This window comes from Diceros bicornis, chromosome 1 (assembly GCF_020826845.1).
Source record: "Diceros bicornis minor isolate mBicDic1 chromosome 1, mDicBic1.mat.cur, whole genome shotgun sequence".
In the NCBI taxonomy this organism is placed as follows: Eukaryota; Metazoa; Chordata; class Mammalia; order Perissodactyla; family Rhinocerotidae; genus Diceros; species Diceros bicornis.
This window is the reverse complement of record NC_080740.1, coordinates 90,268,354-90,338,367: the sequence shown is the minus strand read 5'-3', so window position 1 is coordinate 90,338,367 and position 70,014 is coordinate 90,268,354. Positions and strand designations below refer to the sequence as shown.

The 70,014-nt window shown below is 49.6% G+C and overlaps 2 protein-coding genes across 17 annotated transcripts; both read right to left on the bottom strand.

The window, feature by feature from the left end:
* Window positions 1-11,654: 11,654 nt before the first annotated feature.
* Window positions 11,655-25,882, bottom strand: FGFR4 (fibroblast growth factor receptor 4). Of its 6 annotated transcripts, none has more exons than XM_058546728.1 (18): window positions 25,792-25,881; window positions 19,835-19,978; window positions 18,930-19,193; window positions 18,758-18,838; window positions 18,458-18,624; window positions 17,525-17,648; window positions 16,807-16,997; window positions 16,537-16,675; window positions 15,987-16,180; window positions 15,739-15,884; window positions 15,530-15,651; window positions 14,201-14,311; window positions 13,925-14,115; window positions 13,398-13,538; window positions 13,245-13,315; window positions 12,858-12,995; window positions 12,478-12,583; window positions 11,656-12,379 (listed from the first exon to the last, which is right to left on the bottom strand). In XM_058546728.1, the coding sequence occupies exons 2-18, from the start codon at window positions 19,923-19,925 to the stop codon at window positions 12,233-12,235; spliced, it is 2,424 nt and encodes an 807-aa protein (XP_058402711.1). In that variant the 5' UTR covers window positions 19,926-19,978; window positions 25,792-25,881; the 3' UTR covers window positions 11,656-12,232. The 6 variants fall into 6 exon arrangements, with proteins under 6 accessions (XP_058402727.1, XP_058402734.1, XP_058402711.1 ...); XM_058546736.1 differs by having other exon boundaries at window positions 13,398-13,520; XM_058546770.1 differs by lacking the exon at window positions 25,792-25,881 and adding an exon at window positions 23,114-23,168 and having other exon boundaries at window positions 13,398-13,520.
* Window positions 25,883-33,697: 7,815 nt separating this feature from the next.
* ZNF346 (zinc finger protein 346) lies at window positions 33,698-69,801 on the bottom strand. 11 transcript variants are annotated; one of them, XM_058546639.1, is made up of 8 exons: window positions 69,573-69,798; window positions 58,264-58,367; window positions 57,609-57,701; window positions 55,192-55,336; window positions 50,839-51,072; window positions 40,242-40,335; window positions 37,745-37,856; window positions 34,431-34,499 (listed from the first exon to the last, which is right to left on the bottom strand). In XM_058546639.1, exons 1-7 carry the CDS (start codon window positions 69,745-69,747, stop codon window positions 37,769-37,771), a joined length of 933 nt encoding a protein of 310 aa, XP_058402622.1. In that variant the 5' UTR covers window positions 69,748-69,798; the 3' UTR covers window positions 34,431-34,499; window positions 37,745-37,768. The 11 variants fall into 11 exon arrangements, 10 of the variants coding, with proteins under 10 accessions (XP_058402631.1, XP_058402615.1, XP_058402641.1 ...); XR_009220924.1 differs by lacking the exon at window positions 34,431-34,499 and adding an exon at window positions 38,842-39,080 and having other exon boundaries at window positions 37,806-37,856; window positions 69,573-69,800; XM_058546648.1 differs by having other exon boundaries at window positions 33,698-37,856; window positions 55,192-55,333.
* Between the last annotated feature and the right edge of the window lie 213 nt (window positions 69,802-70,014).

The window sequence follows — 70,014 nt, the reverse complement described above, 5'->3', positions numbered from 1 at the left end:
TCTGGCCAAGTCTGGTGGCATTTCATAATCTTCGCTGCTTCACTTCACGCAGCATTTGACTCTGTTGACTCTTCGGAACGGACAAGTTCTCCAGGGACTTCCACTCTTGTCAAGTACCCTCCTACCTATTTCTCGAGCCCTTCTCTTGCCTCCGCATCATGGGCCTGCCTCCACTTCTTCCTGTCTGGCAAACAGAGGCCCACTTTGCTGATCGTTTACCCGTCTTCCTGAGGGAGCTCATCCACTCGTCCCCGGTGTCCCCTATATGCCAGCACGCCCGAGTCTCGATTTCTAGCTCCCAACTCCCCAAGTCTTACTGGTAGCTCAGGTCAAGGGAGGTCATTCATTGGATAAATACTTGTTAAACTGCGTGCTCATTTACAAGTATATATTTTAAAATATATATTTAGGGGCCAGCCCCATGGCATAGCGGTTAAGCGTGCGCTCTGCTGCTGGCGGCCCGAGTTCGGATCCCCGGCGCACACCCGATGCACCGCTTGTCAGGCCATGCTGTGGCAGGGTCGACATAAAGTGGAGGAAGATGGGCACGGATGTTAGCCCAGGGCCAGTCTTCCTCAGCAGAAAAAAAAGAGAGGAGGATTGGCATGGATGTTAGCTCCGGACTGATCTTCCTCACAAAAATAAATAAAGTCTTCTTTTAAAAAAAAATAAATAAAATATATCTTTATATATAAAATAAATATATAAATATGCCTTTCTTTATTGCTAAGTGCTGTGTCTCCTGTGTCCAGCGTACACGGGGTGCTGCGTTACTGTGCTGAATTCATGTAGGAATGAATGCCTGCATAGTGCCTGGCACGGAGGAGGCGCTCAAAGTTAGCAGCCTCATCCCTCAGCCCAGCTCCTCCCTACCCCAGGGATGGGAACTGTCCCATCACCTCACCCCCAGTGCAAAAGCTGGGTAAGCGAGCTAAGCTTCAGGGAGAGAAAGCCAAGGTGAAAGTCCTCCTTGTCCTGTCTGATATGCCACTCCCAGTGCAGTCTACTCTGTCAGTTTTTTTTTTTTATAATTTTATTTATTTAATTTTTCCCCCCAAAACCCCAGTAGATAGTTGTATGTCATAGCTGCACATCCTTCTAGTTGCTGTATGTGGGACTCGGCCTCAGCATGGCCGGAGAAGCTGTGCGTTGGTGCATGCCAGGGATCCGAACCCGGGCCGCCAGCAGTGGAGCGCGCGCACTTAACCGCTAAGCCACGGGGCTGGCCCCTCTACTCTGTCAGCTTAACAAAGGCAGCACTGCCCAGTGATGAGGGCAGGAGAGAGAACCAGGAGCTGCCATCTAGGACAGGCAGCTGCTGCAGCCAGACTGGGAGATATACAGACCAGGGTTCAAATCTTGGTTGGGTGATCTTAAGGGTGCTATTGAACTTCTCTGAGCCCTCATTTCCACATGTAAGTTGGAGGTATGAATAGACTCTACGGCACAGCGGTGTTGTAAGAATTCTCCCCAGAGCTCTTAGAGGCAACTAGAAGGCATTGGTACTTGGCTACTGTTTTGGCTGAAAGACAGGAGGGTAAAGAGGACTTTCATGGTGCACTATCGCCACCGTGTGACTATCTGGGGAATTACACATGGGAGGTTCTCCGCCCTGGAAGGGCTCCCTGGACTGTGGAGTTCTCTAGACTGAGAATATTCTCCCTGCTGCCAGTGCCCTCCTCTGCTGTCCAGGCTCCCTTGGGCCTCAAGGCCAGTGCTGTAACCTTTGGAGGAGAAAGCATCCCTCTCCTGGGTCTAGGATGCTGGCTGTGCCTTCTCTGACTCCAGAACTTTTAGTGGCTCCACAGTGTAGCATTCAAGGCCCTTTAGAGCTGGTCCTCTCGACACCTGCTCTGTGCTTGGAACTCAGGGTGACTTAGCTCTGGACCTGTCCTGAAATGCTCTCTCTGCCTTCTCGTCCTGTCCCGGCCCTCCTGGAGCTCCCTTTTTCCTCTCCCTGGTTCAGAAGCCTGCAGCACATTTCCCCAGTGAGCATATTAAGTTTCTGGGAAAATATCCATGTGAACAGCAACCATTTATTGAGCACCTACTGTGTGCCTGGTGCTGTGCTGGGCCCTTTATGGGCATTTATTCCATATACTTTTCACAAACCCATAGAGCAGGTTACTATGATTGCTCTTGTTTTGTAGAAGCGGACACTGAAGCAGAGAAACGTAAAGCAATCCACCCAAAGTCACACAGCCATCAGGTGACAGAGCCCTGCCTGTAATTGCTAGGCCTTCTAGTGGGGTGGAGGAGGCAGGCAGATCCCGATTCAAATCCCATCTCTGCCACTCACTACTGACTTCCCAACTTTGAGCCCAAGTGTCCTGTCTTCCTCTGAAATGGGATGGCAGCTGCTACAGGGCACAGGTGCTGGCTCCAAGGAGCAGGCAGCGTTTGGGGGATGAGAAGTGGGGAGGGTGTCGCAGCAGGCAGCCAGAGCTGGTGTGGAGCAGGGGTAAGTCGGGGTCCCCTAGGGGAGGCCTGAGCCAATGACTCGGAGCCCCAGTTCAAGACCCAGCCAGGAAGAAGTGGGAGCTCAAGGGTTCCAGCCCCATCATCTCTCACCTGTGCAGCCCCCGCCTGTTCTCCCCACATCCACTCTAGCCTCTTCAGTGCCCTTCCCACTCAGCAGCCTCGTGTGGGCCTTCCGAACACATGTCTGGTCATGTCCTTTGTAGCTGAGAGTCTTGTCCTCCCCCTGCTCACCAGGGACTCAACCCCTCAGCAGGGCCCATGAGCTGTGTGGGTTCTGCTGCCACAGCCCTGCCAGCCCTGTCACCTCTCTGGCCTCTGGCCCCCTCCCATCTCCTTGAAGGCATTTAGGCCTTTGCACATGCTGTCGCCACTACCTGAGACACTCTTCCCTCCCCCCTTTGCCTAGTTAATGTGAACATGCTGGAAGGTCTCCTCCTGGGGGACAGGGAATTTGGGACCTGACGTAGGAGTTTGGAAAACCAGTAGGGAGCTGGAGGGTGTTCCAGGAAGAGAGACCAACCTGTGCAAAAGGATGGAGGTGCACGGGCATGTGTGGGCGGGGAGGGACAGCTCAGGACTGAAACAATTAGGAATGAGGCATGCCTGAGGCCAGGGCCAAATCCTTCTGGGCTGTGTTAAGGAGCTTGGACCCGATCCTGAGGGCAGTGGGAGGGTTTTGGGGGGATGGGTAATCATAGTCGTTTGCCCATCAGCGATACCCCTGGGTAGAGTAGAGAGGGGCTTATCAGCACTGCTCTGAAAACTATAGCACCCAGAACTGAATGGTCCTCCCGGAATGATCTGATCACCGCCACTAGGGGAAGACTTCTCTTCAGAAGATCCCGCCTGAAACCTCTGTGGGTACAGCCCAACCACCCCCACCCCACATGAGGCAGAAGGGGGATGCTGCACTTCTTGTGGTTGCCAGGAGGTGGCACCATCACCCCAGGTGTCCCCTCCACTCTGCTCCCTGCGCAGGAGACCTCTCCCAGGGCGCAATTACAGGGCAGAGACCAGAAAGGAAAGAAGAGGTGGGTGAGGAAAGGAGAGGAGAGCCCAGGGGACAGGGCTGGGGGTTGTTGGGATGTAAGGCACCAGGACGGGGGAGTTGGGGTAGTCTGGCTTCCTGTTGTTTTTTTCAGGGTCAGGCAGCGCAAGGTGGTCTGACTTACATTTTCACTATTATCTGCCCCGCCCACCTCCATGCAGCTCCTCCTCCCGCCCCTGAAACACAGCGAGACTCTGCCTGGTTCCCCAACTCTTGGCCCTTTCCCACCTGCAAGTTCTTGACCCCCTTCCTCCCCCTCCCGCCCCCTTAGCGCCCTCTTGTTCTGCATCTTGGAACTCTCTCCATTTCTGCTTCCCTCCGTCTCTGGCGTCCCCCTGCTCCAAGCCTGGGAGCCTGCAGTGCTGCTGTGCAGGACAGGACGGTGCGGGTTCCAGGCCAGAGGGTGGGAGGGGAAGTGGACAGTCCCTCTATGGGCGCTCTGGGGCTCATTATTTGTGTCCCCTGGGAGACCACATGTGTATTTTGGGAGTGCTGTCCCAGTTCCCAGCTCTGTCTCTAACGGCACACTGCAGCAGTCCCCCTGCCGTCTCCCACATCTGCACCAGCAGCCCTCGCTCCCTGGTCTCTTCACTCCCCCCGGGACGAGATCCGCAACCTGTAGGGCCCTCTGTGGTTGGCCTTGTCTGGCACCCTCGTCTCCCTCACTCTGTGTGTGGTCTGTCCGCTGGAGTGCCTCAATTCTCCCCACTCCCCATGCCTGCCTCCAGACCTGTGTGGAGACTGTTGCCTCTGCCTGGAATGCTTCTCCTCCCACTCCTCACAAGGCCAAGTGCTCCCCTCCTCCGACTCAAACATCCCTTCCTCACGGTCCCTTCCCTGAGTGGGTCGGGATTGGCCGCTGTTGTAGACACTCCCAGAGGTGGCCAGTTGACCTGCAGAGTCTGTGTTTAATGACAGCCGGCACTTTCCTGGCGCTTTGTTTAATTTGTCTCCACCTCTAGATCTTCAACTCCTCAGGGAAGGGGCCTGTGTCCGTCACAGGGTGTAAGAGGATGGAGCCTGGCCTACAGGAGGTGCTCAATAAATGTGTGTTCATTTACTGTGCCCTCCGGCCTTCCGTCTGGTCGTTACTCTTCAATGCGGGTCAGGTCGCCTCCTCTGGGAAGCATCACTGACTCCTCCCCCAGTGCCCGCTGCTCCTGGGCTTCTTCCCTTTGTTTGTTTTTTTAATTCCCTTTGATCCTCATTCCCCACTCTTATCACCCTGCTCCTCAGGCAGGTGCTAACGGTTTCTGTGTGTTCTTGTAATGGGTGTGTTTTCTGTGTCATCATTCCTTTTGTGCAAATGGCTTTGTGCTCTAGAGCTCATCAGTGCCTTCCCTTTCCACCCAGCACTGGGTTTCTGAGTCCCTCCACGTGGCTCTGTGTCCATCGGGTCCTCCACGTGTTATCGATGCACCTCCCAGTGAAGGACTCGGAGTGCCTCCACCCCTCCCCCAACCTCCCCAATGTGGTCACTCGTGAGTATTTGAGGGGGTATATATTCAGGGGAAAATTGCTAGTTCATAGGGCATGTGTTCATATAGTTAGCTGAAAGCTCCCAGCCGGCTCTGGGGTGGCCATCCTCACGGTCCCAGAGGGCCCCCATCCCTGCCTTCACCTGGCATTCTCCAGTTTTCACCAGTCCGATAGGGGCAAATGAGAGCATCTTGTGGACTCTCCTTGGGCGTCAGGATCTCCTCATATGGTCGTTAACCTCTGCGTTTCCTCGTGGGTCCATTGCCTTGTTACGCTCTCTGTATTTGTATTTTGATGTGTCTGTCTTTTTCTTGTGTATTTGCAGGTCTTCCTTAGATATTGGTCCCTTGTCCCCCAGGCTGTCCTTGACACAGTTGGGGGAATGCTGGTTTACAAGTAGACACCCTGAGCCTGGAGGTCCTTTAAGGGCAGTGACAGTCCTGAGCCCTCTCTGGGTTCCTGGCTCCACGTCAGGCCTGGGCCCCGAGTCAGGATGGGAGGAGGGTTGACCCTCCTGGGTCCACAGCTGGGCCCTGCTGTCCCTCTGTGGACACTGTGGGGCTCATCACGGTGAGGCTCATCACGTGGTCCCCTCAGGAGGCTACATGTATTTTGTGTACTTTGGGGGCACTGTCCCAGCCCCCAAAGAGTTTGGGGAGCCTCTTTGAGATCAACTCACCAGCTTGGGATTTAAATTTTGACTTTGGGAAGTTCATTCAACATGTATTCATTCCATGAACACATCTGGGGCACTTCCTATGCGCCAGACCCTGTGGTAGACATTCGAGGTATAGCTGTGACCCTTCGGCTTTTCAGAGCTCTCACCTTCTAGTGAGCTGGTAGCCAGTAACAAGTGAGCAAATAAGATACAGAAGAAAACAAACAAAGGGCTAAAATATGGAATAACAGAGGGAGGACTTTAGCCAGCGTGGTCAGGAGAGGCCACTCTTGGGAAGTGACCTTCGTTCTGAGAGCCAGCCAGAAAAACCAGGGGCCTAGCATTCCAGGCAGAGACCTGCAGGTGCAAAGGCCCTGAGGATCGAGTGAGCTTGGGGTGGTGGAAAAGCAGAAAGAAGGTCTTGGGCGCTGGAGGCTAGACGGGAAATGCGCGGAGTTTCGGGAGTGGGCAGGGATCAGTTCAGGCCTCAGTTCCAGCCTGGGCTGGTGTGTGAGGCGGGCAGGAGGACAGTGCGGCTGTGTTGGAGGGTGCTGGGCCCTGGGGGGCACTGAAGCTGGCTCTGGGGCAGCCTGAGGTTTGGGCCAAACGGCCCTGGAAGCCAATGTGTATTCAGAGGAGATGCTTTTCTTCTCTGGTATTTTTTCTTTTCTTTTTTTGGAAAAATTTTTAATTTTCAATTTTTGTAAATAAGTAATGCACATGCCAGGTGCAAAAATCAAAAGAAATAACGGTCCCCTCCCTCCCTGACCCCAGTCACCTAGTTCCTCTCCCCAGAAGCAACATTGTGCCCACCTGCCCGCCGTTCCAAGCGACTGCATCTCCACACCACAGGCACACGTTTACGCGAATGTGCGCGCACTGTGCACGCTGCTTGTGCCTGGAACTTTCCCCTCAGTGTAAGCGTGTAAGCAGTGTGAGCAGGAGAGAATTCCTCATCAGTGCACTTAGAGCAGCCTCTTTGTGAAGGCTCTAGAGCTGTCCTGTCAATACACAGCTCTTTAAACTTATGTTTAAATTAACTAAAATAAAATAATCAATTTCTCAGTTGTGTGAGCCACATTTCAAGTGCTCAATAGACACGTGTGGCTAGTGGCTACCCTTGGACAGCACAGATACAGAACATTTCCATAACTGCAGAAAGGTCTATTGGACAGTTCTGCTCTAGTGAATCCATGCCACCTGTCATTTGTCTCTAACCTGTCTGGCTTCAGGGGTTGCTTGGAAGGGGCCAGTGCCCTCGGTGGCAGAAGCTCAGCTGTGTTGGTGAAGCCTTCCTCAGCACATGCAGTGGGTCCCCCAGCAATGACAATAATCTCGCCCCCCCCCCCCAGGACCCAAGAGCTGCTCATTTTAAAGATTTTAGAGCTGTGCTGTCCAATATGGGTCTTGCTGTCCCAGCCTTGCCAACCGACCCTCCTCTCCTGCCTCCCAGGAAAGAGGACTGAGACCCTTGGTTTCCTGGGGGGCTCAGCTGTTGAAGGAAAGGGCTTCCCGGGCCAGAAGCCTCATCACCACCCTTACCAGGTCATTCAGTTGTTTGATGAGGCTTAGGGTGGCCTGTTCTGCACTGGGCCTGAGTTCTCAGAAGTGGAGCCCAAGAGGCCCCTGCCTTGGGTGGGACAAAGAGACATAAACAAGTCATTCCCGTCGTGCATAGAGGTGGAATGCCAGGCTGCACTGTGAGGTCCACATGGGCTTCCTGGAGGAGGTGGTAACTGAAGGGTACAAGGATGGCCTGGAGGTTCTAGAGCTGCGAGGAGCCCGCAGCCATACCTCGCAGGGCCAGCTGGTGAGACTGGTAGGGCCAAGTCAGGCTGGGCCCCAAGTACATGAGGAACACGAGGCTGGCACTGGGGGCCCCGGAAGGGGCTGGCGCTATGGAATGTGAGAGGATGTGGGGAAAGGCTGCGTGAGTTCAGCTGTTGGCGATTTCACGCCCCTCCTCAACCACTTCTTGGTGACGGGCCCCAGCCATGGGGCCCAGGTGCCAACGAAGGTCAGATTTCGGTAGCAAGAGAATAAAAGGAGATTTCCTCTGGAGAGGAGCCGTCTCTCCCCAGAGAGAGCTGCAGCTGCCTCACATGCATACCCCGGGATTAGGCTAAATCCTACAGCAGGTGGAGGGATGGAGGGGAGGAGGGGACCCCAGTGAGGGTCCAGGAGTGTGGGAAGGGGCGGGCAGTGGCGGGCTGAGTGTGCACACCTGAGTGTGTGTGCCCTGGGAATGGATCTCCTCCCTCCAGTCAGCTCTCTACTGCACCTCAGTTCTGCCGGGCGCAGCCTGGGGGCGGGGCGGGGGACGAGGACGGTGAACACTAAACGGGATCAAGCGCTGCACAGCAGGAGCGGGAGTGTGCAAGAAGACTCGAAAATGGGGCCGTTTCCGGGGAACGGGGAGCGTGAGAGCAAGGGGGTTGCTTTTCATCGAAAAGCTTTTGTGCCATTGGAGGGTTTTTTTCAGTTTTTTTTTTTTTGAAGATTTTATTTATTTATTTTTTCCCCCCAAAAGCCCCAAGATAGTTGTATGTCATAGCTGCACATCCTTCTGGTTGCTGCATGTGGGACTCGGCCCCAGGATGGCTGGAGAAGCGGTGACTCGGTGCTCGCCTGGGATCTGAACCCGGGCCACCAGCATCGGAGCGCACGCACTTAACTGCCAAGCCACAGGGCCGGCCCTTTTCAGTTGTTTAAACCGTGAACATGTGTTGCCTCTTTAAAACTGTGGTTCTCAAAGTGTGGCCCCCAGACCAGCAGCATCTGCATCCCCTGGGAACTTGTTAGAAATGCAGATTCCCAGGTTTCACCTCAAATCTACCAAATACAAAATTCTGGGGTGGAGCCCAGCAGTCCAATCCCTCCAGGTGATTCTGAAATATGCTTGAGTTTTCGAACTGCTGATTAAAAACTACCAAAGCAGTGCTTGCTTCCTGGTGTTCGCAGTCCGGGGACAGGAGACTGCTGAGAGCATCCTTCTCTATAGCGATGAGAGCCTCTGAATAGGGGGCTCAGCGAGAAGGGGAGCTGAAGCTGGAGGGCGGCCTCCCCGGGCCCTCTGAGAAATGAGGTTGAGTGAGATCTAAAGACCGGTAGGGCTTGACCAGGTGAGGGGGGCGGAGGAGAGTTCCCCAAGAAGGAACAGCCTGCGTGAGGGCCCTGTGGTGGCAGGGACCAAAGGCCATAGGGCTGGAGCCCAAAGCTCTGGGCCCGGCACGTCTGTGCTTGGGCATTGTGAACGTCCGTCCTCCCGTGCGCATAGATGTCCCATCAACAGATGTATCCTGCTTCGTGCAAACCCAGAGCCTCTCCTGGTCCCCAAAATGTCCAGGCCACTGGGGCTGTGGGAATGAACCCTGGCAGTGGAGAGAGCACCTGGTCCGGAGCTCCGACCCTCCCACTTACTGCCCCATGACCTCCTCCTTCTGAGCCTCCGTGTCCTCATCAGGGCAACAGGGAGAAGAATGCCTTCCTGGAAGGGCTGCCACCAGAAGGGAGTGAGATCATGGCAACCTGGCCCTGGGGGCCACTCCCTTCTAGTCCTGTGCGACAACAGCCATGGTCGGCTGATCACTTAGAACCACTCTCTGGGGTGTGTCGTCATTCCTGTGTTTTGGCTCAGAGAGAGTAACTTCAGTCATAGCACCCCCACACATACACTGTCGACAACCGGACCCTCCCTCCCGGGTGCCGATTCCCTCCCAGTGGCCTCCTGTCCCTTGGCTCCCACTTCCCAGATCGGGGTGGCTGTCTATCTATCTGCCTGGACCGATGCACACAGGCAGCAAGTGGCAGAGTCCGGAGGTGAGCCAGTGCTTTTTCTATAGGCTCTCGAGGCTGGCATCCCTAGCTGGGAAGCTGCTCAGAACCCAGCAGCCAGAGGGGACCGGGCTCCAGATGCTGCCATGCTGCCCAGACCAGGCTGGGGGAGGGGAGATGGAATAGCAAAGCTTGCACGGGGGTTAGCAGCATCTGTCTCGTTCTGACGTGGGACGTCAGGAATGTGGAAGGGCCCCAGCAAGCGCGTGCCTGCCAGGGATGTGGGCAGGGAGGGGGCACAGGGTGGGCAGCTGGCCCCCGGGACCTACCAGGCAGCAGCTGCCCCGTCACTCTGAGTAACCTGGCTCTGGTCCCTCATGTGCACAGGACCTGCCCAGAACCTGGGTAGATCAGCTCATCTCCTTCCTTCGTCCCCTATCCCTGTGACCCTGGACCCGTCATATTCTCAGTTTCGCCACCATGAAACTGGGAAGACTAATCTTCATCTGGTGAGGCTGTGATGAGGGAGAGTGGTGGGTGGCTGAGCCTGGCACAGCAGTGGGCTTGCGTTGGGACAGTGGAAAATGGGGCTCTCATTTGTCACCCCCTTGTCCTTACACACTGCTTTAGCCTCTCAGCCCTTTCCTTCCCCGGATGGGCTCTGAGGGATCTGCCTCTCCTGTGATTGACGGGGCTGGTGAAGGACGTGGTCACTGGCCAGTGACCTCCACTGGGAGACTCTAAATTTGGGAGTGGGTCTCAGTCAGAAAGTTTGGGGGCTCTTGGGGGCCAGTGGGGGTCCTTGAGTGCAGGAGGAACATGAGCCAAGAGCCGCTTTTGGAAGCTGCCTCTGGAGCCACCTGCAGGGGAACTGGGAGGAACCCTCAGGGTGCCTGTGAAGGTCAAGCACCAGTTTTTAGTGAAATACTCGGGCATGGCCCGTGTGGCGCCCTTCCCATGTGCTCATCCAAGCCTCATTTCATCCTAAACCCTAAGCTCTGGAAGGTAGGCAGGGCAGGAGCACCCCACTCCTACAGGCGGAGAAAGTGACCATCAGAGAAGTGACAGCACTGGCCTTGGGTCACTGGAAGTGGCAGGCTTTGTACCTCCTGGCTCCAAGTCCCGTGTTGTCTCCACCCCATTAGAGAATAGGGTTCCTGAGGGAAAGGAAGTGGTCGGTGAGGAGTCCCTGGTTTCTGGCCTGGTGCCTTCTCTGAGACAGGGGTCTTGGAGGAGGGGCAGTTTTGGAGGAAAGATGAGTAGTTCGGTTTGGGTCATGGTGAGTCAGAGAGGGCAGGGGCAGTGCGAGGAGACCCGAAACAGGAGGGGGAGCAAGGCTACGAGCTGCTGCTCAGTCTTCTGGGATGGCCCCAGCCCCAAATCTTTATGCCCAATGCCTTCTGACCCTGTATGTATTATCAGCCACCACCCACAGGAGGCCATGGGGCCAATCCAGGCGGCCTCACAGTGTCTGTCCCGACTGGGCAGTCTTGTCCAGAACAGAGCAGGAGAGAGCGCCAGGCACTGGGGTCAGATACCTCCACCCCGTGGTTCAAGAGCAGCAGTAACTGCCGGGATGGAGGCGGGGAAGGTTCCAGGCTCAGAGCCCTGGGAAGCTGATCCCCGCCCCCCCTCAGAGGGTGTTTGAGAACAGGCCTGGGACGGGCTGCCCAGGGAGGACCCAGCAGGCAGGGACAGCTGCAGCCCAGCCGGGCGGCAACCAGCTGCTGCCCGGGAGACTAGCCAGGGTGGGGTGGGGCGGGCACAGCCCCCACAAGCCTCCAGCCTGAGCGGAGAGCGTGGGAGCGGGCGGCAGCTCAAGACTGGGTTTCAGGCTTTCACGCTGTGTTAACGGTCAGCTTGGTTAATGCTGAGCAGATGGAGGAGGGGCGCTGCCAGCTCCCTTGGGGACAGTCCCAGGGCATGCACATGCACACGCATGTGCAGGGGGTACAGGAGTCTCGCCCAGTGGATGGTGCCCTGTGGAGTCCTCTGCTCATTAGCACTCGTTCACACCATCATGTACACAAGATGGTGCTGGAAAGACAGACAGACCAGGACAGAGGTGCACACAGGCTCCTGGATCCGAGGCAGCTGGAGGGGGATGCAAACCCAAGCCTGGCACAGAGCCCTCAGGCTGTGTCACCCAGCAAAACTCCCAGCTTGGGGATCCCTCCACTCTGTTCCCCCTCCATTTGCTGCAAGGAATACACCAGGCACACAGAGGTTTCTTTCAAAAAAATAATTTATAAAAGGCCACTTGCTTCTGTGTTTTCAGCAGGCTTCCAGCCTGTCAGCTAAGAGCCAAGGGGCCAATGCTCCTTCCCAGGATGCTGGGACAAGCAGCAGAGGGGTGGCAAGGGAGGCCTAGCGAAGTCGGGTCCAGAGGCCCAAGACCTCTCCTGGTGTAGGGAAGCACGGAGGCTTAGGACAGCCCTGCAGCCAGGTCCAGCCAAACCCCTGGAATAGGACCAAGTGCCAAGGCCCAGCAGGCCAAGTAGAACCCTGCCTCTCAGGCCTTTAGAACACTCGGCCATGGCGCCAAGGGCAGGGGCAGGGCCTTGAGAGTGGGGTTGAACTCTGGTTTGGGAACCTGACGCCAGAGCAGGAAGCCTCAATCAGGGACCTCGGCACCAAGGACGGACCTCCCCAAAGCAGAACCAGAGATCTGGGACAGCACCCTGAGGTCAGGGCCGGAGGCTGCCAAGGTCAAGCACTGCCTGGGTGCGGCTGAGCCAGGAGGCCCAAAGCCGCCAGCCAGCCAGCCTGTGCGCACAACCTCAGGCCCCGGCTCATGTCTGCACTCCGGGGAAGGGGAAGGAGCTGGAACCCAGTGGCAGGGGGTCATGGCTGAAGACAGAGTCGCTGGAGGAGCAGGTGCTGCTGGCGTCCACACTGGCAGGGGAGTAGGGTCCAAAGGTCAGGCGGAGGTCGAGGTACTGCAGGGAACAGTGCTGGTCAGCCCTGGGAGTTAGCTCGGGTGAGGCCCAGAGGGGAGCGGGCGGAGGGAGGTCATGGGACAAGAGAGGAGTGGTACCTCCTCAGAGATGGCCAGCAGGACCTTGTCCAGCGCCTCCACCAGCTGCTTGAAAGTGGGCCTCTGAGAGGGCGCTGCGTGCCAGCACTCACGCATCAGGACATACCTGGGGGGGCGGGGGGCAGACGGTTAAGAGGAGCCTCAGACTTGGGTGAGGGGAGGCCCTCATGGCCCTGGGTGGGGCGTGTGATGAAGGGGCAGGTGGGACCATTTAGTGGAAGGGCACAGAAGCCAGGCCAGGACCTCCCCACTGGGCCGAGGAAGAGGTGGTGAGAGTTAGTGAGAGTTGGTGCTGACCACTCGCCAGGGCTAGACCCTGAGCTAAGGTCAGGGAAGAAGACGAGGACTGGAAAGTGAGGGAGAGTAGGGCGAGGCCTCACAGCTCTGGGGGGCAGTTCGGGGGCCGGTCCATCCGATGGCCCTCCCGCAGCAATGAGAAGAGCTCCTCCACTGGGATGCCAGGGTATGGGGAGCCCCCGAATGTGAAGATCTCCCACAGCAGGATCCCAAACGACCACCTGGAGGCAGGACAGGGCTCAGCAGGGCACAGCTTCGCTTCCTCCTCCTGGGGCTGGGATGGGGGCATGAGGGTAGCCATGATCTACCATGGGGGCTGGGGATTGGGGCCCCTTTTGGAGTCTAGTCCCACTCAGGTGATCTTGGGCAAGATCAGGGCTGTGTGACCGTGGGCAAGTGCTTTGCCCTTTCTGTGGGGTAGGGCAATGATCACTGGTGGACACTCTGGACCCCCAACTTCCAGGACTCACACGTCACTCTGGTGTGTGTAGACTCGGTCAAACAAGGCCTCAGGTGCCATCCACTTGACGGGCAGGCGACCCTGGATGGGAGAGGTGTGAGCATTGGTGCCAAGTCCCACAGTGCCCCCAGCCCCCCATCCAGCTCTGCCCTGCCTCCCTCACGTTGCTGGTTTTCTTGTAGTAGTCAATGTGGTGGACGCCGCGCGCCAGCCCAAAGTCAGCGATCTTCATTACATTGTCTTCAGTCACCAGCACGTTGCGAGCAGCCAGGTCCCGGTGGATGCACTGGGGCAAGGGCAGGAGCTTAGAGTTATGAGGACACACGGCTGGGAGCTGGGCACATACCGCCTCACGGTAACCCGGGCGTGAGGGGTCATCCACCCATTTTACAGATGAGGCAGTCAAGATCCAGAGAGGGGAAATGTAAGCCGTCTACTGTTAGGGCCCATACCCTCTCTCCTGCATCGCCTCTTCCCTTGCTCTGCCTATGGGTTAAGCAATATGTGAGGAAGGAATGGGGGCATGCAGTGTCAACTGCATATGGTTGGGGGTACTGAAGGACTTGGGGACATTTAGGCGGGGTAATGAGAAAGGGGAGAGAGGGAGAAGTTGGGGACATTTAATGCCAAGGGCATGAGTGTGGAGATGGAGTGACTGGAGTGGTCCAGAGTGCTGCCCAGTGCCTATACCTTCCGAGACTCCAGGTACTGCATGCCTCGGGCCACCTGGTAGGCGCAGGAGACCAGGGCGGGAAAGGAGAGTGGCCCCTCACTGCTCCGTGGCCCATCAGGGCTGAGGTCTGGGCCTGGGGGGCGCCGGGCCCGCAGGAACTCCCGCAGGTTTCCCTTGGCGGCACACTCGACAATTACGTACAGAGGCCCTACGGAGGCGAGGGGGCACAGGGAGGCTGCCGATGCTGTGGGTCATGCCCTGACTGCCCCCAGCCAGCCGCTGCCCTGCCTCACCTTCCTGGGTGCAGACACCCAGCAGGTTGATAATATTCTTGTGTCGGCCAATCAACTTCATCACCTCCATCTCAGAGACCAGGTCTGCCAAGTCCTTGTCGGAGGCGTTGTCTGCAAGGGGACAGCTAGGGTGACTACATAAGGGAGGCTGCAGGATGGAGGACAGGACTTGGATCGCTGGACCCAGAATCAGGAAGGTCTGGGCCTGAATCCCCATTGGGCTGAGTGGCCTTGAAAAAGTCTCCTAACCTCTCTAAACCTCAAGATCCTCTTATATGAAATGGGACAATGGCTCATGCCCTACCTCTCACAACAGTTGCAAGGATGCAACGAGATCAAGGATCTAAAAGAGGTAGGCCTGCCAGCGAGTGGGACCAGGAAACAGGAGAGAGGGGAAGAGCTCTGAGCAGGAAGGAACTCCATCTGGAGGGCTTGGCGTTAGTCCCTGACCGGGGTGAGAGCTCCGGGGGGCGGGAAGCAGGCCGGCGCCCTGAGGTCTGTCTGACTAAGGCCTGGCGTCCATCTGCCTGGGAATTCAGGGAGCTGCCAGTGGGGCGCAGTTAGGGGAGGCCAGGAAGAAGCTGCTCCAACTTCTCTTGAGAAGGCTGAGGACCAGGGGCTGACCTGTGGCCCTGGGCCAATGACATACCCTCCCGCCAGAACTCACAATGCACATTTCTCAATCCCTGCCTCCCAGAGTGCCAGGTGGCCCCAGCTGTGCAGGGGTGCAGGGAGGGGCAGAACAGCGGTTTGGGCCACTCTTATAGAGGGGGCTGGGGACAGCAATGAAAGGCCCCGGTGGTAGGTCCCTTGTGTGTCCTGAGCACCTTAGGACTGCTGCTTGGGGGCTGGGACTGAGTTTAAGCAGAAGGTGGAGAGTGGTGGACACAGGGAGACAGACCTGGGAAGGGCCCGGGGGATGCTGAGGGTGTGACTAGGGGGAATCGTGGGGGATGCGATGGAGGCCTGGGAGGCTGACAAGGTTAAATGAGGCCAAGCCTGACATGGGTCCAGCGCTGACAGGAGGTATCAAACCCCAATCACCCCCAATCCTTGTAGTCATCAACATCCCAATGGTTAAGACTTTACGCACTAGGCACTTTCCATGAACCCCAGGCTGGGAGGTAGGGACTGTTATTTACCCCAGGTGTCACATGAAGAAACTGAGGCTAAGAAATGACTTGCCAGCATCAGTAGCAGAGTTGAGCCCCAAGTCCAAGGGTGGGATCCTGCAGCTTCTCCTGGCCCTCAGGGCTCAGCTGGTAGCACCATGAACCCCTTCTGTTTGTCCCAAGGCCACAGTACCTCCCCCAAGGCCACCACACTCACCCTTGAGCATCTTGACGGCCACAGTGCTGGCCTGGTCGGGCCGGGCAGGGTCCATGCCGAAGGCCTCCGCACGCACCACCTGCCCAAAGCAGCCCTCGCCCAGTGGCTTCCCGAGCAGCAGCCTGGAGGTGGAGGAAGCTGAGGCCTCAGCTGTCTAGGCAGCACTCTTCCCCAGGGCCTGCGCCCCACCCTCACCCCACTCAGCATACCTGTCTCGGGGAAACTCCCACTGCGAGTCGAGAGGTAGGTCTAGACTCACAAGGCCAGCGAGCAAGGGCGGGCCACTGGAGGAGAGACGGACGCCCCTCACCAGTGACGAGCTTGACTTGGCTGAGGAGCCGGACTCCAGGGAGAACTGCAAAGTGGGAGACTTGGTGGGCCTGCGGGAGCCAAGCTGCAGCGGGAAGGCAGGCCGAGAGCCTCGATACAGGGACATGGGATGGGGGTCCGCACATACCTGTCGGGCCAGAGGGAAGCGGGACAACTTCTGCACAGCTGCGGGCTGCCGGGGGTGCCGGCTGTGGAGCACCTGCCCACGATACAGCCCGGCCAGCAGCAGGAGCACCACCAAAGCCAGAGAGCCCGACGTGTACAGGATGATGTCCGTGTACCTGGCCTGGGGCGCTGCTGCTGTCCACGTGAGGTCCTCTTCTGTCCACAGATGGACACACACACACAGATAACTGATAGGTCAGTGGTCAGATGGCCAGCCCCACACCCTCTAACTCAGGCCTTCACAGCTCCCCACACACACAGGGGGACACATACCAAGAAAGCTGCAGTTATACCCAGTCCCACATATCCACACCCCAGAGGGTCACATGGACAGTCACATGTGGACACACACAGAGGGGTTGTTGCATGCAGAATCAAACACACAAATCCACACACCATGTCCTAAGCCCAGACCCCACAGGTCAAGAGAGACTATCCACCCAACAGGTCATAGCCCACTGCTGGACCAGAGCAGGATCCCGAAACCTCTCCTGGCCCCCTGGGGTGCTCACCTGGCAGCACCGTGAGCCAAGCCGACTGATAGGAGAGGCCGATGGAGTTGCCCGCCAGGCAGGTGTACTCGCCTGCATCCTCTGCCGACACATTCCGAAGGTACAGGACCTCTACCTCTGAGCTATTGATGTCTGCTGTCTGGGGATGCAGGACACACTCCAGGGTCACAGCAGGGCCTGGGGCCACACTGTGGCTGGGAGGGGAGCTGGAGACCACCTCCCGCCCCCCAAGGGAGAAGGGTGGGGCTCAGGCACCGGCAGGGGATGGACCTTCAGGACTTGCACATAGGGGAAGCCGTCAGCACCGAAGCTGCTGCCATTGATGACGATGTGCTTCAGCCACTGGATGTGGGGCTGGGCGTCGCTGTACACCTTGCACAGCAGCTCCACGTCACTGCCCGCCACAGCTGTGGTGTTGGCCGGGAGCCCTGCCTGCAGGATGGGCCGGTGTGGGGACCGCTCTGGGGGCCAGATCGGGCCGTCAACCTTGACCGGCAGCACCCACAGAAGCCTCCTGCCCACCGCCTGCAGCATCCCCCAGATCAAGGGAGAGACCTTTCTGATATGGAGCTCAGACCTTGTCTGTCCCCTGCTTACCCTGCTTAAACCTTCCATGGCTCCCCACTGCCTTCGGGGTCAAGAACAACTTCTCAGCCTAGCATTCAAAATCCTCCATGGCCTAGCTCCCCACTTAAAAGGCACACTCAGGCATACACCTCCCCACACACACACGGCATTCCTTACACCCAGGGCCTTCACTCAGCCTGTCCTCTCTCCCTTGATGTCTTTCCCACTTTTCCTCTTGGCCCACTCCTGCTCCTGCAGGCCCACCTTAGCCCCTATGCTTCCCTCGGACCCACCTGGACACTCTGAGCAGCTTGAGTGAGTCATCCAAGACTCAGTCCATGTTGCCTGCCAGACTAGGCCCCACCTGAAGGCAGGGACAGGGCTCCCACCCCGATGGCGCCTCGCCTACCCATCCGCTCACCCAGCACGTCCAGCAGATAGCTGTAGCGGATGTTGCCCATAGAGTTCTCCACGAGGCAGGTGTACGTGCCACGGTCCGAGGGCACCACGCTTTCCATCACCAGGCTCCAGTGCTGGTGGCGCAGCTGGGGGCAGGGGAAGTGTCCATAAGGGGCAACCAACCCATGCCCACCCAGGGGCCCAGGGCATGAGGAGGCCAGATCCTGCCCACGAGGCTCTTCTCAAGCTCTCTAGGCCCTGGGAGGCCAGGCCAAGGCCAGGACTTTGGGACAAAGGAGAAGGCTCCAAGAAGTGTCTGAGCCCTGGGTCTGAGTCTCTGAGTTTTAGCTCGACCTCTTCCTAGCTGTCCCACCTCGAGCCAGTCTTTGCCCTCTTGGAGTCTCAGCATCCTCACCACGGCCTGGAGCTCACCCTGCAGGGTCTCATGAGGATGAACTGCTAGAATTATTAATTGATACCTGCCGATCAGTGATCCTGCCCACTTTACAGATGGAGTTTCTTTTTTTTTTTTAAAGATTTTATTTATTTATTTTTTCCCCCCAAAGCCCCAGTAGATAGTTGTGTGTCATAGCTGCACATCCTTCTAGTTGCTGTATGTGGGACGCGGCCTCAGCATGGCCAGAGAAGCAGCGCGTCGGTGCCAGCCCGGGATCCGAACCCGGGTCGCCAGCAGTGGAGCGCACTCACTTAACCACTAAGCCACGGGGCCGGCCCACAGATGGAGTTTCTTAGGCTGAGAAGTTAAATCACTTGCGGGAGAGTGGCAGACAGAGTGGGAACATGAACCAGAGCTGTCCAAGTCCACAGTCTAGTGCTCCTTCTGGGCCCCTGCAGCTGCCTTCCTCATTAGAGAAAGAGCTGTGGGTTTGATTTGGGCGGACCAATGACGGAGTGAAAATGGAGGAGCTGATGGTCTTGGAACCCAGAGACTCACCCGAATGCCTCCAATGCGATGTTCCCCGTGGAAGTCCTGTCCATCCTTGAGCCAGCGGATGGTGGGCGTGGGGTTGCCTGCAGCTGGGCAGCGGAACTTGACGGTGTTCCCAGCAGGCACTGCATGAAGTTTCTTCTCCATGCGTTGAGGGTGTGTCCAGTACGGTGCTGGAGGGAAGGGGAAGGGAGAACCTAGTGCCCCAGGATGACCACCTGCTTCAATCCTGCTTCCACATAGGTTTCTTCTTCTCAGTGACCAGCTGGGAGGTAGGGAAATGAGTCCCTGAGGACTAATACTGACCTTGCTGGGGGTACACGTGCCCATTCGAGGGGCCCCTGTGGGCCTTGGGGTCCTCATCACCATTGCTGGAGGTCAGGGAGTCTATGTCAGGGACAGAGGGAGGCGTCTGAGGTCCAGGATGGGGAGGGTCTCTCTCCCCAGGCAATCCTTAGCCCCTGCTAGATCCCCTTACCATCCACAACCAAGGTGACGTTGTGCAGGACAAGCATGGAGCCTCGTGCCAGGCAGAGGTAGTGGCCAGCATCCTCCAGTAGGGAGCTGGCGATCTCCAAGCGGCCCCTCCAGCCTCGTACTCGGCCGGCAGGTGCCAGGCGACTGCCCTCCTTGTACCAGTGGCCACTACGCTCAGCCCGCCCACAGCATAACCGTACAGGCTGCCCAAGGGCCACAGTCAGCTCCTGCTCTTGCTGCTCTGGGCTGGGGGCCAGGCAGGGCTCTGTGGACCAAGGGCAGAGGTCAGTGAGCCCCACAGCCTCTCCTGAGGCAGCCCCCTGCATACGGAGAACATGCGGCACACACGGGGCACAAGCACCTCATGACACATGCTGGACACCTGCAGCTCCTCAACACACACACAACCACATGCTACAGACGCTAGGTGCAGAGCAAATGCCACGCCTCTGGTGCACATCACACACAGTGCGGAGCACACATGCTGGACTGGACATGCCACTGCCTGAGACACACACACACAGCACACGCCATAGGTGCCACACACAGGGCACATGCCACACCTCCGGCCACATCATACTCACAGTGTATACACCGCCTATGCTGCCTGGGCCTCCCAAGCCACACGCTCAGTGCACAGCACGCACACACACACACGGCCAAGGGGCTCACCACACCAGCTCTGCAGCCCAGCTCAGGGCCTTGCGCCCTGCAAGGCCAGTCCTCTCTTGTGGACACAGAGACAAGTGGATGCTTGCTGGGAGCCAGACACTAAGTCTCAATGGTTGGGTCCTGCCCTGCTGCCACCTCCCCAGGGCCTGGGCCAGGATCCTCCCAGCTTTGCTCAGCCAGCAGCCCCCTCCAGGTGCCTACCCCTGCCACCCTCTCCCACCTTAGCGGCCATACCCAGCTCCATTTCCTCAGAGGCCTCAAGGGACAAAGCTGGAGCCCTGGGCACCCCAAGCAGGACTCCCAACAGGGTCAACAGCAGCCGCATCTCCTTCCTGCTGCTCCCGGGGACCCAGGCTGGGCTTCCCACCGACTGCCTTCCTGAAACGGAGGGAGAAGAGCTCCTGCGTGTGTGCACTTTCGCTGGCACTACCCCCTATTCCTGCAGATGAGGAAACTGAGACATGAAATGGTGGGCCGACTTGTCCAAGCCCCCTGCCGGCCAGCGGCAGAGCAGAGACGGGAACCAGCTCTGCTGTTGCCGAGCCCAAGGCCTCCCCACAGTAGGTCGTGCAGGGGGGCTGGGCTGGGCTTCCTGCTCTCCTCCTGTCCTGCTGAGACCCTGGCACAAGTTCACAGAAAGGGCAGTTTTGGGATTCTTTCCTTGGAGGGAAGCAGAGAATGGAGACATATCTTCTGCTCGCTTTCAGCACACATAATTTATTTTTTGCTGAATAAATGAATTTATTGCTAAAGAGCCTCCCCCCTGCCAATCTGAAATATAATACAAGGCCAAACTTCAGCATCTGGCTGTTCTCTGATCTGACCCCCACTCCTTCTAGCATTGCTGACATTCCCCTGACCCACTTTGGCTATCTCCAGTGGCACAGTGCTCACTACTAACAAGGCAGGACATCCTATGGCAAGCAGGAAGTTCTTCCTGATTCTAAACCAGAATTGCATCCTGGGGATACCTCTGCTTTACCTCCCCCATATCTCCATCTGAGGCAACACACACCGTGGTAAAGAATGTAGACTCGAGTGTCTGATAGAGCCAAGTTCAAAACCTGACTTTTATCAACTTGCAAGTCCCTGCCCCTCTCTGGGCTGCTGTCCTCAGAACAGCTCTGAGGATAAGAGATATTGAAGGCAGGGGCTGGGCACACAGAATGTTGAACTATTCTCCCCCTCCTCATGACTGTCACCCTGGATCTGCCCACGGCCAGTCACCTCCGGTTCTGGCGCTGAAGTACACACCCACCCCATCCTGTTACCCTCCTCCACATGCCACCAATGATGAAGCCATCCCCCAAAAGGAACACTCAAAACTGAGCCTCAGCTGGGGCAGGGGAGGATAGGTGACCAGTGTAGTCCCGGCGCCCACTGGCTGTTACCTGGGGCTGGCTGTCAGGTGACACTGGTGTCTCTGGATCTACCTTGACCAGGAAGCCCATCACACCCTCCCTTCTCAGCCACTGCCCCCTCCCCTTCCCACCTCCCTCCAAAACACATTCAGCTCTGGCTCTGAGGCAGGGGGCACTTAGCTTGTCCAGGCCAAAGCCATTATCTCCCCTTCAAGTTGCTCCTTCAGTGGGTTTTCCTGGAAGCTGGGGCATCATCTCTGTCTATGCCCTCTCCTCTCCCCTCCCCTCCTTCCAGTCCATTCTGCCTCCTCAATCCCTTTCCAATCCATCCTACCTCCCCTGCCTGTACCCAGGGCAGGCCATGGTCATCTCTAGCTTGGGCCTTTGCAAACATCTCCTTGGGCTCTTCAGCCTCTGGTCTCCAGCAAGGTTTTAAAGATTACAAGTATGCCATGTCACCCCCTCCCCCAGCTTACAAGCCCCTAATGGCTGCCTGTATCCAGCAGGATCCAGTCCACACTGTTTATCATGCATCCTAGGCTCCCTGCCTGCCCTTGTCAATGTCTTTGGTCACACAGTCTGCCCCTTCAGCCTCTTGAATACCGAACCATTGCCTTTCAAAACTGGGCACATCTTCTCTTGCCTATTCCTCTGTGGTCTCCATTTCTCTTCTTCACCTGGCTGGCTGCCACCATCTCTGCACCCACCCCCAGTTTCCATGGCCCCTCCTCTGTAAACCAGCGCCCCCTCCCCCACCCGAGCTCTGCTCTGCAGGGAGGTCGTCTCTCTGGGTCCACAGCTGCGGCTGGGAGTGGGGTGGAGGGGCCCGAGGATTTTATTCCCACCCCCAGGCTGTCCTGACCTCAGAACCTCAGGGCCCTTAGTCGGGTCACAGTCGGCCGATGACCGGCCGACTGCCCTGCACGTGGGGCCGAAGGGCCTCACTCTGGCATCAGGCAGCCTGGATTCTCCTCCAGCCTCCCGCAGTCAGGGGCAGGGGGACCCTGGGCCCATGACTGCACCTCTCGGAGCCTCATCTTCCTCATCTCTACTCGGGGCGCACAGAAGGTCCAGCAGCCGAGGGACCAGCGCGCTCTCCTCCTCCACCCCTACCCGGCCACTCTGGGGGGAGGTGAGAGTCCGCAGTTCCGAGGGGGCGCTGCAGAGACAGACGGCCCGCCCCCGCCCCGGTGGGCAATGAGTAACCAGCTCCGCGGCCAGGGTGCTCTTTGGACGGAGCGGGACAAAAGGCCCTGTGTGCACTGCGGGTTACTGATTTACCGTCCCCCCAACCCCCGCCAAGCGGACGCCCAGGTCCCCAGTGCTGGGAGGGGGCAGCTCCAGGAACCCAGCCGCCGCTCGCCCCCTGGCGGCTGGGAGCGCAGCCTGGGCCGCATGGGGTCCCGGTCACCTCGATCCTCCGCGGCTCAGCTCCCGGCACAGGGTCCTCGCTCACCTGGGTCCTCCGCGGCCCCGCTGCCAGCTCCCGCCAGCCCCGACCCCGCGCCCAGCGGGGACCGCACTCAGCCCGGGCGTCCCTCCGCCCCGGGCCGCAAAGCCAGGAATGCACCCGCGACAGCGGCGTGGCCGGGGGGCCAGCGCCCCGCCCACCTCGGGCCCCGCCCCGCCCGGACCAGCTCTATCCTGACCGCGGCGTGCTGGCGGGTGGCACCGCGTCCCGCCCACCTGAAGACCCGTCCCGGAGCCAGACAGCGGAGAGCGGCAGATCGGGTCAGCCCAGTCCCGGGCCCGGGCCCAGCCTGCCGCACACCCCCTCAGACTCCGCCTCTCCTGCCCCGCCCCGGCCAGGCTCCCAAGTTCTAGTCCATCGCTCTGTCTCCTGCTCTTCACCCCTTGGGGAACGAGACCCAGCAGTCCTAACCCGCCCGCCCCCGCAGACCTCTGCCCAGCCTCGCTGCTCTGCCTTCTGCGCAATCGCGGGACAGTGGCTAGCAGACCCCCTCTGCCCTCATCCTTGTCCGTCCTCTGCACACCTTCCGATTGGTATTTTAAATACAAACCCGACTGTACCAACCACAACCTCCCCTCTAAAACCTTCCAACAGCTTCCTATAAAGATTCTTGACGTGACCTGGCCCTGCCCACATCTCCAGACGAGTCCTTCATTCACTTCTTCCTTGCTCCCACCCTACCTCTGGGCCTTTGCGCGCGTGGTGCCTGCTTCCTGGAATGCTCTTTCTCCTCTAGGTCTGGCTAGCTTCGTTTCGTTCTTAGGTCTCAGCTCGCTTCCTCGGAGAAGCCTTCTGGACTTGCCACCGTCTTCCTTTTCTTTTTTTCGTGAGGAAGATCAGCCCTGAGCTAACATCTGATGCCAATCCTCCTCTCTTTTTTGCTGAGGCAGATTGGCCCTGGGCTAACCTTGTGCCCATCTTCCTCTATTTTATATGGGACGCTGCCATGCGTGGCTTGACAAGCCTATGTGGGGCGCGCCGGGATCAGAAGCTGCGAACCCTGGGCCGCCGCAGCGGAGTGGGCACTTCACCGCTGCGCCACCGGGCTGGCCCCACACGTTCCTCTTTGGTGGCTTCTCTTCGGCGAGCATGGAGAAAGAAGCTGGGAGGGAGGTGGTTCAGATCACACATCGCAGGACTCCGATCTCGCACCATCACAAGTGGCTTTGGGACGTTACTCCATCTCTGTGTCTTCCTCTTCTCGGCAGTGAAACAGGTGTGATGATAGTATCCTCAAGAAGTGGTAGCAGGGGCCAGCCCAGTGGCGTAGTGGTTAAGTTTGCACCCTCCGCTTCCGTGGCCTGGGGTTTGCTGGTTTGGAACCTCGGGCACCGCTCATCAAGCCATGCTGTGGCGGCATCCCACAACCAAAATAGAGGAAGACTGGCACAGATGTTAGCTCAGGAACAATCTTCCTCACACACACACACACACACACACACACACACACACAAAATGGTCGCAAAAAGTAGACATGTTGGTATGTGTAAGCCTGTTGTTCTAAAACACTGCTTGACATATAGCACTTGCTTTGCAGTGTTAGCCGTGATTATTTAGGACCCATTATTTCTTCATGACACGTTCCAGAATTGTAACTAAAGAGTTAATTCTGTAAACAGAAGGCAGGAACTCCCTGCAGACCCCACCATTGTGTCTCAAGTGCCTGGCACACAGTGGGTGGGCCGGAATCGCTCTGTCCCACATGGCTCAGGTCTGCCTCACCTGGAAGCACTTGAGCATCTTGACAGTGGCCAAACAGGAGGCCAGCCAACCATTGACTTCTGCACAACCCTCACCTCAAGTCCCAGCCCTCTACTCCTCTGAAGGTTCCTTGAGGAGAAAGGAAACCCCTCCCCTGGGGTCTCAGGCTCCCCTTCCCACATAGCCCTCTGGCTGGTGGAGACTCTGCCCTGGGGGAAGCAGCTTCCGTTCCCATTGTTATGAGGAGAGGTCTCCGCTTTCTCCACTCTTACTCCCAATGGGATAGAGGATTTTCCTTTGTATGACTAAAAGGCGCATTAAAGTGATTTTCTTTTCCTTCTCAAACTAAAGAATGGCCTCCTCCCAAAGATAAATCAGACAATTGGCTAACTTTTAAGAACAGCTTGTCCTGATTCCCCTCATCCAGGGTCCTTCCTCACTGGAGCACTCGGGCAGGCTGAGGCTCCTGGCACTGGAGATGCGCAGCAAATGGGAGCCTCCTGCCCAGAGGGGCCTCGCCAGGCTTCCTGGACTCCTGGAGAGACTCAGCTCCCTGCCTCTGGTCCCTGCTGGCTCCCTTTAGTGAATGTGGTTGTTGGGGGTGGGTGAGCTGCCAGCAGGAGCTGGACCCTACACAGCTTTCATTCAACTTCCAGGCGCTTTCCCAGTTCGCCTGAGCCAAAGGCAGAGTAGAGGCTTTCATAGCCCAGGTCGTGCAACCTCCCTGCCCCCTGAGACACACAAGACCCTTAGACTGGCAACCTCACCCCTCCACCCCACATCCCCTGTTCAGCCCCCCTCCCACACTCACGGCCTCTCACACTGACCCTCTGCAGAGCCTGACGCTCTGTCACAGAGTCATTCATTCACTCCTTCACTCGTCTACTGTTTATTGAGGGTTCAATATGTGGGATGCACTGTTCTAAATCCTGGGGATAAAGCAGTGATCAGACCCAGCCTCCACCCTTCCAGGAGCTGCTGGCATTGTGGGGAGAGGTAGATAAGTAAGCAGAACCCAGAAGGAGGCATGCCAAGGCTGTCTGGGAGAGGAATCCTAGCCCGTCTGCCCGTCACAGGCTCACTCTTTGGTTAACAATCTTTCACCAGTTGCATTTACAGTCTCTCTCTCAAAGACTTTCACACACACACACACACACACACACACACACACACACCCCTAGCAGGGGTTCAGAAGCCTGCCATTCTAAGATCCTGCCTTTAGCCTGCCTCTGCCTCAGTTTCTCCATCCAGAAAATGGGCACACTCCTGCCCCCTTTTCCCCAGGGGTGTTGGAAGAAGTGAATGAGTTAAGAGGTGGGAATGGGTTTCACCAGAACAGGAAGTAGGGAAGAAGTCCTTGCTTTGACTGAGCTCCCCTGTATACCAGGCATCATACAAGGTCAGGCAGTATATGGGCATTAAGTCCTTTGATCTTCCCGTCAGCCAAATGAGGGTAGGAGTCCTTAGCTCTGTTTTGCAGGTGAGGAAACAGAAGCTCAGGCAAATGGAATGACTTGTCTGAATTCACATAGCAAGTGAACAGAACTGAGATTGAACCCTAATCATTTGGGACAAAGAGAGAGAGCTCAGGGTGACTGTCCACAGAGCTGAGACTGTGGATGCTAACACATCGGCCCACTTTTTGCCCCCATCCTTACCTGTGACCCTGGAAGGTGGAGATTCACCTGAAGGGGAGGGTGTGTGGAGGCTGCGGCTGGGTATTGCTCTCCCTGCCCATTTGCAGTACTGATGGGGCACCTATGAAGCACCAGGCCCGAGGCTCCTGGAATGCCAGGCCGGGCCAGGAGGGGTTCCTGAGGCCATGCCCCGCCCCTCACCTGCCTGGGAGCAGAGTTGGGGGGAGGGGGCCGACGTTGCCTGGTGCCTACTGTATTGCTCTTGGATGGCAGCCGGGCCCTGGAACAGTGCAGCTCTTGTGCGGAAGGGCTGCCCTGAGCCCCTGCCCGGCCCCGCTCCAGCCCCAGCCCGGCCCCAGCCTCTGACCCAGTCCTGCGCTTTCTTGTCTTCTCTCCTTCATTTCTTTCTTTTAAAACAATTTGTATTTTCAGAAAGTTTTGAAATATAGAAAAAGTTACCCAGGGTAATAGCATACAGTGGCTACTCAGAATTGACAGTTGTTATTACTTTACCATTTTTTCCAACCCTTTTCTATCCTGGCTTCTCCCACAGGCTCCGGGGGGGCCTGGCCTGGCTCATTAAAATTGAGGTGACGTTGACAGCAACTGAGTGGTGAAATATTGGGTGTTAGAGGCAGATAGATGTGGGTTTGAATCCTGAAAACTTTGTAACCTTGGACAAGTCACTTAACTTTAAGCTTCAGTTTCATTTTCTATAAAATGGGAATGATGGCTCTTCTGTGAGGACTCAGTGTGGTGCTGCATATAAAGCTTAATGCACACAGCCATGTTCAGTAAAGAGTGGCAGATATTCATATTAACAACGATGGTCCAGGGTGGGACCCACCTGAAGGTATGGGAAACTCACTCCTGTGACCAAGAGGGAAGAATGTGAGGGTCACCCTCTCCAGCCCTCAAATCTCCGCATTCCCCACCCCTTGGGCACATCTATGTCGAATTTCTACTCTGGAGACAACAAAGCCATGAATTGCAGGCTGCCCAGGGCATTGTGGTGGAGGCCGGGAGCCTGGCGTTGATGTCGGCAGCCTGGGAGAGCTCTTGGGGAGGCCCCTCAGAACAAGCCAGATGGAGGGGAATGGGCTAGGAGGGATCTGAGGCTCTCTCTGGGCTAGTCCTGGTGCTACCCAGCATCTCAGCAGCTCCCCTGGTCCCCTTGTTCCCTGGTCCCAGATACTGTGGGCCCATGTCCTGGCTTATTTGGACAGGGAGTGTCTGGGGCTTTCATGGTTTGCCAGACTCAGCTCTCTCTAGACTTGGGCCTACAAACCTCACATCCCCTGGATCTTGGCATGCACATTTGTTTGGAGGAGGGAGGGGGCCAGGACACCTGGGAAGTGGCAGAGGCTGGGCAGGAAGTGCTAGAGGGTTTGTGGTCTGAAGGGAATCAGGAAACAAGCCCCAGAGGGGCCCTCACCCTTCTCTATCTTGCCTAATGCTCACCTGGACCACATAGGATTTTGTTTGGGCACAAATAACAAGGGCTTAAACAAAACAGGGGTTTATTCATCCCTCACTTAGCCCCAAGTCTGGAGGTGGGTGAAAGTGGGTCTGAAGTCAGAGTTGCAGTCTCTTCAATTCTCTAGACTTTTCCCTCATGGTTTCAAGTTGGTGGCTTCAGCTCCTGCCATCACATTTGTGCTCATGCAGGAGGAAGAAAGAAGCCACAAAAGGGTTGAATCTGCACCCAGCAACTTCTGATTTTATTTATCTCCTTGGCCAGACTGTGACACATGGCCAGGAAGCATGTTTATTCTGCTGGACGCATTGCCTCCCCTAACAAAACCAGGGCTTTAATAGAGTAAAAAGAAGGATTGATTGACTGTGGGGCAGGCACCCAACAGTCTCTGCGTCACCAAGCTCATCAGCAGCCCCAATGGCTTCTTTAAATCACAGACCTAACCGAGTCAACCCTCAGCTTTGACTACTCTCTTCTCACCACCCACGGGCATCCCCAGCTCCTCAGAGCGGCACTCAGGGCCCCTGGCCTCTGCTGCTCTCTCCCGGGCCGTCTCCCCTCTCGCCAGAGACACGTGCTCTGTTTCCGGCTGCACTGAGCTCCAGCAGGCCCTCCTGAGCATGCCCAATGTTCACAGCTCTGTGCCTTTGCCCTTGCTGCTTTTGCTGCTGCCAGTGCCTCTCTGGCTCCCTCCAGCCATCCCCCCAGGTGCCTGCCATTCCTTTTTCTGGACTCCTCTCATGCATTCCTTCTTCTCTGAGACCCTCCCTGACCACCATGAACTGGACATCTAAACCCTCTTCCTCTCTCTGGAAACAGCCCCTCAATTTTCTTTGAGGTCCTGGCTCTCTCCTACTCCCAGTCCGCTGGGGTTTTGGGTGGAGCCAACACTTCTCCCTGGCTCCTATGGTGGGCATGTGCCCCTGGACTTGGCTAATGAGAAGATTCCATCCCCCAGGCTATTGTGATTGGGTCAGAGATGAACATGTGACCCAAGCAGGGCCAACGAGAGCCAGTCTGGGCCTTTTATTGGAACTAGTGGGAAACTAACATGCTCAGAGGTTACTGAGGTATGACTATGGAAGCCTAGAACTACTTGAGACAGCCTGCCTGTGAATGAAGCCAACACAGGAAACAAGAGGGCCAGGAGATGCAGCATGCCTGGATCCAGCCATGCCTGAGGCCAAAATTACCTCTTTGAACATTTCATTTATATGAGTGAAATAATTTTTTTCTTAAGCTAATCTGACCTTTTTTTTTTAACTCTATAGATGAAAGGCTCCTAAAAAGTGTCCTCCCCAGTAGAAATTACCCCGTCCTCCTCTGTGTCTCTACTATCCTCTGTCGGCTCCTAGGCCATAGTATTCATCTGTTTACATGTCAGCAAATTCATCATGTCATTGCTCTTATTTGTTTAAAAGCTTTCAATGCCTTCCCATTGCTTTTAGGATAAAAACTTGTATTAGTTATCTGTTACTGCATAACAAACTACCCCAAAACTTAATGGCTTAAAGTAACAAATATTTGGCCAGCTGTTGGCAGGAGACCTCCATTGCCTTTCACATGAGCCTCTGCACAGGGCTGCTTGAGTGTCCTCATGATATGTGGGCTGGTGCCCCTCAGAGCTGGTGAGCCAAGAGGAGACTGACATTGTGCTGTCTTGCACAAGTTCCTCTCAGAAGTCACACTCAATCATTTTCACCTTCTTCTAATTGTCAGGAGTGAGTCACTAATTACAGCCCTCATGGGGGCAGGGAATGGGGTAGGGGGAGAGGAGATGAAACTTGACTTCTTGAAGAGAGGAATATAAAAAATTTTGCAGACATATTTTAGAACCACCACAAGACGAGCTCTTACCCTGGCATTTGTCATCTGAACCCTTTTCTAGGTTTGGGAATATCCCCATTTTATGTGGCAGAGTTCACCTCTCATGACAGAAGCCGAAAATGCTAGCTACTCCTCCAATCTCTCTTCCAGCTAAGGCTCAGTTCTGCGAAATCATGGCATCCATTCCAGAAAACCAAAGATGCCCAGGAGTTGGGCTAGGGAGGCCCAGGAGGAATGTTCCCTGGTGGGGCCATGGTAACAGGACTGAGCTCTTGGGCATGGGGCACTGGGAGCCTGTCCAGTCTCCAGGCTGGCTGGGCTAGTGGTACAGGCAGTAGTGTCCAGTGCTTAGTGTTGGTGGAGACAAAGGTGTCCTTTCTGCACCCGTTCTGTGATGTGATACAGGGGGATGCTGGTCGTGTACCCCGACCCTAGTTCTTTAGTCCTCTTGGTAGTTCCGTGAACTTAAACAAGCTGGAGTTTGTTTCTGTTGCTTTTTGCTGAAAATCTTGATGTGTCCTGAGGAACTTGGCTCCTGCCAGTCTCTCTCCTTACTTGGTGACACACTATCCCTCCTTCCAGGTGAAAAGCATCTTCTTGCCTCAGGGCCTTGGCACATGCTGTTCCCTCTACCTGGAACATCTCCCTTCACCTCTCTCCCCTCACCCACCGGCTAACTTGTATTCATCCTCCAAATCTCAGTTTGAGTCACTTCCTCAGGGGAACTTTCCTGCCCCACTCCCAGCCTTAGGCTCAGTCTTCCTATTATATGCAGCACTTTATCACAATTGTAATGAGTCATTTGTACCCATGAGGTCCTCCAGGACAAAGATTGTCTCTCATTCCAGGGCCCTGACATACAGTAGGGGCTGAGGAAAAATAAATTCCCTTTCCCACATTCTTTAAGGACCTCTGTCTTACCCTAACAACTCTCTGACAGGGACTGCTCAGCCCTTATCAAACTCTCTGACCCTCAAGGAACATTTTCATTCATTTGCAACTCACAGATATCCCAACTCAAATGGGCTTAAGCAAGATAGTGAATTTATTGGGTTATACAATTTTAAAGTCCAAGAGTGGATTTGGCTTCAGGAACAGCTAGATCAAGACCAATTCTCTCTTCTGCTTTCTTCCCTATGGCTCTATTCTGTGGCAGATGCTCCCCAAGAGGTGACAAAGAAGGCTGTCAACAGCTCTGGGCTCAAGATCTTCCCATTTAGCAACTCCTTCCCCATAGTTCTAGCAGAAGCCAGGAAGGTAGAGGTCATCCCCACCCAGACCACATAAGCTGAGGGTGGGGGTCCTCAAGGTAATCCTATTACAGGAAGAAAGGTAAATAGATACCAGGAGGCCAAAACAAGATATGGTTACTATACTTGGTGATTCCGGGAGCCTTTATTGAATAATAAGCCATCCCCGAATGTAGTGATTTAAAACACTTTGTTATTGCTCATGATTCTGTGGATTAGCTGGGGTCAGCTCAGCAGTTCTGCTGGTCTCTCCTGAGGTCACTTATGCTGGTGGCTCCACTGTGCTGGAGGGTCTAAGATGGCCTCCTTCACATGTATGGAGCTAGCTGCTGGCCTTTCTCTCCGCGTGGTCTCTCACCTCCACGTGTTCTGGCCCAGACTTCCTTTCACAAGCGGCAAGAGTGGAAGCTGCAAGGTCTGAGTCCTACCTAGCCTTGGGCATTGCACAATGTCACATCACTGCATTCTCTCATCAAAGCAAGTCTCAAGGCCAGTCCAGATTCAAGGGGTTGGGAAATGGACTCCCCATCTTGATGGCTGGAGTGACAAAGTCACACTGCAAAGGGGCACAGACACAGGGAGGTGAAGACTCATGAGAGGCCATTATTGAAATTATTGAGGCCATTATGATCTACTGCACCCCACAACCCCTCACTAACTCTCCTCCCACCCCAGTGACCTGGTTCCTTTGACCTAGATAACCACTAAAGGCTCAGGTCCTTCAAGAAATCTTTCTGTGAAATCCCACCAATGGTCTCTACTAGCCTATACCCACCTTTATTCATTTATCCATTAATTTACTCAATCCCAAGCAGTTACTAAAACAATCACAGTCCTATGCTGGGCACCAGGGACTCAGTATGATGAATAAGACTCAGTTCCTGCCCTCAAAGAGTTTCTAATCTAAAAGAGGAGACAGGGAATTAAACAGATCATAACACAGAACATTCAGGGCAATGCTGGAGGGGCACAGGGCATCTGGGAGCATGGAAGGGCAGCCACTTCAGCCTCGGGGTCAGCGATCTTCTCAGGATGAGTGCAGGGCTCCAGGTTGATAAGGGGAGGTGGAGCATGTATTAGGCAGAACTTTTGGTTGTAAGTGATAGAAACCCAACTTAAACTGACTTAAGGAAAAAGGGAATTTGTTAACTCAAAACTAAAAAGTCCTGAGAGTATTAGCTTCAGCATGGTTGGATCCAGGTGCTCATCAGAAATCAGTCTTTTCTCATCTCTCAGCTCGGTTTTCCTCTGTGTTGCCTTAATTCTCAGGCAGATTGTCCCTATGTTTTAGCAAAGTTAGCTACTAACAGCTCCAGACTTATGATTCTGATTGCCCAGGCCTGGGTCACAGGTTCACCCCTGGAGCCAGGGGGAGGGGTCAGTCTCTCAGAACCACAGGGTCTAAAAATGGAGCAGAGATGTTACCCAAGGGAAAAGAGTAAAAGAAAGGCTGATGAACAGGCCAGACATCAGGTGTGCTCCCAGACAGGTGACTAAAGCAGCCCTCAAACAGAAGTGTTCTCCTGAAGGGGGAGCCCACCTTTGGAAGTAGAGATAGCAGGTGTGCTAAGACTTGGGAGCATGTGAGTCGAATCTCTCCTGGCTACTTCTTGGTTGCGTAAGCTCTGCGCGACTTTGTCTCTGAGTTTCTCCTGTGAACTGAGCCTTTTCAAGTTGTCTTGAGGGCTAAATGAAATATCAAATATAGGGCTCAGGAAGTCATCCTATTCATTCGGGCATCAAATCAAACAGTAGGGTCCCAGAGCTGGTTTATTTTGCCTAGCAAAAAAGGAGCGTCCTCCACCTAGTGGCTAGAGGGGTTATTGCACTAGAGTTGACCCACTTAGAGAACCATAAGGTTTCTTGCGCATTTTGAAGCTCCTGGACAGATGCAGCAGCATTGGTGGAGGACAGCGAGCCTGGGAGTGCCAGAGCAGGGACGAGGCTGCTTTCTCTGCAATGTGGGCTTGGCACAGGGTAGAATAGGTGTGGCTGTTAGATAGCCAGATGGTCAGAGGGAGAAGTTTTCCTACTGTATTTGACACTAGTGACTGCCAATCAGAAGGTCTGGTTAGGGGTGCGCAGTTCATCTGGCAGGGGCTGCCGTGAGAGAAGGGCTTTCTTCTCAACCTTCTTTGGGAAGAACTCCTAACTGCCCATCACCACCTCTTCAGGACTCTGGCTGGGAACAGTGATTTTTTCCAACTTCTACTTCACAGAAAATATCAAGGCCTCAGGTCACATGAAGCTGGTGACAGGGCTCAGACCAACGCCCAGGGACCCTGAATTCCAGGCCAGTGTTCCCCATGACATGCCTCACAGCTGCTATATGGATACATACACAGCTCTGTGTCTGCATTGAGGGGCTGTTACATCCCAACACTTGCTTTGCATCCAGCCCTGCGCTAAGAGCTTTACTGCATGATTCCATTTCGTCTTCTCCTCAGGTGTCATTGGCTGCAGACAATAAGGTTCCCTAGCAGAGGTTCCCTAGCAGTGGAAGGTGACTTCTTGCTGGAGCCCAGGGAAGAACCACCTTGGCCAGCATGTTGCCTCCCCTCTTCCCCCTCCATCAGATTGATTTATGTTTCTAGCATTTTATAACTCACTGAGTGTTAATACAGGGGGCTGTGCCAGAATCCTCTGCTGTGGACTCACCTCCCCAGGGAGACCCAGAGCTTACTTCAGGCTGATAACAGAAACAACAGCAGTCACCATTTACATAGCATCTCTCACGTATCAGGCACTGTAATTGTGTCATATGTTATCTATTCTTTTAATTCCCAAAATAACCCTGTAAGGTAGGTACTAATGCTTCACCCTGAGGCACAGGTCAACTAACTAAGATCACACAGCCTAGCAATGGCAGAGCTGGGATCTGCCCTGGCTGCCCAATTCAGAGCCTGAGTTCTACACCAGACTGCCTCTCCAGGGCTGACGCCTCTCCCTCCATGAGACCTTCCTTGGCCACCAGAGCCACAGGCAGGCGCTCCCCCTGGTGTTTACCTGCTGGATTGTGTATTATGGGTCCTGGGCACTGACATCCGAGACCATTCCAGGCTAGAGAAATTCAAACCTGATCTCAGGGGTGCTCACAGAAAGAGGGGCCCTGATATGAAGTCAGGACCCTTGGGTTCAAATTCCTGAGTGCCATCAGAATGGCCAAAATTAGAAAGACTGACAATACCAAGTGCTGACAAGGATGTGGAGCAACTGGAACTCTCTTACATTGCAGGTGAGAATGTAGTTGGTAGAACCACTTTGGAAAACCATTATGGTAGTATCTAGACAAGCTAAGCATACACCTACCCTATGATGTGGCAATTCCACTCCTGGGTATATGTGTGGACATGCATGCCAAATGACACATAAAAAATTTTTCACAACAGATTTATTTATAATAGTTCAAAACTAGAAACAACCCAATTGTCCATCAATAGTAGAATATAACGTACTACTACATAGCAGGAAAAAATTGAACTTCTGATACACACGATAACATGGATGAATCTCACAGACATAATATTGAGCACAAGAGAATGTATGTTTGAGTCCATTTTTATAAAATTCAAGAGCAAGCAAAACTAATCTATGGTGATAGAGGTCAAAATAGTGTTTACTTCTCAGGGATACTGACTAGGAAGTGGAACAAGGGAACCTTCTGGGGAGCTGACAATGTTCTGTATCTTGATCTGGAGACTGACTGTCCAGATGTGTAGACATGTGAGGATTCATCAAACTGAACTCTCAAAATTTGCACATATTACTAAATGTATGTTGTATCTCAAAAAGTTAGGGAAAAATAAAGAAATGGTTAAATAAAGAATTTCTGGGTATGGTTGACAACAGTTATTTTTGCCTACCCACATCCATTCTTCTCCCTTAGTCTGGAAGGAGCCCACACTTCCTTCTTTTAGGGACATCTCTCTCTCTCTCTCTCTCTCTGTTTTAGGTGGAGCTCATTCCTTCCCAGGCCCCAAACCAGAGTACCATTTCCTAGCCACAGTGATTGGCTTAGAGAAGGGAACAGGACCAAGCTGGATGAGTCAGTCCCAGAATTTTTTGTTGAAACTAGTAGAAAAAGATGTTCTTTCCACTGCAGTTGCCAATATATCAGGATATAAGCCTGGTGCTGCCAGTGGCCATCTTGTTTCCTTCTGGAGCGAGTCCGCAGTCTGGAGAGAGGCCACACAGAGGAAAGTAGAGCAAGATTAAATTCTTCCTGATGACACTGTGTCAGAACCTGGATCTAGCCATCCCTGTACTGGGATTTTTCATTAGGTGAATCAATAAATTTCTTTTTTTTTTTTTTTGCTGGGAAAGATTTGCTCTGAGCTAACATCTATTGCCAATCTTTTTTTTTTCCCTTCCCCAAAGCCCTAGTACCTAGTTGTATATTCTAGTTGTAGGTCCTTCTAGTTCTTCTATGTGAGCCGCCACCACAGCATGGCTACCGACAGACGAGTGGTGTGGTTCCACACCCGGGAACCGAACCCAGGTCACCAAGGCAGAGTGCGCTGAATTTTAACAGCTAGGCCATCAGGGCTGGCTCAATAAATTTCTTTTTAGCTAACCACTTTGATTTAAGTTTCTTAGTTATAACTAGAGTCTAATACACTGGGAATCTTGGGTAAAATTATGAGAGGTACGGGGGGCTTGGGATATAAAATAACCATTGAGCTTTGTCCAATCTGTTTTGTGACGGCTGCTGCTGCTGCCCCTGCCCTGAGTGGCTGCTTGCTCTGTGGGTCCACGGCGCTGCCAGGAGATGGGTGAGGCAGGCCCAGGGTCACCCAGATGGATGAGGGAAGGATGCTAGTCCTTATTTGGAAAGGGTTCTAGACTAGGAATCTAGAGAACTGGATTCCACTCTCCATTTTGCCACTTCTTAGTGTCAAGAGCTTGGGCAAATCACTGCACCTCTCTAAGCCTTGTTCCTTCTCTATAAAATGGAATATCATCACCTAGCTCAGAAGGTTGTTACGCAGATCAAATGCTGATTTCGCAACTTCTCCAGCTTTCTCATACCCTTGGCCGAGTTAGGGCCTGCATCCTGAGTGTTCCCACAGCACCCTGTACTGTGACCATCACCATAATGATCTTTAACAGTGTGTGAACCGCCTAAGGGCAAGAAAGTGTTCATCCCTGTGTCCCCACACCAATAGGGCTGGACACACAGCTATCAGGGACTCCTGAATCCAGACTAAGAAGTCTCGCAAGCCAAGGGCTCATGGTTTGGCAGCCCACCCACCCCTCTGCCCTTCACTTCCTTGCCTCACAGATGGGGCTAATTCTAACATCCTGGGTGCGGTAGAAGGAGTCGGGAGAAATTTTGGAGGCAGTCTGGGTTTTGGAAGATAACAGCTGAGAACCCAGCCTGGGGGCCGTTGTAGGGCCTTTCCAGCTGGCCAAGAGGAGGTACCCCAGAACAGCTTGCTGAGGGAAGAATGGGAGCTGAGGTTGCCTAGGCACCTTCCTCAGACCTGGCTGTCTGAAACAAAGGGCTCCTGAGGCCATCACTCACCCTTTCCTAGCTGATTTCTGGGTCATAGAAGAGGTTTTTCTAAGAATCACTAGGCTTATAAGTCTCATGGAACAAACCTATCGCTGTGTAAGAGCTGAGCAGGAAAAAGCCATCTCTTCCTATGCACCCATATTCAGTCATTCAACACACACTTCATGACATACCACTTTGGACGTTAGGAAAGTAGAAATGAATGAGGCTAGGTCTCTGCCCCAAAGGAGCTGACCTGGAGAGAGCCATGTTGGATACAGTCTCCATTTTGGCTTCCCTCTCTGTTTCTTTTCCTGATCTCCTACATTCCTTCTCCACATAGCAGCCAGAATGATCCACTCAAACAAAGTTGATTCTCAACTTAAACCTTCTAAAGACCTCCATGAGGCCCTCTGTGACAGGGGGAGGTGGATAAGCAGATGAAGTAGTATTGACTTTAGGGCACCTGGGAAGACTTCCACAGGGTTGCCAAGCAGGTTGGATGTCTGTCTCTGTCCTAAGTCCTAAGATCAGTATTTAGGGCCCTGGGAGTCTGAGTAGGGTGAGGGGTCAAGACACACATACTAGATCCAATGGCAATATGGCCCCAAATCCCAGGTCTGTTAAGTTGCAGTTTGGCTCATGAGAGAAATTCTTTATTTAGATGCTTCAGTGACTGAGAGAGAGCAAAAGCACACACCCACACAACCACACACGATACGTAAAGGCATTTCACAGGCAAAAGGATAGGGAGCGGGGAGAAGGCCATGAGAGCAGCTACTGGCTTCTTTGACCCAGTGAAGAGGTACCTCTGATGGTGCCACTCCCCGGAATTCCTGTTTGAAAGTTACAAGGAAAAATCCACTCCCAGTGAACTCCCAGGCCATAAAACACAGCAGAGTTGGAGAAAGCTAGGTTTGGGGCCTGGGGAATATCTGTTTCCTCACTGTACCAGCTCTCCTTTCTTTCCCTGGGGGCCTCATTCCACTCCCTGGTACCCAGGAATCTCCTGGTGGATGATGGGGAGGGCTAGCACCACAGCAACCTGGGCAGGTAGTCTGCTGCACAAGGGGAAGGAGACGGCTAGTAGGGCCGAAGGGCAGCAATGAATCTCTGAGCTGGCTGGCACAAGGCAGTTTGCCTTTAAGGGCACAGAATCATCAAGGAAACCTGTACGTGGGGACTTTCCCACACGACCCTGGGTCAGAACACCTCTGATGGAGGTGGGGAGAGACACCCATTGGAGCAGGATCCCACTAGGTACTGAGGCCTCCTCCAGCTCTTGCTTGGCCTCAGCTGCTGCAGATCCTTAGCACCATTCAGAAACAGTGGAAAAGGGGCAGGAGGGACAGCAATGCTCTGCCAGGACTGTGTCATTGCTCCAGAAGGAGACTTCACAGTGAACAGAAATCTGTACAACTGGCCAGTATCTGGTTCCAGGGTCAGAAAAGCCCACACTTTCTGGGAGGTGTCACATTAGCTTCCCTGCAGTGGCCACTTCCATCTGCCCTTTCTTGCCTAGGCTAAGGTCTGGCATGAAAGTTCCAGGTTTCACTGGAGATGCCTAGAACCTAGGGAGAGCTCAGTTCTTTAGCTGCAGGGACTGGTCCAAAACTGACCTGCAGAGGAAAAGACAGGCCTGGGGCCTCATGACATATGGCCCACAGGGGCTAGGGAAGGGGAAAGGCCATCCTCCAAACTACCACTTGAGATCCCAAGTCCTCTCAAGATCTGTGCTTCCCTTGTCCTGACCTGCAGGGCCCATTCTAAAGGGGAGGAGCAGGGGTGGATTTGCCTGGACCAATCAGAGGCTGTCTGTGGCCCATTCCTGCCTCAGGCCTCTGTATTCTCCAGATGTAAGAAAGGAGGAAGAGGGAGCCAAGGGCTGACCACGGTCACAGGAAAGTGGCTCATGGCTGGCTCAACCTGGAGTGCTGGACAGAAACACCTCTAGTCTTCCAATGTGGCTGAGTCTTTCTGAATGGGTTGCCTTTGCACTGGAATCTGGCTCAGGGGTGATGCCATTGTTTTTGGTGACCTGTAATTTGAGAAAGAACAAAGGCACAAAGTTAGTTTGTGGTGGTTGTGATGGTGCTCCAGGAAGCTTATGCTAATGCTAGTACAGCTCTTCCAGGGCCTTGAAGTTATAAGCAGGGCAGCTCTCCTTTATTTAGGGCCACTGCCAGTTAGGCACAATGTTGAGTGCTTTGCTTCCAGCATCCTATTTCATCCTCATGGCAATTGTGCAAGGGGGGGGAACAGCACCCCCATTTTACATACGAGCAAACTTAAGTTCAGAAAGTGTAAGTACCCACCCATAGTAAACTTTTTTTAAGTGTGGTAGATTCAGGGCTGCAGCTCATGTCTTTCTGCTATACCAAACCATTTATTCTGCCTACAGGGCCCTACATGACCTAGATTATACAGAATGATCATTCTCCCCCTCACATCAAGTCTAAAGTGGCTCTCCTGTCACTCTCTATCCCACTCTCTGGGCACCTAGCACCATCTGATATTGTTTTATTTGTTTATAGATTTGTTTAGGATCTGATTATATCACCAGAGGGGGATCCAAAGGATCAGGGAACAGCATTAGTCTTGGTTTCTACTGTAGCCCCAGTGCCCAAAAAAGGGCCTGGCACATAATAGGTGCTTAATAAATATTTGTGGAATGAATGAAAGCTTATGTCTCATAGCTCCTTTTATTGGTACTAGCACTTCACATATATTATCTCTAACTCTCACGTCATTCTATAAGGTGAGGATAACGAACTCCATTTGGAAGTGGCAGAGCAAAATTTGGAGTCAAAGAGGTTTGAATCCTGGGTCTAACTCCAAGTAACTATGTGATCTTGGGTAAGTCATTAATCTACCTGACATTAGGTTTCCTTGGGTTGTAAAAGGGGGGTCTTAAGACAGAGCTGCTGCTGCAAATTAAATGAGATTGAATTAGGTGTTCAACAAATTGTAGCTATAACCTTACAGAAAAGAAATTGGAGCCTCAGAGAGGTTTACTGACTCACCCAAGGTCACATAGTTGGGAAGTATGGGAAGAAAACAGTAGACAACACTAGCATCTTCAAGTCTGGGTAGCCCCAGGGCAGGGCTCTGGCTGGCTCCAGGCTGTCTGCTGAAACTGCCACCAGGCAAGCTGCAAGGGAGGCATGCTGACCCGAGAGTGAGCTCCAGGCTGGGCTGCGGGGGCCTGTCTCACGTCCATATCTAAGAGAAGCCTCACGAGTCCTCCTGATTAAAGACATAGCTACAAATAAAGAGGAAGATCTGCTGCAGTGTGGGAGAAGAGACTTCAGGCAGAGCAGAGAGGACCAAGGACATTTTAGACTCCAACACTCCGTGTTTCCACCACCTTTAATTCATTTGGTTCTGTGAGCAATGCAGAACCAACCCTAAAGTCAAAGCAATCACTTCAGCCGACTTGTCTGCCTGAAACTCAGTTTCCTCATCTGTAAAATGCGATAATTTCTACCTCAGAAGGTTATGTTGTGACACACTGTCCACACTTCACAGTTCCCTTCTGAGAGGAAAGAACCATGTGAGCCCTCCCCCGGCGGGGCTCAGCCTCTTCGTATCACATGGCGCCACAACCTCCTTGTCAGCATGGTGTCCTGGAGGAGCATGCTGTGAGCCTGTCTGAATTATGGATCTGCCTCATAGGGTCACTCTGAATGGTGGTTGCCTGTATCTGTAAAATTAAAATAATAATCCCTTCTTCCCAGGGTTGCTGTGAGGACTACCTGAGAGAATTTGCTTGGCATATGGCCAGCAACAGAACAAGGGCTCAAAGAATGCTAGTCATTTTCAACTTATCATGAACAGAAGACTCTCTGTTTACCAATTCGCCTCAAGGCACTTATCATAATTTTTAATTATTGGTTGTTTACTTGCTTATTGTTTGTCTCCTCCTATCAGAAGGTAAAGTCATGAGAGCAGGGACAGGCTGGGTCTGTCCTGGAGACCACTCAGAGGGTGTTCAATAAGTATTTGAAGAATGAACGAAAGAACATGGTCATATTTGGTATTGGCCTGTAGAGGGAGCTCTTGCCACAAAACTGATGGCAGGGAAGAACAGGGTCTTCAAGTCAGTGGAAAAAAACGCTTCCCTAATCAGACTGCTAAAAGTCAAGAAATCCAAGTAATCCAAGTAGTTTTAGGAGATCACCAAGGAAATTGTCTATGCTTCTCTACCAGAACCCTCAGCTCAGCAGGTCCAAAGAATGGGGAGAAGCAGACGGGAGAAAAACTTACAGAGGAGACATTTCTTTCTGTTAACTGATTTCTCCTCTGTTGACTGAGAAAAGGCTTCCAGAGTTCCATTTTATTCAAGGAGCACCTGGTTTTGTTCTGATTCAGGAGCCCTGAGCTCCTGCAGCAGACTTTTGAATTTCAAAGGATGATTACTCACTGGTTCTTGTGTTTGAAGCCGCTGACATGAGCTTGGTACTGTTCTATGGAGTTCAGCACTATCTTACACGTCTTGCAGGGGTAGCCCTTCCCGGCTGAAACACACATAAAAGTCAAGATGCTTAGTTATCCAATAAGAAGGGACCTTTGACAGTGTGTCTAAATGCCCTTCTGAGGACGGATCGCTGGGATGAGGTCAGATGGTTGGCCCTGATGAGAATCCCAGAGGCCTCAATGCTCAGGGGACACATGCTGTGTGACTATGTGCTCCTTGGGATGGGGAACCTCCCTATTCCCCTCTGTGCCCCCAGTCCCAGCATTGAGCCTGGTCCATAGTAGTTATCTGCTGAGTAAATAAAACATTGACAGAACAAAGAGGTAACATTTGGTGTTACTTTTTTCCATCTTGACTGTGCTAAGTGGCCTCATTAAGGATGCCTTTCACTGAGAGATCTCCAGGAAGGTGCCACTTTCCACCAGCTTGCAATAACAAATGAGAACACCTGTTATGAAAATCAATCTGTCTTTCTACCATGGGGCTCACAGACACCCTGTCTCACCACCAGGGCTGCTCTAATGGCAAAATGGCCTTTCTCCACATGGTCTAGCAGAAAGAGCATGGGTCAGGAGCCAAGATATGGGGCTGGATTCCTGGCTCTGCCTTCATGTGACCTTGGCTAAATCCCTTCCCCTTTCTGATTCTCAGCTTTTCTCAACTATAAACAAATTATACCACAACTTATAACCATAATACTTATAATAAAAAGCAGCTATTATTTACCAAGTGCCTGATATAGGCCATGCACTTCATATAATTTTGTTTGGCTCTCATAATGATCCTGCGAGAATCATTACCATTATTCTATAGATGAGGAAAATGAGGCACAGTCACATGTATAAGAACCCAGAGTTAGTAAGTGGCAAACTCAGATGTGGCTAACTACAAAGCCCATACTTATTCTAGCACGCCAGGTGCTGGCTGTACAAGAAAGGCAGCTGTACACAGGACTTCAAGGGCCCTTCTGGCTCTGACATCTTTCAAATCATCTGCCATCCTAAAGTCTCACAGCTCTGGAGTGAAATCACCTATGCTCAAATCCCAGCTCTATTGTTTCTTACCTGTAGGACCACAGGCCAATTACTTAACCTCTCTGAGATTTGGTTTCCTCATTTGTAAAAGTGGGGCTTCTCTGAGACTCAGGTTTCTTACCTATAAAATGAGGTTAATATTAGTATCAACCTCATAAGGTTATTGTAATGCTTCAAATAAAAGCATCTGGCACATAGTTAAGTGTTCAACAAATGTGAGCTTTTATCACTGTTATTAGTTCACTCATATGGGCTCCATGAGTCATGCTGGCAAAGAGGTGGAAAGAATCTTTTAACCAGCCTTCCACGGCAGCCGCAGCTACTGAGAACACCAACAATCTCCTCTACTCCAATAAACTAGCCAATGTTCCCAGCTACCTTTGTTTCCCTTGTACCTTCAGGTACTTCCTGGAAGACACAGCCCTTTAAAGCATTTAAGGGGAAAATTATTGCAATCAGAATTCAGGTACTTTTTAGACATTTAAGGCCAGAATTCATGGTTCAACACTAACAGGGAAAAGATGCATAATGGACTAGACTAGCAAAACCACCCTCCCACCAAGGTCAGGAGTAGGACCTGGGCTGATGAGGGGGTGACAACCACCAATGGTTAAGAGTTACTGATGCCCAGATTACAACAGCCTACTCTTATTATCTATTAAGCACCAGGCACCATGCCAGGATTTTGGATATTTATGTCCTTGCATTTTTACAACCCTGCAAGATAGGTAATGATCTCCATTTTTCAGAGCAGGAAACAGGCCCAGAGAGGTTAAGTGGTTGATCTGGGGTCACAGCTGGAATCTGCCCTCTGGTCTGTGAAGCCCCCATTCCTCCCTCTGCACCACAGGTCTCTGGACTCTCCTACGTCCCCTATGAGGTACAAGATCTCAGCACACTATTTACTTATCAGTAAGCTACATTCAAATCTTCATTTGGGGCGACTGCAGAATTCACTGGTGCTTCAAAAAACAGATCTGTCCAGCATCCCCACTCATGAATTTTCATCTGCTTTTCATTTTACACGCTTGATATTCAGGTTTACCCATGTGATTTTATGAAGTGTAAGTCACTAGAGCTGATTTTTCAACATCTGGCTTATTTGGAAAAGCACCTGTATCTCCTCCCTTTTACTGCCAAGCCTTTTAAAAGACCTGTCTACACTTGCTCCTCCACTTTCTTGCCTCTCAATTACTTTGCAACCTCACTACACACACACACACGCACGCACGCACGCACACACTCATGCCACACGCTGTTTCTGAGGCCAATGTGGCTTCCCTGTATCTAAATCTAATGGACAAGGGCCGGCCCCGTGGCTTAGTGGTTAAGTGCGCGCGCTCCGCTGCTGGCGGCCCGGGTTCACCGGTTCTCCGGCCATGCTGAGGCCGCGTCCCACATACAGCAACTAGAAGGATGTGCAGCTATGACATATAACTATCCGCTGGGGCTTTGGAGGGAAAAAAATAAATAAATAAAATTAAAAAAATAAATAAATTTAATGGACAAATATACTGAATGATCTCACTCATAAACATAAGATAACAACAACAATAAACAAACACATAGAGACAGAGATTGGATTGGTGGTTACCAGAGGGGAAGGGGGAGAGAGGAGGGCGAGAGGGATGATTCCCACATGCGTATGGTGATGGATATGTAATTAGTCTTTGGGTGGTGAACATGATGTAATCTACACAGAAATCGAAATACAATGATGTATATCTGAAATTTATGTAATGTTATCTCAATAAAAATAAATAAATAAAATAAATTTAATGGACAAAATGGATGCTTATGAGGCCTCATCATATTTGACCTCTCAACAGCACCTGAGAGAACTGGTGACTCCTTCCTTCTTCTAAGTCTCCTCACCCTTGGCTTTCAGCGTGTTGCATTCTTTTTTTTTTTTTTTTGGCTGAGGAAGATTCGCCTTGAGCTAACATCTGTTGCCAATCTTTCTCTATTTTTTGTATGCGGGTTGCCACCTCAGCATGGACACTGACAGACAAGTGGTGTAGGTCCCTGAACAGGAACTGAACCTGGGCCACAGAAAAAGAGCACACCGAACTTAACCACTAGGCCACTGGGCTGGCCCCAGCATGCTGCACTCTATTTTTTTTTTTGTGAGGAAGATCAGCCTTGAGCTAACATCCATGCTAATCCTCCTCTTTTTGCGGAGGGAGACTGGCTCTGAGCTAACATCTATTGTCAATCCTCCTCCTTTTTTTTTCCCCAAAGCCCCAGTAGATAGTTGTATGTCACAGCTGCACATCCTTCTAGTTGCTGTATGTGGGACGCAGCCTCAGCATGGCTGGAGAAGCGGTGCGTCGGTGTGCACCCAGGATCCGAACCTGGGCCGCCAGTAGCGGAGCGCGTGCACTTAACCACTAAGCCACGGGGCCAGCCCCCAGTATGCTGCACTCTTGATTCTTCTCCTCTGGTGGCTCCTTCTAAGTCTCTTTTGCTGTTTCTTGTTTGACCTCTACCATTTAATACTGGCATTCCAGAGGGCTCAATGTGTTTTGTTGGTTGTTTTTTCACTTTCTTCTTCTTTTTTTTTCCCCAACTATCGTACAGAGTGTACTTTATTATTTAAAAAAATTCTTTTTATTGATGTCTTAATAGTTTATAACATTGAGAAGTTTTGGTTATACGTTACTGTTTGTCAGTCACCATATAAATTCCTCCCTTCACCTCTTGTGCCCACCCCCCAACCCTCCTGCCTCTGGTAACCACCATACAGTTCTATCTGTCCGTGTGTTGGTTTATAGTCCACATATGAGTGAAATCATGTGGTGTTTGTCTTTCTCTTTCTGGCTTTTCACTTAACATAATACCCTCCAGGTCCATCCATGTTGTTGCAAATGGGACGATTTTATCTTTTTTTATGGCTGAGTAGTATTCCATTGTATATATATACCACATCTTCTTGATCCAGTCATCAGTTGAGGGACACTTGGGTTGCCTCCACTTCTTGGCTATAGTGAATAATGCTGCAGTGAACATAGGGGTGCATAAGCTTCTTTGGATTGTTGATTTCAGGTTCGTTGGATAGATTCCCAGTAGTGAGATAGCTGACTCATAATATATTGCTATTTTTAGTTTTTTGAGGAATCTCTATACCATTTTCCCGAGAGGCTGCATCAGTTTGCATTCCTACCAGCAGTGAATGAGGGTTCCCATTTCTCCACAACCTCTCCAACATTTGTTGTTTTTTGTCTTGGTGATTATAGCCATTCTAATGGGTGTAAGGTGATATCTTAGTATAGTTTTGATTTGTATTTCCCTGATGATTAGTGATGTTGAACATCTTTTCATATGCCTATTGGCCGTCTGTATATCTTCTTTGGAGAAGTGTCTGTTTATTTCCTCCGCCCATTTTTTGATCGAGTTGTTTTTTTCTTGTTCAGTTGTGTGAGTTCTTTATATATTATGGAGATTAACCCCTTGTCAGATATATGATTTGCAAATATTTTCTCCCAGCTGGTGGGTTATCTAATCATTTTGATCCTGGTTTCATTTGCCTTGTAGAAGCTCTTTAATCTGATGAAGTCCCACTTGTTTATTTTTTCTTTAGTTTCCCTTGTCCAAGTAGACATGGTATGTAAGAAGATTCCTTTATGACCAATGTCAAATAGTCTATTGCCTATATTTTCTTCTAGGAGTTTTACAGTTTCAGGTCTCACCTTCAGGTCTTTGATCCATTTTGAGGTAATTTTTGTGAATGGCGAAAGCAGATGGTCTACTTTCATTCTTTTGCATGTGGCTGTCCAGTTTTCCCAGCACCATTTATTGAAGAGACTTTCCTTTGTCCATTGTATGTTCTTAGCTCCTTTGTTGAAGATTAGCTGTCCATATATGTGTGGCTTTATTTCTGGGCTTTCAATTCTGTTCCATTGATCTGTGTGTCTGTTTTTGTACCAGTACCATGCTGTTTTGATTACTGTTGCTTTGTAGTATGTTTCGAAGTCAGGGATTGTGATGCCTCCAGCTTCATTCTTTTTTCTCAGGATTGCTTTAGCTATTCGGGGTCTTCTGTTGCCCCGTATGAATTTTAGTATTCTTTGTCCTATTTCCATGAAAAATGTCACTGGGATTCCAATTGGGATTGCACTGAATCTGTAGATTGCTTTAGGTAATATAGACATTTTAACTATGTTTATTCTTCCAATCCACGTGCATGTAATATCTTTCCATTTCTTTATGTCATCATTGATTTCTTTCAACAATGTCTTATAATTTTCACTGTATAGGTCTTTGACCTCCTTGGTTAGATTTATTCCTGATATTTTATTCTTTTTGTTGCAATTGTAAATGGAATTATCTTTTTGAGTTCTCTTTCTGTTAGTTCGTTATTAGCATACAGAAATGCAACTGATTTTTTTTTTGTAAGTTGATTCTGTACCCTGCAACTTTGCTGTAGTTGTTGATTATTTCTAATAGTTTTCCAGTGGATTCTTTAGGGTTTTCTACATATAAAATCATGCCATCTGCCAATAGTGAGAATTTCACTTCTTTGTTGCCTATTTGGATTCCTTTTATTCCTTTTCCTTGCCTAATTGCTCTGGCCAAAACCTCCAGTACTACGTTGAATAAGAGTGGTGAGAGTGGGCACCCTTGTCTTGTCCCTGTTCTCAGAGGAATGGCTTATTATTTTATTTTTGATTGTGGTAAAATACTTAGAACAGAAAATTTACCATCTAAACCATTTTAAGTATACAACTCAGCAATGTCAAAGGAGAGGTCTGGGTTAGTGAAATTTGTGTTTTCTTCATGTTAAGTATATTCACATTGTAGTGCAACCAATCTCCAGAACTTTTTCATCTTGCAAAACTGAAAATCTACACCCATTAAACAACCCCTCATTCCCCCCTCGCCCTAACCCCTGGCAACCACCATTCCACATTCTGTTTCTATAAGTTTGATTACTCTAGATATCTCATACAACGAAATCATAGAGCATTTGTCTTTTGTCACTGGCTGACTTCATTTAGCATAATGTCTTCAAGATTCATCCATGTTGTAGCATGTGAAAGAGTTTCCAGAGGGCTCAATCTTTGACCCTCAGCTCCTCTCTCTCTAAACTCTCTAAGGGATCTCATTTACTCTCCTTACTTCAATTACTACCTATTAGGTTAAAACATGAAACTACCAATATTAAACAGTTTCTGACCTATCAAAATGGCAACATCTCTACTCCAGACCTCTCCTTGGAGGTCTAGATCTATATATCCAACTGCCTCGTTGTAACATCTCTTAGATATCTCATGGGCGGGCCAGCCCGGTGGCTTAGCGGTTAAGTGCGCACGCTCCGCTACTGGCGGCCCAGGTTTGGATCCCAGGCGCGCACAAACGCACCGCTTCTCCAGCCATGCTGAGGCCGCATCCCACATACAGCAACTAGAAGGATGTGCAACTATGACATACAACTATCTACTGGGGCTTTGGGGAAGAAAAAAAGGAGGAGAATTGGCAATAGATGTTAGCTCAGAGCCAGTCTTCCTCAGCAAAAAGAGGAGGATTAGCATGGATGTTAGCTCAGGGCTGATCTTCCTCACACACACACAAAAAAAGATATCTCATGGGCATCTTAAACTCCAGATAAGCTGGTTATCCACCTAAATCTGGGCACCATCCTTGACTGTTTCTTTTCCTTCATCTCCCACATTTGATGGCCAAGTCCTGATTCTACTTCCTACATACCTCTTGAATCCATCTATTTCTGTCTACTTCCTCCACTGCTACCTTAAGTCCAAGCTTCTATCTTCTCCAGTATGAATTATTACAACAACCTCATTGCTGGTCTCTCTCCATTACCCTTCCTGCCTATTACAAAGTATTCTCTACTTTGTAACCAGAATGATATAATAATGCTTCAACTGTCAGTGGCTTCCCAATGCTCTTAGGATAAAGGCCTAAATCCTTAACATGACACACAACGCCATGACTAGATGCTTGCTCATCTCCCCCAGCATCATTTTGCCCCACACTGTCCCCTTGCCCTCTGGGAGGCCTTCCTTGATCCCTGCTCCCCCATCTTAGGTTATCTCCCTAGTATCTCACTTGTTTCCTTTCCTAAAGCTTGTAACTTGTAGTTATTTGCTCAATACCTGTCCTCTCTGCTAGACTTTAAGCTCCATGAGAACATGGACAATACCTCTCTTGTTTACTACCATATATCCAATGCCTGGCACATATTAGGAAAGAGCTCAACAAATATTTCTTGACTACATATGAATTTAATAAGACCTGAAAACCTGTCTTATGTATAGGGGTTGAAGAAACTGGGGGATCAGCATGGGGCAGAGAAAGCAGACCTGTTCTGTGTAGGTGGCAAAGCCCTAAGTAGGGAGAAAAAGTGACTGGGTGAAGCAGAGGAAGAGTCCAGTAACCCAGAGGGGATGCTGAGTGTTGGGCAGCTGGAAGGATTTGGCTGCCTGAATGATACGCAGGTTTTACTTTTGGCATTTTTGGGTAAATGTGAGGAATGTGAGCCTGGAGGATAAAGCAAACTCCAAGTCTTGTTTGATCTGCTTGGTAGATGCTGCATCTATCCCTGGTGGGAGACATCTGGACACTCTGGGTCATCTCACATTGACTCATACTCGCCAGGAGCCCCATGGAAACTATTCTCTGGACCCAACACACAAACTGACCTGGGTTTCAATGCTAGTTCTGCTGCTGCCTAGTGTGGGACACAGTACAAATCACTTCACCTTTCTGATCTTCATGTCCTCATTTCTAAAATGAGGAAAATCAAACCTGCACAACAGAGTTGTTGTCAGAATTAAATCAGGTAATTACATGTGAGAACATCTAGCCTAAGGCCTGGACTATAGCAGTCATCAGTAAGTGTAGGATGACTGACTGATTGAATGAATAAACAAATGAGTGAACAAACAAACAAGCTTTGACTGAAGCCAGAAGGAAAAAGTCAAGCTGTTAACAAACCTAAATCCTTTGCTAAGGCAGAATCCCTGTCAGTTGAAGTCACTGCCTGCATATCTTACATCAACACCCCACCTCTGTGAGTCAGAAGGAGGTCAAGGTGTACTCGGAAAGCCTCCTGCCAAGTACACTCAGAGCTGGAGGCAAGAGGATTGAAGCTTTAGAGCAAGACAGAGCTAGAGACTCATACTGATGTTGTCATTTATCAACACAGAAGTCATATCATGAGGCTGGCCCAGTCGCGCAAGCAGTTAAGAGCGTGTGTTCCACTGTGGCGGCCCAGGGTTCGCCAGTTCGGATCCCAGGCGCACACCGACGCACCACTTGTTAAGCCATGCTGTGGCAGCGTCCCATATAAAGTAGAGGAAGGTGGGCACAGATGTTAGCCCAGGGCCAGTCTTCCTCAGCAAAAAAGAGGAGGATTGGCATTGGATGTTAGCTCAGAGCTGGTCTTCCTCACAAAAAAAAAAAAAGAAGTCATATCAGCTGTACGACCTTGAGCAAGTCACTCTAAGTCTCAACTTCTTTATTTGTGAAATGGTAAAATCATACCTATTTATAGGAATACTGTGGGGATTAAATTATACTGTATATATTAATATCAAAGGGGGATGTGCTACCCTTGCCCCCCTGCCTAGGTTTTCATGAAAGATTTTGGCTGATTTGTAAAGCAGTCAGATGCCTTAAGCAAGAAAAAAGGATCAAGGCTACAGTTTTAGGATTATGGTAATTTAGCCTTAGACAAACAGAAGAGGGTGGATACAGGAAGGAGGCTTTGGCTTGAAATAAAAGAACAGAATGGATACAAGTTAAGATAAGCAGCATAAAACATTGCAGTGCCTGAGTTCTGCCAGTGGACAAGAGATAATGAGGGGATGACCACGGCAGGGCTGAGTAAAGGAGGGTCAGCTGCAAGAGAACTCTGGGTCGTGCCAGCTGGATGCTATGCTGTTCCTATCAGTCGCAGGCCAAAATAGAAGCATGTTGTGAAGTGGGGTTCTTTTTTCTTTTTTTGTGAGGAAGACCAGCCCTCAGCTAACATTCAATGCCAATCCTCCTCTTTTTCCCTGAGGAAGACTGGCCCTGGGCTAACATCCATGCCCATCTTCCTCCACTTTACATGGGATGCTGCCACAGCATGGCTTGACAAGCGGTGCGTCGGTACGTGCCCAGGATCCGAACCGGCAAACCCTGGGCTGCCGCAGCGGAGTGCGCTCACCCAACTGCTTGCGCTACCAGGGCAGACCCTGAAGTGGGGTTCTGAGGAGCTTGGTTCTGAAGTTTCCAGATTCCTCAGCATATGGGACTAATCCCATTAAAAGAGAAGGCACTGCCTGTATGTGGAATACTAAGTAAACATCAGCCACCTCTTCCTGATTTTGAAGAAGGTTGTAAAGCAGGGTCCTTCCATGGCATTGGAGGAGCAATCCTTGGCACCCTGCTAAAAGGATCCCCCCCCTGCTTCACAGCCACTTCTTGGAACCCTTCTCATCTGTGTCAGTATTGTCCAAACACGGCCTGCATTGTATGGCTGCTCTGGGGTTTGGGGGATTGTTAGAGAGGCATGATCTCTCCCCTTGCCCTTTTGTGGTCTGGAACATGTATGGCATGTGGGTGTTCACCTTTCTGGGACCGTGGGAAGAGTACAGATGACTCTGAACAGCACCTTCCCTGAGGTCAAGTTGCTCACACCTGGATGCCATGAGGGCCTCAAGTGTGACTGTCTGGTGCTGCATCTCCAAGGCTTGGCCAGGAAGCCCTGAGGACCAATACCAATGCTCATGTACGTTCCATGAGAGGAAGTGTCAGTCTTGGTCACTACTTACCCCAATGAGGGAACACAGTAGGTGCTCAATAAATATTTACTGACTGAATGAAAGAGAAAATAATAATCGCCCCCTCCCCCAGCCTTATCATAGGCCCTGAGTAGTTACTGTGATGGGAAGGGCTCCTCACTTTTGGTGAATGCTCACTCATGTGACACTGACTGGCATCTTGAGGTCAGGGAGGTAGCTAATATTGAGTCAGAGTGGTCTCCTTCATCACACTATCCAGGGATACAGGCAGGCCTCAGCTGCTGGGAGAGGAGGGGCTCTGAGGACACTCTAAAATCTGATAGAGGCTGCCAAGGCCTTCACACAAGAAATGTGGATGACAGGGAGTTTAAATTAGAGGTTGCAAACTGGTGGCCCTTGATTCAAATCTGGCTTGGAGACTGGTTTGACTCACACAGCGTTTAAAATTTTTTTAATTTAGTTGCACATTTAAAAATCAGAAGAATTCTCACTCAGTTCTGGCTTCTAGATTCTTTTGAAAAACTGAAAGATGCTAACAACTGGCTAGAGCTGGCTAGGAGAGGCATGCACTCTTCAGCTGACCATATTTCCTCCTGGCTCTTTCACTTATTTAAATTTCCTGCCTGGCTTCTGCACGGATTTGAGTTTGCAATGCCTGCCTGCTTTAGAAGACCTAAGACAGAAAAGCATAGCCTTGGTGGTCTGCGGAGCCCCAGTGGTCAAGCCCTGATCCAGCTCTGGGTGTGAGCTGGGCCTCCTTACCTGATGAATCAGTGACAGCAGGGTCTGCCAGCCGCCCATAGTGTGCCATGAGTTTGAGCTTGGTCTCCTGTTTCCTGTGTTTCTTGCCCACATAATGTTGCTGAGCCATGACAGGGTCGTTGAAAGTTGCGTGGCAGAGGCTGCAGAACTTGTCTGGGTCTATCATCTCTCTATTCTGGTGCAAGGCTAAGGTGGAGGCCACAAGGAAAGGGTTTGTAAGGCGTTTCGACAGAGCTGCGGCGAGAGAGTTCAAACAGAAACAATAAAAAAACCCAGAAGGTGCCAGGCTTGCGAGTATGCTGAATGTAAAGAAAGGCTGGGCCACTAGTTAATCACACTTGCAGATGTGGCACTGCCTGTGTGAATCAGAATGAAAGCCTTCCCTAACTGGGAAAACTGGGAAGATTTGGGGGAGCCCAAAGACCAGCTACTTTGTTCAGCAGCTGTAACTACTTTAGACACACGAATCCTGATTTCTCACATTCTGAGGAGGCTCTGCACTTCTGCTGTCAAGTTGCCAAATTACAACAGTCTAGAGATGTACGTGCTTACAGTCTTTTTATCCCTCAGAATTCCCCAGAACTTCACAGCAGGTGGAACAAGAGGTTTGGGTGTTTTGTTCCCATCCTCAAAGTACCCAAAATACAGAGCTGGGAGCCAATGCACAGATGCAGAAATTAAGGGCCTGAGGGCCCGGAGGGTCATTTAGAAAAGGCAACCGTACTAGGGAGGACTTTTAGACTACACTGCCTTCTAGGCTGAGCTGGGGAGACAAGAGGATGACATTGACATTTATTATGCAACCTGTACATATATTTTCTCCTTTGGTCCTCAGAACCACCCCATGAGGTAGGTATCATTTTGCCACATTATAGAGAAAAACTGAGGCTCAGATGGCCCAAGATCACCCAGCTAATGAGTGAACCCAGGTCTGTGTGACTCTAAAGACCATACCCTCTTTGCTATGCCAAGCTGCCAGAGGGTGGCAGGGAAACTTGAAGGCTATAGCTTATGCTTTCATCTTCAGAAAACATTCCTGGCTCTGGTCAATGAATTCAGTTATCAGAGCCTGGTATGGGCATATGTGTAAGCCTCCTGTGCGTCAGCAAATGTCCTGATGCTGACCGCAGGACTTGCTGCTGCCTTATAAAGTGGATGCCACGACTCCCTAGTGAGTCCACGTGGCTGAAATGGTGTCAACCTAGTAACTACTACTTTAAGAATGTGGCTTAGAACCCCCCAAAATGGTGGAGGAGGGGTGGGGCTCAGCAGCACTCACAGACACACGGCTCAGATGCTTTCATCTCTGCACCACTTCAATGGGGGAAGTTTTGAGGATTTTTAGCAAGCCAGAAGAAACTTGCTGGCTTTTTCCACAATAATTTTCCAGTATAGGGAACCTCACATTGATTTTTCCTGATCATTGTTTCAGCAAGGCACTTGAAAAGTAATGTACATGTTGTAAAACATTTAATAATATGAGAAAATATTCAGTATGTGGTGTTGAGTGAAAAAAAAGCAGTTTATACAGCAATCTGTCTCTTATGTCCTCAATTTTGTAAAAGAACAAACATCATACTGGTGATGCATGGAGAAAAGACCAAAAGCATAGAGTAAAAGGGTGTTTTTCGGTATTTTCCAACTTTTCTAAAATGACTGTAGATTTCTGACATCAGAAAAGAGGTAATAATGGTTGTTAAGACATAAAGGTCATTCTGTAAAAGATATCGAAGAGAAGCATCAGAGGTGAATGGTTAAGTAAAGTTAGAGAAACCGCTTAGTGGACATCTAATAAAAATGAGAGCTATGGGAGTCTTCTCTCAGACAGCTTGAAATACAGAGAGTATTTTACAGGGATGTCTGCTGTACTGTTATTTATAAATACCAAAAAAGAGGAGGGGGAAAAACTTAAATGTTCAACATTAGAATAATGGTTAAGTGTGGTATGACGGGATATTATGTAGTCATTAAAAATGTTTATTAAAAAGTATTTAATAACATGGGGAAATACAAATGTTATATTAAATGAAAAGAGTATGAAAGAAAATTACACACACAATATGATCCTATCATTGTTAAAAAATATATGTGTAATCTATATGTGTGTACTGGTATTTTGAGACGTCACTAACATATTAAGTGTTTTCTCGTGGTGGTAGGATTTGAGTAATATTTTACTTTCCTCTTGGTACCTTTTGTATCGTTTAAACTAGAATGATTCATAATGAGTATGCACTGTTTTTATAAAAATAATAAGGTTATTTAAAATCTTCTATGTTTATATGCACATATACATGGATTTAATCTAGATATACATAAAACAAATATACACATAAATATACACACATACACATAACAAAAGATTATAGGAGAAACAGTACTCCAAAATGTTAACAGTGGTTATCTCTAACTGGTAAAATTATGGCTACTTTTCCTTTCAACTTATCTATATTTTATATAACCTGTTTGTATTATTTTTACATTATAAAAATGTTTACTTTCAGAAATATAGTTATAAACTCATGTAATAACATGGAAATGTGCTTAAACTACAAAATTAAATGAAAAGTAAAAAGCAGGATACAAATGGTACATAAACTGTGATTACAAGTATATAAAAACATATCTGCATGGGGCAAAGGCCAAAAGTGAATATGGATAATAACCTCTTGAATATGGAATCTTTGGGACCAGGCATATTCCAGGGGACTTTCCCATTCATGGGAAGATAAGTCCATATAAAACTAAAGATAACTGACCTTATAAAGTTCTGTTCTTAAGCTAGTTTCCCTTGGCCTAATGTTTAATCTTTTTGGTACAATGACTTTAAACAAAAGCAATTAGTACTAGTATAACTTAATGATGAACAAATCATAAGCAAGGCCAGCGACACGCTCCAGGTGGTAGAAGCCTGACCAACTATTGCATTTTATGAGGGAATCCACTCATTGGCTGTCTTGATGATACTGATAATAGTAATAATAGCAGCTGTTATTTACTGAGCATCTATTATGTTCTACGTTCCTTATATACATTATTCCATCCTCATAACCTATGACGTATATAGTATTATCAACATTTTATAGGTGAGGAAACTCAGGCATGAAGAAGTCATGTAGATGGTAAATAGCAGTGCCAGGATTTAAACCTGGGCATCTATGACTTCAAAGTCCATATTCTGTTGTTTCACAGCATGAATAACTAGAATTGGGTGTGATAAGAGGGTATAATTATGAGTGATTTTTTACTCTATCTTCAAAGCCTTCCAAAACACTGTTGTCATTTTTATTTTGTTTTTGTGAGGGAGATCAGTCCTGAGCTAACATCTGATGCAGATCCTCCTTTTTTTTTGCCGAGGAAGGTTGTCCCTGAGCTAACATCTGTGCGCATCTTCCTCTACTTCATATGGGACGCCGCCACAGCATAGCATGACACGCGGTGCGTTGGTGCGTGCCCGGGATCTGAACCCGTGAACCCCGGGCCGCCAAAGCAGAGTGCGCGCACTTAACCACTTGCCCCATCAGGCTGGGCCCTGTCTTGTTTTTATAATAAAGTAAAATTTAAAAAAAGATAATAAGTATTATAGATAGTGTAGTGTACTTCTTGGTCCAAAATAGAGAAGCAAAAATTACTAAGAAAAAATGAAAAAAAGATCAAAGAACCTTCATTCTTGACTAACTGCTGTTAGCAGAGGTTAAAAATCCCAGAAAGTCAGGAGTTAACGAGGTGAAAGTGAGGGCTGAGCCCCAGTGGTGACAAGATAAAGGGGGCTATTTTAGAAGTCACTGCACTGGGAATGAATTCATGGCAGTTGCAAACACAGCTTGCTGGGCAGTAGTGGCAGCCATGAAGTATTCAGCTTTGAAAGGCAAGTCCCTGTCTTGAGGAGAACAGGCAGCTTTGAGGATTAAAGTGAGCAGGGCATAACCTGAGCACACACAAAAAGACAAGGATTTAGCTTTCAACTAGGAACACATGGTAAAAGGGAAAGTAGATGCTGGGAGGGAAAAATAAGTTGAAGAGGTAGGAGATAGAATGCTCTCATGGTGTGCAGGGCCTGGAGGACTTTGGCACTCCTGAGTTATAAATAATTATTAGTCAGGACAAAAGCTCAGAGCTAAGAAGCTTCTACAGAGAAAAACTGATGTAACCAAAGAAAGGGAGGTTAGGTGAGCACAACTTTGAGGGTGCATTTCAATGAAGCTGGGTCTACTTTATTATTTTTAAAGGCTCTTAAAAGCAGTTCAATCTCTCCAAGTCTGTGGCCCCAGTGAGCATTTCTGGGAGCACCAATCATTGGCGCCTTGAGGACGGGAGGGGTCCCGATACAGCACTACTCAGGAAAACCAGTACCTTCCACCTTAGTGGATTGCTGCTTCAGCTTTAAGTTCTTTGCGTGGGTCTTCCCCAGGTAGTGCGACTGGGCCACGACAGGGGAGGAAAAGGTCATGTTACAGATGGGGCAGCACTGGTTCTTGTCTTTGCTTCTGCTGATCTTCTGGTTAGGAGAAAGAACACAGGTCTGATCACGCCACTGCCCAGCCAGAAAATCTTCAATGGTTCCCCATTGCCCACAGGAAAATGGGCATTCAAGGCCCCCTTCATACACTACCCCCAACCTACCTTTCTGGATTCTTCTCCAGCTACTTCACCCCAGGCTCTACTCACCATTCCCCACTTTATTCTGTTGCTTCTTGCTTTGCTTAGGCCATTTCTGCTGCCTAGAAATGGTCTTTCTTTCCTGCCTGACATATGTCTGTTTAGCCTTTGAGGACCAGATTAAATATCACCTCTTCTGGGAGACTTTTACTCAAGAAAATCATTCAGTAAACAATTATCAAGCCTCTTGGTGTAAGTATTCCAGGAAGAATTAATCTTGTTCCTCCTTTGTACTCCCAGAGTGCATGAAATAGACCTCTTATCATACCACTTGTCACCCTAAACTGACAGTGTCATAGCTTAGGAGGCTTTTCTGTGAACTAAAGTGCAATATTTGGGCATGGACCATTTGACTCATCTGTGTTTCCTATTCTTAGCACCCTGCTGGAGTCTGGCATACAGGAGTCAGGGTTTGTTGAACAAGATCACTGGGTTTTATTTGTTGATTATGATTAGGCCAGAAAACAATGTATTTCAAGCCTACATTAAGGCCTTCCAGCCTCTCTGAGGTTTGATCTCTGAATAAAATATTCACTCTAAGACACTATCAGCATTTTGGGCTGGATAATTCTTTGTTGTTGGGGTTGCAGGGGGGGAGCCTGCGATCTTATCTGAACTACTTGCCCACCTGACAGTTAAAGGAATCAAGACACAAAGAGGTAAAGTGACTTGCCTAGGGTCACAGAGTCGATCTTTTCTTTCTGAATTCTAAATCATAAGAAGGGCAACCAGGGGATGAGTCCAGTGAATCTGGAGAAAGGATGAGTAAGGCCCTTCCAAACTTGTGGTCACTATAATAGGAGGCATAGTTTGTAAACTTATTGAGTATCCACTAGGAACTGGAATTTTACTTATTTTTTTTGTGTGAGGAAGATCAGCCCTGTGCTAACATCTGCCAATCCTCCTCTTTTTTTGCTGAGGAAGACTGGCCCTGGGCTAACATCTGTGCCCACCTTCCTCTACTTTATATGGGATGCCGCCACAGCATGGCTTGCCAAGCAGTGCGTCAGTGTGCGCCTGGGATCCGAACTTGAACCGCTTGCGCCACCGAGTTGGCCCCTGGAATTTTGCCTTATAATACCCTTAAGAGGTAGAATTATTATCTCCATTGTATGAGTGAAGTACAGAGAGGTTAAGTGATTTGCCCAAAGTCACCCAACCAGTAAGTTGCAGAGCTTAGTCTGCTGACTTCTCATCTTATGACATTTGCACAGCCTCTCATGGAACAAAAATAATGGTATCCCTGACGGACTGAGGTTGTTTCAGCATAATTCTCACAGTATTTCTAAGCCAAAAAGCAAATGTGTTTCCATCTCAATCAGAGCAGGCATCTGGAAAGGTGTTCCTTCCACTGGTTTATTCAAAATATTCAAGTGCTGAACTCAGCTCTTTTCCCTGGATCTCAAGAAAGCAAGCAGCCTGGCTTCCTTCCACTTTCTCTTCTGGAGCAGTGACTGGGCAGCTTCTTGTCTACTCCAACAAACCATGAGTGGTAATGCGTAACAATAGCTCCATTTACTGAGCCCCTCCTATGTGCCAGGCTCTGTGTTGGGTGCTGTTTATAAACATTCCCTCATTTTCGTTTGGAAAAATCCTAAAAGGTAGTTGATTTTTTTTTTTTTTTGGTGAGGAAGATTAGCCCTGAGCTAACATCCATGCTAATCCTCCTCCTTTTGCTGAGGAAGACTGGCTCTGAGCTAACATCTATGGCCAATCCTCCTCCTTTTTTCCCCCAAAGCCCCAGTAGATAGTTGTATGTCACAGTTGCACATCCTCCTAGTTGCTGTATATGGGACGCGGCCTCAGCACGGCCAGAGAAGCAGTGCGTTGGTGCGCGCCCAGGATCTGAACCTGGGCCGCCAGTAGCGGAGCGCGCACGCTTAACCGCTAAGCCATGGGGCCGGCCCAAAGGTAGTTGATATTAGCATCCTCGTTTTTATAGAGGAAGAAATCAAGGCTCAGAGAAGTAATAAGACTTGCCCAAGTCACATGACAGGGCTGGGATTTGAAGCCAAGTCAGTCTGACTCAAAGCCCACTCTCTTTCCACCACACCAACCTGCCTGCTGGCTTCATCAGGAAGCGAGCGGTCTCAACATGGCAGCTGGATTACCTGATCTGAGTCTAGCTTCTTCGTTTCCCCCTTTAATGTCTCCATTCCATGGATTGCTAGGTATCTCTTCACTTTGTTGGCATGTTTTTTGCTCTGCAAGAACCCAGGAAAAAGATCAAAGATAGCCAAATGCCATTTCATATCTAAGGCACTCAAAAACACTTACTAGATTTTCATCTGATTCATCCTCCTAAAAACTTTTGAGGAGGAGAGGGTAGGCGAAGAAACCTAGTTTACTGAGTTCCTGCTCTGTTCAAGGCACTTTATATGCTGTCAAACCTAATCTTCACAAGAATCTATGAAAAAATTATTATCATTTCTATCTTATACATGAGGAAACTGAGGCTGAGATGGTGAGGTTTCTTGCCCAAGATGAGAAGCAGAGTTGTGATTTGGATTCAGGTTTATTTAAAGCCAAAGTACATACTTCTTACTGTACCAAGCTGCAAGGGAAGATATAAGTATAATGATCCTGATTTGGATGGGAGAGATGAGACTCAGAAAAATTAAGTCAATCTTCAAGTCACAGTCAACATGCACGGAGGCAACATCTGGCAGCAAGAAGGAATTACACCTCACTGTGCAAGTCAGGGAGGAGTGAGGGCTTGGCACTGAGTCTGGAAAGTAAAGCAGTTCTAAAGGTACAACAGCATACCTGGTAGTGTGCCAGCTTCTGGGACTCAGAAATGAGCAAGGCGCAGCAAACCTTACACTGGGTATTGGTGAAGAGACACTGGTTCTTCTGGATCATGTGCTCCACTACAGAGAGGAAAATAAAAAAATCTATGAGTTAAAACCTGCCTCAAGAGCCAGCCTTGATGGCCTAGCAGTTAAAGATCGGCGCTCACTCCTTCGGTGGCCCAGGTTCACTTCCTGGTCATGGAACCACACCACTCATCTGTCAGTTGCCGTGCTGTGGTGGCAGCTCACATAGAAGAACTAGAATGACTTATAACTAGGATATACAACCATGTACTGGGGCTTTCGGGAGGCAAAAAAAAAAAAAAAGAAGAGATTGGCAACAGATGTTAGCTCAGGGCGAATCTTTCCCCACCAAAAAAAAAAAAAAACCTGCTTCAAGAGCACTGTCTTTGAACCTTGCCTCAAATGCAGGCACTGAGTAATGGAATGCCATACTATTATACTACTATATCTCGGCAAACTTCAGTCACTCCTTCCCTACTGCTTTCATGACTCATGCTATGTTCCCACACCACCCATACTATTACTTACTTTATAATTTTATGTAAGCCCATTTTCTTTACCAAGTAAAGTTAAAAAAATTTTTTTAATTAACATATAACTGACATAACATTATATTTGTTTCAAGTGTACAACATAATGATTCGATACTTGTATATACTATGAAATGATGACTACAATAAGTCTAGTTAACATCCATCACCAAACATAGTTACAAATTTTGTTTTCTTCTGATGAGAACTTTTCAGATCTACTTTCTTAGCAACTTTCAAATATACAATACAACATTGTTAACTACAGTCACCATGCTGTACAAGTAAATTCTTTTAAAAAGGAATCTTTAGACCATAAACTTAAGTAGATACTAGTAAAAATAAATACAATAAAAATGAAACAATTCTAGCCAGATATTGGTGCCAGAGTCTTGGAACTCTCCCTAAAAAGAAAAATAAGAGAACAGCAACTGTGAAGACAGACATTAAGACGTGGTAGCACCCAACTGAGACTTCTTCCCAGACAGAATCAGAAGAACTGAAAAACTTGAAAAGGGAATAATTTTCTCACTGTTTTTTTTTTTAAATTGTAATAATACATTCTGTTATCTTTTTATTATTTATGGAACATTTTCTGTGGAATTAAAAATAAAGCAACTTTCAAATTTACTCCACTAAAAGATCAATAGCATTTTCTAATTATTTAAATTTACATTGCTATAACCAAACTTACAGAACAGGTTAGAAAATCGTATTGAGGTTAGTTATGAAAATACTAAAACATTCTTTTTTTATAGAAAGACTGTGAGTTTCTGTTTATTAAGGAAACATTAAAAATTGGTTTTCTTTTGAATGAATCAGAAGATTTGAAAAGAAATTTTGGAGGATAAGTATCAGTTAGAAGATGCTACCGGATGACCTTTTATTCTCACAAGGAAAGGTAAATTAATCCTATTCTTATACAGTAAACATAAAATATTAGTATCCAATACCAGTTAAATATTTGTGGTACAAATCATAGTTAGGAACTTGGGCTCTCCACGCATGCCAACTCGGATTCAAATCCTCCTGCAGTTACGTACTAGCTGTGTGATTTTATAGAAATTACTTAACCTCCACGCTGCAGTTTTCCTCTGTATAAAATGGGGGTACTGGTAACACGTATCTCATAGAATGAATTCTCCTTGTGGTTTTCCATATAAAGCACTTAGCACAGTGCCTGGCCTAGTACATGCTCAATCTCAATGTTATATATCAAATTCTTTTCTGGGTCCTGTGGTTCTGAGCAAATTAATTATTTTCTATATTGTACCTATGATGATATTTCTTAATCTAGAACTTGATAACTGTTAAAATTTTTCTCACTGCTCTTGATCTTACTTTGAAACATCTAAACTAACACTGCAGGAAACCACAGTATTAACCTGCTGTTAATTGTTGGGCCTGGAGAACAAAGCCTTACCTTTTGGGGAGGAAGTAAAATCTTACCCAAGGCATGAGTTCTATCATGACTTTGATAATCTGAGGCAGGGGCAGAGTCCAGAAAACTCTGAGGGAACAGAAAGCCCACGTTTTTTATCTTCTACTCTGGACCAAAAAGTGGTCAAGATGCCTTGGAGGGAGGTTCTTGGTGGGGAATTTTAAAGTGCCTCTCCCTACTCCACAAGATCTAAAGCTTATCTAAGCCAGATTTTTTGGCCAGAAGGGCTGTTGTCTGGCTGTAAAAGTTCCCTTAGGGTCTCTTATTTTCCCATTTTTCTCCTACAGTGCTTGGTAAGTTTTTGTGAAAGACTTTGCCTGCCTCAGCTGTGCTCAGAGAAACCAAGGGAAGTGGGTCTGTGAACACATCTGGGACAGAGCTTTTGTTTTTTTGTTCTTTTTTTTTTTGATGAGGAAGATTGGCCATGAGCTAACATCCATTACCAATCTTCCTCTTTTTGCTGAGGAAGACTGGCCCTGAGCTAACATCTGTGCCCATCTTCCTCTATTTTGTATGTGAGACACTGCTGCAGCATGGCTTGATGAGCGGTGTGTAGGTCCGTACCCAGGATCTGAACCTGTGAAGCCCAGGCCGCCAAAGTGGAGGGCACGAACTTAACCACTACACCACCAGGCCAGCCCTCGGGATGGGGCTTTTTTTTGTGCGAGGAAGATTAGCCCTAAGCTAACATCTGTTGCCAATCCTCCTCTTTTTTTTGCTCAGGAAGATTGGCTCTGGGCTAACATCTGTGCCCATCTTCCTCTACTTTATATGTGGGATGCCTGCCACAGCATGGCTTTATAAGTGGTGTGCAGGTCTGTGCCCAGGATCTGAACCCACGAACCCCAGGCTGCCAAAGTGGAGCACATGAACTTAACCACTATGCCACTGGGCCGGCCCTGGGATAGAGCTTTTTAAAAGGGGGATGAGAGGTTCCTTAGAATGCAAAGCCCATGAGAGGAAGATGGTACCCAGGAGTCAGAGTCCAGACATCTCTTCCTCGCCTGGAGATGCTGGATTTTGTTTTATTAAAGGAGATGGGGTTCCTTTTCAAGAATATTCAGAATCTAACTCCCAAAGAATAAACAGGGCAGGGACCACGTCATTTATAACTTTGTGTCCTCGGTATTTAGTACGATACCCGACCCACAGCAGAGGCTTAGTGAATACCTGCTTAATGAATGAAATGCACCTCTCTGACTTCAGAGAGGACACTCACACAGTCCACAAACATATTCAGAGCCTTCTATGTGCCAGCACTGGGGCCATATCAAAATAAGACACAGTACAAAGTAAATAAAAAAGCAAGATAGTGACAGAGAGTGAGAAATGCTATGAAAAGAAACCAAGTAAGTGGTGGAGAATGATGGGGCAGTATAGTCAGTAAAGACCATTTTGGGAGGCACCAGCTACAAGAAGATCTGGGGGAAACAGTGTTCCAGCCTGAGACACTGCCAAGTCTCTCAGGCAGGCATGAGCCTGGCATGTTCAAGGACCGGAGAGAAGGTCAGTGTGGCTAGAGCATGGTGAAGGAGGGAAAAATGGTAGGAAATAAAGTTGCAAAGATAGTGTGAGGCCTACTAGATCAAGCTGAACGAATATAAGGCCTCATAAGTCATGATATGAACTACAGATTTTATTCTAAGTGCAATGAGTGGCAACAATATATGGCTATGTTTTGAAAAGATTACTCTGATCATTGCGTCAGCAGACTATATGGGGATAGGAATGGAAGGAGGGAAAATAGGGAGGAGGCTGGTGCAGTCTTCTAGACAACAGACAATGGAAGTCTGGACTAGGCAGGTTGGCAATGGAGACAGAGAAGAGAATGGACTTGGGATTACATTCTGGAAGTAGATCTGACATCCAATTTCTTAGATTGGATGTGAGGGTGAAGGAAGGAGTCAAGGATAACTCCTAGGTTTTGAACTTGAGCAAATGAACAGATGAGATGAGAATCTGAGGAAGACAGCTTTGGGGAAGAATTTAAGACTTTTCTTTTGGCTATGTTAAACAACATGTGAGTGGGCTATCAGACATATGGGTAGAGATATCAAATAATCAGTTGGAAATTCAGGTCTGGAGCTCAAGGCAGGGGTCAGAGGTGGAGATACAAATTGGGAATCAACAGTATATCAATCATTCTTAAAGCTGTGGGCTGGAAGAGAATGCCTAGTGTAGATGGAAAAGGAAAGAGGTCCTGGGACTGAGTCTTCGGATCCTCCAAATTCAGAAGTAGACAGAGGAAGTGAAGTTGAATTTAACCAAGAAGAGTACAGGATGGGACTTTCAGCTATGAAAGAGTGAGGAGATCTTCTCCCACAAAAGCAACTATAAAACTGGACAAAACTGACAAAAACAACCACTTCAGCACTCTGGAAATTGACCAAAGGCACTTAACAACCTAGGAAGCATTTACGCTTGTACACCTGTTAAACTTTGGGTAAGAACAATGGGAATCTGGGACTGCTCTCATCCTCTCCCACGCTCAGTCAGTGCAGAGGTTCTGCCAGGAAGAGGCAGGATGTGAGAACCAACAGCTTCCCTGTGGAAGGGGGAAATCACCTGATTTGGAGTCGTGGGCAACACCCATACCTAGTGATGCTGCTGGTGGAAGTGATGGTCTCAAAGGCAGGTGAGCAGGAAGGGCCAAAGCTCTAATAGCCTGAGGTTGTGGTCATGGTTGGCGCAAGCGTGTGCCTGGCTGTGAGACTGCATGGCAGTGGAGACGTGAGAGGGCCCAAGTTAGCCACATACTCCTGGCCAACTGAGGCTGCACACATGCAGAGGAGAGATGCAAAAGGGCCTGACAGAAAGTAAAAGCCAGGGCAGAATTTATTTATTTATTTATATTTTTTTTATTTATTTATTTTTTGTGAGGAAGATCAGCCCTGAGCTAACATCCGTGCTAATCCTCCTCTTTTTGCTGAGGAAGACTGGCCTTGAGCTAACATCTATTGCCCATCCTCCTCCTTTTTTGTCCCCAAAGCCCCCGTAGATAGTTCTACGTCATAGTCGCACATCCTTCTAGCTGCTGTATGTGGGACGCGGCCTCAGCATGGCCGGAGAAGCGGTGCGTCGGTGCGCGCCCGGGGTTCCAAACCCGGGCCGCCAGTAGCGGAGCACGTGCACTTAACCGCTAAGCCACCGGGCCGGCCCCAGGGCAGAATTTAAATTGGCCCGAACTTTGAATGTGCTTCCCTACCAAGACACAGATACAACAGCAGAGGACAGAGGCCTTACTGGTGCCAGGTGTTTGAGAACAAGCTCTACTGAATCACTGGCTGACCACTAAACAACATAGACAGACACACAGAGACAGAAATTTAAAAAAAGAACCAAATGGACAATATTTGCTTTTGAAGTCGTCAGCTACCATATAAGCAGTTTTCCTCCAAACTGTGAGGGAGCCCAAACTATTCCATGCATGAAACCACCCGGAGAGGCCCTGAGACTATCTGCAAAGAGAGGGACACCTGCCCAGCCCCTAGAAGTTCCATCCCACTGCTGTTTCAGCTCTAGCCACCATCTGACTGCAACTGCATAAGAAACCCACAGACAGAACTGTTCAGCCAAGCCTTTCCTGAATTCCTGACCCACAAAAGCCATGAGAGGTTCATGAGGTTGGAGGAAGCTAAAGTTTACAAAGGGAAAAAGAACTTACACAAATGACCAGAATTCTGAGAAGGTGGCCTGAATGTGCATCCCTGTTGCCCTGATATCCACATACAACTCTAATCCAACTACTTTTCCGGACTGGGACAGGTTTGATATAGGAAATTAGATGCTTAGAAAATCATTGGAAAGGCTGAAGGAGTAAGCTGGGCCTCCAGCAATGTCTCTAGGAACAATGTATAACTGTTCCAATAGGCAATGGAAGCCTCCACTGCAGCCTTGCTGGAAGTAAGAAGCTTCCACTGTCATTAAACCTGCCTCTCAACCTATGAAGCTGGAGAATGGATGCTAACACACTAATGTAGGAAGATCTCAGAGTTCCATGACCCTTTTTGAGAGCAACAATAGCCAATAGCCATAGGAATGTGGTTTTCACTGCATTTCTGCCTTCTAAATCTTATGAGAAGGCATCTGATTGGCCAGATTTAATTTGTATCTACATTATAGCCAACCAGAAGATGTATGGAGCAGAGGATGAAAGATCTAGATTATGAAGCACAGGGCTGATTGTCACAGGGTCAGTGAAGCAGGAACAGAGAGCACCAGTGTGGGAAAGCAAGATAATTAATAAACTTAAGAAATTTAGAGGTAGTAGTAGCTGGGAGACAAAATGATCATGACACTTCAATCCAAATTACAATTGTCTTTGGGTGACTTTAGGTGCTTTAAGTTGCCTTAGGATAACTTAGGGCCAGAATGGCAGGTCACTGCATGACTAAACCACCTCCTATATTACAGATAATGGTGAACATTGCTAATCTAGAAGGATTTGCTATTCCTTGGGCCTTAGCATCTTTAACTCAGCTCTACAGAAATTCATCAATTGACTAGAGTTGGTCCTTAGAGAGATGAAACTTATTTACTACCCTGCTTATTATGGCGTATTAGGAGGTAGTGGGTTTCTAGATACAGTTATAGTTAGAAAGCAGCAAACAACAAAAGATCCTAGGAAAAGGAGGGTGGATATAATCTACCTGTGGGTCAGACTTGTTAGGCAGTGTAGTCTAACAGGCAGGCTGGTCTACAAGAATGAACTAGATAGTTAGTCCCATTAAGATCACTTAGCCTTAGTACTTCTATTTTGTGAATCCATATTGTTGATGGTCTCAAGAAGCTCAAATTTTTATCAAAAAAAAAAGGCATGAAGAAAGCAAATGTAAGGGCACTGACGATGTGGTGCTAAAAAGTTTCCTACTTAGAATATGTATAAAACAGAGTTAAGCTGAAAGTACAATAAAAGTAATAAAAAATTCACTAGAGAACTCAACAGCAGCTTCAAAATGGCAGAAGAAAGAATCAGTGAACTTGAAGATAGATCAACAGAAATATTCAATCTGAAGAACAGAGAGAAAGAAAATTGAAGAATAATGAACAGAGCCTCAGGGACCTGTAGGACACATCCAGCATACCAACATATGTGTAAGGGGAATCTCAGAAGGAGAGAAGAGAAACAAAGAAGCAGAAAAAAATAGTTGAAAAAATGTCTGAAAACTCCCCATATTTGATCAAAGAAAAACATCAATCTACACATCCAAAAATCTGAAGCCCCTCAAAGTAGGATAAATACCAAAAGATCTACACCTACACACGTCTATCGAAAGAAAAACTATTGAAAGATAAAGACAGAAAATCTTGAAAGCAGCAAGAGAAAAATGACTCATCAGGCATAGTGGAATAATTCAATTAACTTCTCATCTGAAACAATGAAGGCTGGAAGGCAGTGGAATGACATATTCAAAGTAGTGAGAAAGAAGAAAATTGTCAACCAAGAACTCTAGGTCCAGCAAAACTATCCTTCAAACATTACGCTAAGTGACACAAGACAGTCACAAAGGCCACATATTATACAATTCCATTTATATAAGATGTCAAGAATAGAAACAGAAAGGAGATAAGCAGTTGCCAGGGATGACTGCTAATGGGTAAAGGGTTTCTTTCTGGCGTGATGAAAATGTTCTGAAATTAGACAGTGGTAATGGCTGCACAACTTTGTGAAAATACTAAAAACCAACAAATTTTACACTTTAAAACGGTGAATTTTGGGCTGGCCCCGTGGCTTGGCGGTTAAGTGCGCGCTCCGCTACTGGCGGCCCGGGGTTTGGATGCCGGGTGCGCACCGACGCACCGCTTCTCCGGCCATGCTAAGGCCCTGTCCCACATACAGCAACTAGAAGGATGTGCAACTATGACGTACAACTATCTACTGGGGGGTTTTGGGGGAAGAAAAGGAGGAGGATTAGGCAATGGATGTTAGCTCAGAGCCGGTCTTCCTCAGCAAAAAGAGGAGGATTAGCACGGATGTTAGCTCAGGGCTGATCTTCCTCACAAAGAAAATAAATAAATAAATAAATAAAACAGTGAATTTTATGGTATATGAATTATGGTTCAATAAAGCTGTTATTAAAAAATATATCTTTTAAGAATGAAAGCAAAATAAACATATTCCCAGGTAAAGACTGAGAGAATTCACTGCTAGCAGGTCTGCTTTCCAAGAAATACTAAAGGAAGCCCTTTAGGGTGAAAAGAGGTGACACTAAATGGTAACCTGAATCCAGAGGAAGAAATAAAGAATACCAGAAATGGTAAATATGTGAGATAATATAAAAGGTGCTATAAATATTTTTTTCTAATTTCTTCTCTTAGTTTCTTTAAAACACACAATATTGTATAAAGCAATAATTATGACAGTGTATACTTAGCTTTATAACATATACTGATGTAATATATAAGACAATAATAGCACAAAGCAGGGGGAGGAAAGGAGCTATAGTAGAGGAATGTTTTTATATTTTACCAGAATTAAGTTATTATTAATTTGAAGTAGACTGTGATGAGTTAAGATGCATCTTGTAGTCCCTGGAGCACCACTAAGAAAATAACTTAAAAAAAGTAAAAAAAAAAAAGTCAACAGAGGAACTAAAATGGTACACTAAAAAATACTTAACACAAAAGAAGCCAATAAAGGAGGATGAGAAGAACAAAACAGAAAGGAGATAAATAGCAAAATGGAAAATGCAAATTAGCCATGTCAATAATTAAAGTGTGAATAGTATAAAGAGCCACTCAAAAGACAGAGACTGTCAGGGGATAAAAAACTAAGGTGCATACAATGGAATACACACTACACACTACATTATACTAATACACACTTCAACTTGGCTGAACTTCAAAAACATGCTGAGTCAGAGAAGTCAAATGCAAAAGACTACATGCTGAATGATTCTGTTTATATGAAAATGTCCAGGAAAAGTAAATTTATAGAGACAGAAAACAGATCAGTGGTTGCCTAGGGCAGAAGGTAGGAGTGGGGATTTAATGTAAAGGAGTATAAAAGGAACTAACTAAAGTGATGGAAATATTCTTTTTCTTGCGTGTGTGAGGAAGATCAGCCCTGAACTAACACCCATGCTAATCCTCCTCTTTTTGCTGAAGAAGACTGGCCCTGGGCTAACATCTACGCCTATCTTCCTCCACTTTATAAGGGACGCCGCCACCGCATGCCCTGACAAGTGGCGCCTCAGTGCGCGCCTGAGATCCAAACCCGGGCTGCCAGCAGCAGAGCGCGCGTACTTAACTGCTACTCCACGGGGCTGGCCCCCATGATGGAAATATTCTAAAACTGGATTGTGGCTACACAACTCTGCACTTTTACTAAAAATCACTGAATTGTACAGTTACCATGGGTGAATTTTATGGTACGTAAATTTTAACTCAATGAAAGTGCTTAGAGGAAAAAAAAAAAACCAAGATGAGGGGGCCCGCCTGGTGGCGCAAGCGGTTAAGTGCGGCGGCCCAGGGTTCACCGGTTCGGATCCCGGGCGCACACCGACGCACCGCTTGTCAGGCCATGCTGTGGTGGCGTCCCATATAAAGTGGAGGAAGATGGGCACGGATGTTAGCCCAGGGCCAGTCTTCCTCAACAAAAAGAGGAGGATTGGCAGATGTTAGCTCTGGGCTGATCTTCCTCACACACACACACAAAAAAAAACAAGATGAGTAGAACTTGGGTGTTAGAGGTATCTACCTAAACCTCATATAAACATTGGAGAAGTGAGGAGGGTAGGGAAATGAACTGGGTGGCAAGTGACACTGTACATTCATACACACATAAACAATTCACTCTTCAGAGCATAGCTGCTGTATTCCCTACTTCAAGGTCCAGAGCATGCTTTCCCTGTCCCCTAAGAACAAAAGTCACTTCCTCTTTGTGCACCCCCAACTCTTAGACATTCCTCTTCACCGCATCCACTACATTATACTGAAACTGTTTTAGTGCCTGCTTGCTGGACTAGACTACATGCCCCTCCAGGGCAAGGACAGTATCTTCCTCATCTCCATGGCTCTGATGCCCAGCCAGTCCTGGGAAGAGAGCAGGCATCAGTGAACGTTAAATTAATGAAAGGAAAATTGTGAGAGCAGGAGGGAACTTTGTACCAAACAAGTTTGAAAGTATGAGGGACACAGGGCCCCACATTAATTTAGGAGTCAGATTAGACTAGTTTTTAAACTGGAGAAGTTTACCTATACCATGGTATAGGTCTGTGTACCACCCAAAATTTAAACATATCTTCCTTGGATGTGGTTAAAGATTCAATATTATCCCAGGGCAATGAATTCACAAGCAACATATTAAACTTTTCAAGATTAGTCTGTTCAGCAAGGAAATAAACCTTAGAGAAATCTGATTTCCCTGCAGATTACCTGACAGGATTAGCACAGAAGCCCAGACAGTTTGTGTACTTCTGGGTTGGAGTTAAACAGCTAGCTCTGCTAAGGACTGTGAAGGGGGTCACACAACCAAGTCGGGCCAGCTCTTTCCATCCTCCTCTTTCGATCTCCATCTTAGCCAGGGCCAGGTCAAATGCGGACCAAGTTGGGAAGCTTCAGCCCAGAAGTGTCCCACCACCCCCGCCCCGCCCCAGGGTAGCCTTGTGTATCCTGTTCTCCACAACTTTGGGTCAAGGGTGGGATACAAAGAAGCTGGAGCCCAAGTACCCTGGCCAGTTTCTCAGGTTCCTGACCCCCATCTCAGAAAAGGGATCCAGCTAATAGAGACCAGACACCTAGAAACAGGGATGAACCAGGGCTCAGTCACCTAGGCCAGGAGGAACATGGGAGTAAGGAGAAGGCTTTCCAGAGCCTTCGGATGTGTGGGGCATAAGAGAAGGGAGGCAAGAGGCAGTAGCGGTGGGGAGGACCTGGAGACTGGGACGATGGCGAGTCCGGGAAAGTCTGGCGGGGAAGGCACTGTGGGTCTCCGAGAAGGCGTGGACAAGGATGACAGTCCTCGCGTTTAGGAAGAGCTGCTCTCCGGGGGGTGAGGAAGGCGGCCCGAGCGTGAGAAGGCCCTGGACCCACTGCGCGAGGAGGCCTGAATCTTGGGGTCCCGCGGCCCCGATTTTCAGGGGAGCTGGCCACGGTGCCCAGGCCCTGACAGGCTGCACGAGTCAGGGAGTCCCGGGGCGCGTCACGCAAAGGGGCGGGCCGGGCGCCAGGAGGTGTGACCCCGAGGCCCGGCGGCTGGCCCGCGTTCCCGCCCCGCGCCTCCCCCACTCCGGGCGAAACGGGCAGGCAGACGAGGGGGCTTCCTGCCTCTGAGGCCCCCGGACTCACCTTCCTCTCTCCCCACTGGTTGAGCCCCGGACACTGCTTCCCACAGGCGACGCGCCCTCTCACGGTCGAAGCGCAGCCCGTCCGGTTCCCGGCCCTCCCGCTCCTCCGAGCTGTTGTATAGCCGGGCCCCTCCGCTGTCCGCAGCCTCCGCAGTGCCCAACGCGGGATACTCCATCTTCCCCGCAAGCCCTAACCGGCCGATGGCCACTCTTGAGTCTGGGTCTCGCGAGATGTGAGTGGGAGAGGGACTTAGCGTGGCCAACAAATCTCGCGAGGTTTGGGCTTCTCAGACCGCGTTGCGGCGTCGGGCTGGGAGCTTGTTTTCACTCGCTGCTGTGGGGACCTCCGAGCGTGTGTTGTGGTTTTGCAAGTCAGTCGGTGGTTCCACAGCCGACCCTTCCTTTCGGGACCGGCTCGTGCGTTCTTTGGCACAGAGTTCTCA

Bases quoted from the DNA above. Each gene is read 5' to 3' on its own strand.
- ZNF346 (XM_058546639.1), bottom strand. From the start codon at position 69,747: ATGGAGTATCCCGCGTTGGGCACTGCGGAGGCTGCGGACAGCGGAGGG. The intron at 58,368-69,572 runs GTGAGTCCGGGG...TCCTCTCTGTAG, and splicing joins ACCAGTGGGGAGAGAGGAAG to TGGAGCACATGATCCAGAAG. The intron at 40,336-50,838 runs GTAAGGAGGCCC...TGTGTGTTTCAG, and splicing joins TGCTGTCACTGATTCATCAG to CCGGGAAGGGCTACCCCTGC.
- FGFR4 (XM_058546728.1), bottom strand. From the start codon at position 19,925: ATGCGGCTGCTGTTGACCCTGTTGGGAGTCCTGCTTGGGGTGCCCAGG. The intron at 14,312-15,529 runs GTGAGTGTGGTG...GTCCCCTTGCAG, and splicing joins GGCCGTCAAGATGCTCAAGG to ACAACGCCTCCGACAAGGAC. The intron at 12,996-13,244 runs GTGAGTCCTGGA...TCCTGCCTCCAG, and splicing joins TACACACACCAGAGTGACGT to GTGGTCGTTTGGGATCCTGC.